General features: G+C 40.7%; 2 protein-coding genes and 4 long non-coding RNA genes across 9 annotated transcripts; 3 read left to right on the top strand and 3 right to left on the bottom strand.

Annotated features, from left to right (window-relative positions):
• Positions 1–422: 422 nt before the first annotated feature.
• Positions 423–11,717, bottom strand: LOC118164691. Its single transcript, XR_004749612.1, has 3 exons — positions 11,629–11,717; positions 3,828–3,975; positions 423–490 (listed from the first exon to the last, which is right to left on the bottom strand). It is a non-coding gene; the product is annotated as an uncharacterized LOC118164691 (long non-coding RNA).
• A 760-nt stretch (positions 11,718–12,477) lies between these two features.
• On the bottom strand, positions 12,478–30,563 carry LOC118164452. Its single transcript, XR_004749509.1, has 3 exons — positions 30,435–30,563; positions 26,492–26,496; positions 12,478–12,491 (listed from the first exon to the last, which is right to left on the bottom strand). It is a non-coding gene; the product is annotated as an uncharacterized LOC118164452 (long non-coding RNA).
• On the bottom strand, positions 14,902–17,869 carry LOC118164453. The gene is made up of 4 exons (XR_004749510.1): positions 17,748–17,869; positions 16,807–16,986; positions 15,406–15,500; positions 14,902–14,993 (listed from the first exon to the last, which is right to left on the bottom strand). It is a non-coding gene; the product is annotated as an uncharacterized LOC118164453 (long non-coding RNA).
• On the top strand, positions 24,382–30,207 carry SRP9 (signal recognition particle 9). The gene is made up of 3 exons (XM_035321989.1): positions 24,382–24,531; positions 26,256–26,324; positions 28,689–30,207. The coding sequence occupies exons 1-3, from the start codon at positions 24,460–24,462 to the stop codon at positions 28,806–28,808; spliced, it is 261 nt and encodes an 86-aa protein (XP_035177880.1). The 5' UTR covers positions 24,382–24,459; the 3' UTR covers positions 28,809–30,207.
• A 5,530-nt stretch (positions 30,564–36,093) lies between the features above and the next one.
• On the top strand, positions 36,094–57,527 carry EPHX1 (epoxide hydrolase 1). 4 transcript variants are annotated; one of them, XM_035320023.1, is made up of 9 exons: positions 36,094–36,219; positions 45,900–46,084; positions 47,531–47,711; positions 49,744–49,971; positions 50,615–50,744; positions 51,327–51,541; positions 54,333–54,441; positions 54,819–54,944; positions 56,452–57,527. In XM_035320023.1, exons 2-9 carry the CDS (start codon positions 45,905–45,907, stop codon positions 56,675–56,677), a joined length of 1,395 nt encoding a protein of 464 aa, XP_035175914.1. In that variant the 5' UTR covers positions 36,094–36,219; positions 45,900–45,904; the 3' UTR covers positions 56,678–57,527. The 4 variants fall into 4 exon arrangements, with proteins under 4 accessions (XP_035175914.1, XP_035175917.1, XP_035175915.1 ...); XM_035320024.1 differs by having other exon boundaries at positions 36,137–36,290; XM_035320026.1 differs by lacking the exon at positions 56,452–57,527 and having other exon boundaries at positions 54,819–54,948.
• LOC118163443 lies at positions 47,719–49,659 on the top strand. The gene is made up of 2 exons (XR_004749056.1): positions 47,719–48,245; positions 48,557–49,659. It is a non-coding gene; the product is annotated as an uncharacterized LOC118163443 (long non-coding RNA).
• Positions 57,528–60,948: the final 3,421 nt, after the last annotated feature.

Genomic DNA, 60,948 nt, shown 5'->3' with positions numbered 1-60,948 from the left:
ACAGCCTTGCAGTATCTAAAGGGGGCCTACAAGAAAGCTGGAAAAGGACTCTATACTCTCAGGGAGTATAATGATATGACAAGGGTTAATGGCATTAAACTAAAAGAAGGTAGATTTAGATCAGATATAAGGAATAAATTATTTACTATGAGTGTGGTGAGGCACTGGAATGGGTTGCCCAGACAAGCTGTGGATGCCCCATCCCTGGAAGTGTTCAAGGCCAGGTTGGATGGGACTTTGAGCTACCTGATCTAGTGGGAGGTGTCCCTGCCCATGGCAGGGGGTTGGAAATAGACAATCCTGGAGGGTCCCTTCCAACCCAAACCATTCTATAATTCTATGATCTTGGCACTCCTGTTTCATGCCTGTCATTACTATGACAATACCATACGTTCCCTTCAGCATTGTATGTCTTCCTTTACCTCTCAGCAGCAGCACCATCAGTTACTCAACAGGAAATATCTCAAAATAAGTCTTTCAGTTGAGGAGTCTGCCAAAATGAAAACACTTTTAGAAATAGACAACTGATCTCATAAACAGAAATAAATCTAAAATTAACTGAAACAAAAATCACATGTCACCCTTCTACGCCCCCATCCAGGTCTCTGGGTGCTTGGAATCTTAAGCTGTACTCTCCATTCTGAAACTAAATTAGACTAGCAGTCTGAAAACGAACATCAGATTCAAAGTTTGGTGTAGCGGGCTGAAATGATACATTCTATACTTAGATATAAATGCACAACTCTAGACTCATTTATACTTGTAAGTTGTTTCCTAGAAACAAAATCTTATGATTTCAGTTCAATTAGATTGTGTATTTTAATTAATTCTCTAATCTTTCTCTGGAAGCAAATCATCAAATAGAAGAGGCATCTGCACTGTTCTAATTGACTTAAATAGAAATAATGAATGCACAACCTTTGGGTTGATTGGACACCTGGATTATTTCTCACTGAGAAAAATAATACATCTATCCACAAGCAAATTTGGGGAAGAAAGGAAGTGGTAATTTCATCAACAGAGCATTAGCAAAGAAGTATGCTAGAATTACACACATTTATTAGGCAGAGCATCTACTCAACATACTGTTAGAGCTTCACTTTGAAGACTGAAATGAAACAGCAACAGTTTGTTTCTTTCAGCAATTTCTGTAATAGAGAAGAAGGTAGGGTATGTTCCATGTATCTAGCTATAAATGATCTCAGAATCCTTCTGGATATAATACACCAGGAATTGTGTTTGCCACCGTTATTCCTTCTGACTGAAATAATCACACTGAAATATATTTCTCCTTTTTTCTTTTCTTTCTTTTTCTTTTCTTTCTTTTTCTTATCTTTTCTTTTTTCCAGGGAGAATGAGTTTACATTTTCTTAAGAGGATAATACTATTGTTACATCTAGCAAACAATAAAAAAGTACCCTGAACTAATTCTTATAGAATACAGACCATTTATTTGGCTAAATTAATCTCTCGTACATGGAATTTTATGTAGAAAACACAAACTTCATGAATGATTCCCATAAGGATTCATTTAACAGGCTTCATTATGTGGAAAGGGTATAAAGAAACCGAAGACCTAAAATGGCTGCTCAGCATTATATTGTTCTGTGGCTGCTAGCGTGATTTACAACTATGCATTTTCTGCTCTTGTTTCTTTAGCTTAGCGCTGAATTACAAATGAACAACTGGATTCTGGGATTCATCTTCCAGTTCAAAAATAAAATTAACCTGATCATGGGATAGTTTTCTGATGCAGTAAGTCAATGAATTCTCTATAAGGGAATACATTATTTGGGGGAAAATATCCTAACCCTTTTCAAACCTTTCTGTTTCACTCTTAAATGAAGAGTAAGGAATACTACATGCAAAAACAGACCACACAATTACAAGCAAGGTAGTTTGATGCCATTCCAGTCATTACGTGGATAAGCAATTCAGAATGCTTTGCATGAACAAATATTTAATCAAATAAAATGTGACTAGTATGCTTTGACTTCATCTGAATGTACATTTACAGTATGTTTGTGTACAGAAGTAGTTATCTGACAACACGTGCGAGCTGAGACATCACCTTCAGTCCTCCTGACAATATGGATTTTTCTGTCTGCTTAACAACTGTGGTCCATATCTGTTATTAAATAATGTATATAAATGCTGCAATCCCATCCCACAAAAAAATCATAAATAATTACTGAGCATTTTGTTATATATATGACACAAGCCCAGTCTCAGGGGCTTGCGGTCTACCCAATAACAGGCTGAAAATATTGAAAATATTACACGAGGCCAGAAATTGGAGGGAATCTGGCACTCTTCAATGTTAAAGACTTGAGAGAAGACATATCTATGAAGGAAGGGGCGACAGAACCTTGAAGTTCAAAGTCAAGAGGACACAAACATTAGAAAGCCATTTCAATTGGGCTTTCATGCAGTATGCAACCCCAAGACCTACTGGAAGGAAAATGACCTCCATGAAGGTAGACAGTCTTTAACATATTTCCAGCTCTGTTGTAGTGGCACCTGAACTTTTAAAACTAAACAGATGCACATCCAGGTAGGTTTTACTAATCTAAGGCATTATATTGTGTTTTGTTGTTGTAGAGCATGTTAGGGAAGTACAGAGACATACCATGTTAAAGTGAATTCACAGCCATCTGCAAAAGGCTCAGGAATCCAAACTGGGTATGCAGATCATCCCTGAGCCTTTTGGAAATCTTTAGGATGTGGCTGTGCTTGTCTCTGCGGCCAATCCCACAGGCTAGGGCAGGCTGGGGGAGGTGTTTGTACTGGCCCTTTTCCTTCTGTTTTACATCTCCAGTGCTGGTAGACAAAAGCAACCAAAATAGCTCTCTGGCTGTCAGCGAAGGTCCCGGGCAACAGGGAAGGTTCTTCAGCTCCCTCCTTATATCATAGGCCTGGATTAGGCTGATTTAGATTTATTTCTTTGTAAATAAGTATCTGCCAGCAACATGCCTCTCATTTTTTTTATCTAATCTCATAAGAATTATTTTTAGTAAGAACTAGTTTGCCCTGAAAGAAAGCTATTCTCTAAAAAAAGCTTTGTACACTTAAGACATATGGGACAGAAGGAAGCCTGCATCTTGTATTACTCTTTTTTTTCCTTTCAGTCACCAGAAAAAAAAAAAAAAAAAAAAAAAAAAAAAAGGAAAAAGTAAGGAAAATTGAAACTGCCCTTTTTAGCAAACAGAAAAGATAAATGCATTGCTTCTAAATTGAAAATAATAGATCTGCCTTATGCCCTTCTTGACAACCTTTCCTGAAGTCTCTTTAGCTCACAGAACATGTGATGTGCATAGCTCTTACCTCTTTTTATTACAAAGTTGCACAGGCATAAGTGCACTGAAATAACAGTTGTATAGCTGTACTTGAATAGGAGCTATTTCTATCAACTCTGTTATAAAAAATAATTGAAATAAACAGTTTACAGCCAGTCCCCCTTTTTGACAAGCTTACTGGCACTACAGACATTGCGTAGGGTCATCATACTCTGTATTTTTGTACACAGACTCAGTGAATGGAATGCATGATATGCTTACTAAGCTACTTTGGATAAACATGGAAAAAATCTAGTGGTGTACTTGTCACAGACCAGAACGGTTTCATGTGCTATGTGATTTGAAAGGAGATTCCTTTGCTATGTGTCATTTACCTTTTATACATTGCTGTTGCCTGGTATTTCATAACCCTTAATTCTTTGGATGCCCACACTGAGATTGTTATATACATATATGCATAAAAAAGATTAGAACTATGTCTTCTTACGTGATGTCATGTTATAACCCACAAACAGCTTTATTGCTCCTTACCATGTTTGGAAACAAAGGGCAAGGGATGCCGATGCTGATGACGTATGCTTCAAGTCAGAATCATTTCCTTTCCACACTAGGAAAACAGAGCTCCTTTCCTTTACATACATTCTGTGTACACATGCATAGCCTTGGGACATCAGGATAGCTAGGAAAAAAAAAAAAAAAAAAAAAAAGTCTTCTGTTTATATGTAAATCAAAGACAGTAAGAAGACATTAAGACAGTCATGGTCACGTGTTAAATAATAAGTTGGTGATGTTAATTCAGCAAAAACTGTTATGAGTTAATTTTTAACTTAATCTTTTAAGCCATGATCCTGCAAGTTTAAGGATCTTTGAGTAGGTTGGGCTCTGTCATATGTGAATTAATTGTTAGCATAACTGATAAAACAGTAAACAGAATCCTAGATTATGAAAGTCTTTGGTGAAAGAACTGTGTGTATATGGGCAATATATATCACAAGACAACCTCACTGGGGGATGACTGCATTCCCTGGCACAACTGTAATGCACACACTATACTTCAGTTACTGCTAATTCATTAGAAGAGTTGGCACCGCAAAGAGAGAATTATGGTATTAAGCATAAGACTTGCATTGAAGATAATGCAGGGCCTGGTACTCCCTCCCATTTCTCCTGTGGGACTCTGAATGCGTTCTCCAAATCCTCCGTGCCACTGCCTCTGCATGCCTGATGGTAACTTTACCCTCCCAAGAAGGCTGAGAAAGTAAATGTGTTTAAGGTGAACTGAAGTCTTCGCCTGGAATTTACGAAGCAAATGTAGCTATTTTATAAAGTATGTTGTGATACTATGGATAGCAAACATGAGGCTTCCTGTAGCTGAGTTTTTTATGATTTCCATTTCAGTTGCTGTTTTCAGCTACTTAGAACACTGGCAAGTATCAACTGTGAAATTTAACATTCAGGGTATTTATCTCACCTCAATACTTTTGAAAAACTCTAGCCAAAGTAACACAGTCAGGAGAAAAGCATACCATTTTGCCTCAAAAAAGTTTACAGCCTTTTTTTTCTTCTTTTTTTTTTTAATCCTAGAATATCCATATGCTAAAAATATGAAGAAGGTATCATGAATGCTGATATCAAGGAGTTACTTTTTGCTGTTGATAGAACAAGCCTTCTGAAACTTCTGAAAATTGTTTTGCATTTGTTCAGTCAAGAACGGACATGCTCAGATTAAATTTGTGTTATGTGATGAAGAGCTGTGTAGGAAAATATGGGGGGCAGCCCTGTGGCAAGGTACCAGGGAGTAAGAGAAACTAGAACCAACACTGTGCTGGTTTTACCCTGCTGGGCAGCCAAAGTCCATCCCAGCTGCTCCTTCATTCCCCATCCTCAAAAGAAAAGGGGGAGAAAATATGATGAAAAGCAAAAGAAGGGCTCACAGGTTGAGATAAGTACAGGGAGATCACCCAACAATTATCGTCAAGGGCAAAACAGACTCAGCATAGAGAAATTAATTTGCCTATCAGTAGCAGACTAGAGCAGTGAGAAACAAAAAGCAAACTAAAAACACCTTCCTCCCCATCCACCCTCTTCTACCTCCCATGTGGCACAGGGGAATGGTGAATGGGGGCTGCAGTCAGTCCCTGACGCTTCATCTCTGCTGCTCCTTCATGGTCACTCTCTGCCCCTGCTCCACCATGGGGTCCCCCCCATGGGATGCCGTCCTTTCCTAACTGATCCTGTGTGGGCTGCTGCTCTTCAAGAACTGCTCCCACACAGCTCCGTACCACAGGGTCCATCCCCCAGGAGCAAACTCCTCCAGCACAGGTCCCCAAGGGGGGGCAGCTCCCCCCAGGCCCCTGCTCCTGCGTGGGATCCTCTCCACGGGCTGCAGCTCTGGCCCGGGGCCTGCTCCTGCGGGGGCTCTCCATGGGCCGCAGCCTCCTCCATGGACCTCTGCTCCAATCTGTGGATCTGGAATTCCAACCCATCTAATGAACCAAACACATGTTGGTAATATGTGAAAGGATATCCATTTTATTTCCTTAAAAAGCTATGATATTCTAATATATATTATATAATATACAATTATTATTAATAATGTAAAAATAAGAATATTATATATATACACATAAAAACTAGCTTTGAAGGATGGTGAATGCAATGTTGAAGCCTTAAGAAAACAGGAAATACAGGATTTGATGTTGACCTTGCAACCATAGCTCATCTGTTTTGACCACTTGCATTTTAATACAGTCTTTATTTCTGCCACCTCATGCAGAGGTTCCTCCAAGTCATCTGGTGCATAGGAATTACTTCAACCTTTTATTCTTAGCATTGGTAAGCATTCATGTGGTCATAGTCCCTAAGTCAGTGGGTGTTGTGTAAGCACATAAGAGAGCCAATCTCAATTCACTTTCAACTCTGCAATCTAAAGAATCTAGACTGTAATTCAATAGCTGCAACTTTTCTCTGCAGTGCCAGAATTAAATTCAGCCACAATCCCCAGCTTATCTTACTAGTCATCCTTCTTTGTTTTTTCTTCACTACTTAGGATTTTATTTCTTTCATTTAGTTTAAGTTCCCCATTACCCTTTTTCAGTAGAAATGGGAGCATTCTATATTTCTCCCCCTTTTCCTTCTCTGTTTTCCTTTCCACCTCAGTTTCTGTACTTCTTTCCCACAATTAGCTCACTTTTTTTTTTTTTTTCCTTTTTTCCTTTTTCATTTCCATTTTTATTTCCCTCTTGTGTCACAAGGAATGAAGCCTTGATCTCACATTATCTTTGTAATTATTTGAACCTGTATTACGTATTCAGACCACCTCTATATTCACAAGAGCTCAAACTTGATTTTTTTTTTTTTACTTTTAACCTGATTCTGGGCAGCCTTCCAACTATGACATCAGTCTTACGACATCTACCCAAGTTTGCTGACATCCTGAAAGAATGATCTCAAGAGTTGTATTCTCCTGCCTGAAAGGGCCAGCAATGGTACAATACAGTCAGTAATCAGCCAGCTGACATCTAATTTTTTGGGGGGAGTTGGAACAGTAGAGGGGTAGAGAATGAAGAGCTCCAAGAAGCAAGAAGTAGAAATGGATGAAAGATGTGCATGGGTGCATGATGGAAAAGCAGAAGAAAATTGAAGGAGGAAGAGGAGGAACTCAAGAGCCCAGAAGTAGAAGTAGCAGTAGTCTAGAGGACAGTTTTTTTTTTTTGTGCAATGGAGAAAAATAAAATAAATATAGATTAAATTTTAGTTACAACACAATTTTAATCTATGAATAAACTTCCTGGCAATATCAGTATGAGATCAGGTGATAACTGCAGAGGTTATAGTGAAACACGATAACCTGCCTTCTTTTCTTGTCAGCTCTGCTCTATCATCTCCCTTATCCATCCCTATTTTCTCTGCCTAGGCCTGCCCAGGCAGCTACTGCTGAAGTGAGTAGGAGCTTTGCCACTGACTTCAGGAGGAGCACAGTTGGGCCCCACTTGCGGATTACTGTAAATTGAGGCCAGTCTTGGCAATGTGCTCACTGAAAGGCCAGTTCCACTGCAGGAAGCAGGGGATGTTTTATTGACAGTGTTAATGCACTGTGGAGCAATAAAATTAATGGGTTTTGCCCTGTTATGGAGCAACATGGCAAAAATTGCAGAATCCACAGTATTACCCTACCCGCAGTTTTCCATTGACCCTAATTACAGTTATGTTGCTAAACCTATATAATTTGATTTTCAACAGCACACCAGAAAGGCAAGAGCTCAGCAGATCCCAGAGCAATTGAAAGCAGTTTGCTGGGCAAATGTGTTTTGCTTGTAGTCAGGGGGAAGGTGAATAACGTATTGAGAAAATGGATGTCTAAACATTGGGCCTCCAGTCAAGAAGTAACATCAGTTAGAGCTGTCATGCCTGGAGTTCAATGTTGAACTCCAGATGTTTAAAGCTGATGATAGCTTCTTGCTCTTGTGGCAGGTGGTAGATTGAGTTGAGGCCGAGTGCAATCCTCATATCTTCAGAGATAACAAAAGTCTGAAGCACCACTGATGTGGCACTTGGGCCTTGTACATCTGACAATAAAAGCACGACTCTTTTTCTCCCATTATTCATCCCACTTGAATAATCCATTGCCATTTTAGTAGTGATTTTATAACCAAGGTCCATTGTTTGCTCAGCCTCTGTGCTTCCTGCTCTCACTGCCTTGTGTGCTGGGGCTGGCTGGGATGGAGTTAATCCTCCCCACATCAGCCCACATAGTGCTGTGCTCTGCACTTGTCGCTAGGACAGCACTGATATCCCACCAGTGTTTTGTCTATTGCTGAGCAGTGCTGGCACAGCATCAAGGCTGTCTCTCCAACACCCTCCCTAAAGCCAGAAGGCAGTGGGTGGACAAGAGGTGGGGAGGGGACATTGCCAAGGCAGCTGACCTAAACCCACCAAAAGGATATTCTATGACATATGGCATCACATTCAAAAATGAAAGCTGAGGAAAGGGAAGAAGAAGGGGGCTCACATTATACTGTCTGTCCTCCCAAACAACTGCTCTGTGTACTGGGACCATGCTCCTCAAAATACAGCTGAACATCACTTGCAGATGGGAAGAATAATTTTCTGCCATTGCTTCCACACAGTCTTTGTTTGTTTGTGTTTTGATGTTTTTTGTTGGTTGTTGTTGTTGTTTGGGGGGGGGAGAGTGTTGTTCTTTGTTTGCTATTGTTGTTTTTTTCCCTTTAATTAAATTTAACATCCCATTCCTGGAAGTGTTCAAGGCCAGGTTGTTGGGGCCCTGGGCAACCTGATCTAGTGGATGGCATCCCTGCGCATGGCAGGGGTTTGGAACAAGGTGATCTTTAAGGTCCCTTCCAACCCAACCCACTCTATGATATGATTCCATGATAAACTGTTCCTTATATCAACCTATGAGCCTTTTTTCCTCCTATTTTATTCTCCTGTTCTTTTGAGGAGGGGGAGTGAGACAACAGTGTGGTAGAGCTTAGTTAGCCATCAGTATGAAACCACCACACCCAATTAGTGGCAAAGCAGTACTAATTGTCACTAGGAGCTCATCTGAAATCGATAAGCCACTTCACAGAAGATACTACACTGCATTAGCTGGTATCAGCTCACAATCAAAACCATGCCAGACAGTACTGCAGCTAGTGACAGCCAGGTGAAACCCCACTGAAGTGAATTTAAGTAGACAAATGGGCTTTTCATGAAGAAGCTGAGGTGTAATTGAAGTCTTTTCTGCCAACATTGCTGGGATGGTGGTAACCTCCAGCAGAGCAGCAGAGCGGGCAGCCCAGTGCAGCAACCTCTGTACCTGCTGCAGCAAAATTCAGCAGAGCTCTTCTTTCAGTTCTGAGTGACGCTCTTGGCATTTGTGGGAATTGAGCATCCTCTTACTAAAGCGAAAAGTAGCAAGGGACTTGATTTCAGATTGTTACTGATTTTGTTTTGCTTTCAAAGGCAGCATGATTAAAACTTGGATTCTAATTATCTACCTCTTTTTTTCTGAGTAGCAGTGCCTAACTAATTCCCATCAGTGTTCTTCCTAAGATCAGAAGCAAAGCTGCCTTCAAAATTTAGTTTTTAGATTCCAAGCCAGTCATATTAGAATAGTGACCAAGATCATGTTCTCATTCTGTGTTCAATAATTAAATAAAATTAAAATAATAATAATAATGAAATACCAAGTCCTGCAAGGTGCTGAGAAATGCAGCATTGTGGTCTGAATGTAGTCTGAACTTGCACTGTGACCCTGACTTACATTTGTCTTCTAAAGCACAGTAAGCACACGTGATACTAAAGAAGCAAATAATATACAATTAAAAAATACATTCAGACAGATAAAAATAATGAAAGAACTACAAATTCTCAAAAATACTATGTTCAGTAGAAGACAATCTCTTGAAGTGTGGTATGTGTTAACCTGACATATTTCCATGCTTAAATTTTCAAAACTGCAAGATACAGACATTTATAGGTATGTGTTTCAAACTTAAACTAATGTCTTGGAGGAAGCAGATGATTTATTTTTCTGACACACTGAAGAGGAATAATGTTCATTGTTTATGCATTTGCTCAAGCACTGGAATTTTACATGGCTAAGCTTTACTTCATCAGATGTATAACTGTTTAAATTAGGTCAAAATGCATCCCCACTTTCATTTTTAGATCACAGTCTTCAGAGGAACTGATTTATCAGGATGTTTAAATCTAGATGCACTACAAATAAGCCAGAAAAGACAAATAAGCCTCTTGGCATAAAACAAAAACAAACAAAATCAAGCAAACAAAACAAAACAAAATAAAACTGCCAGTGAGAAGTATGCATTGTTTTAAATCCCTTATGCTACCCTGCTTGGATTTCCTCATATTCATCCATTCCCCTCCTTTTCTTCCCCTTCTTTTTTTTTTTTAACATTGCCCTCTGAACTACCTTCCCTATAAATACCCTTTAAGGACTGTGGAATTAAGGGTAAAATCCTTTCAGTCTGAGACCGGGTCTCCTTATTTGGGGAAAAGCCCAGCAGAGAGAAATCCTTCTTCCTGCACAAGCTTTCCTTTAATGATGGCTAATTAACCTGGTGCTATGTTAAAAATTTACCATATTTATCTTGTCTGACTCAGTCCTTATTCATTGCTATTTAAGAGCACAACAGAGATAACTTGCCTTATTTTCATCTGTGTTCATGTAGTTTGGCTTGGGTAGAGGGTTAAACTAACTTCAAGAATTTAGTTCTCTTAGATCATGTACAGGATGCTGATAGTTTTACCAGGTAGGATTGACTGATTCTAAGACAGTCAATGCCATGTATGTTACCATTATATTCCTCTGTTCTTGATCTTGCTCCTTTTGTTTCCTACCACACTCCCTGGAGGCTTTAGTTTGTATTCATTCACTCTCTCAAACATTTTCCCAGATGCTCAAATCCCACTTCTGTTATTGCACTTGTTAATATTTTTTTTTTTAGATTTGTCTGGATCCCTTGTGCAGAGTTAGGACTTCTCTGTTCTTTAGATCAGCACTTTCCTGGCTGAGCTCCAGCTCAGGTAATTATATCCAGGTCTCTCTAATACTTCTCCCATCTAGCTGCATTTGGAGAAGTTATTCTTCACTTTCTTTTCCAAACTGCTTCATAACACTGCGGATGCTGAGAACAGACGATATGTGTATTTCAGAGAGGCTGCACATTATGGGCGAACCAACACCTTTCAAAGGGTGACTGAAAGTACAGTTATGAGGGACATCTTCCTTTCTTCTTCATTTGAATGCTATTTAGAGTGGACAGTTGTCATACAAAGTTGAAGCTGAAGGACAAAAATTTAGTTTAGATTAATATGTTCTTGCTATTTGAATGTGGAGTCTTCCTGCTTTAAATTATTATTCTGAGTCTAGCATAGATATGTTCAGCGACTTATATCACTTGAGCCGGCTGTCACACGATGCTCACAAAAATAGATTTCTCACTTATTGTTAGCAATATCAGCACAGAGGCTAAAGGCAGAATGAGCATTGCTAGGGGTAATGCCATTACATCAGCCATGTGGCAAACTACAAAACAAGACGATTAAAAACCTTAATTTTGCAATGCCTATGTTCAACCTGCTTTAAAGAGCAGTTCTCTGATCCTGACAACTACCCAGTGCTAGATCAAAGACAGCTCAGAGTATACTTTCCAATGAAAGAGGATCCAAGAAGAGTCACATTTAAGAGATAGAGAAACAAATATTTCTTAATTAAGAAGTATGAACCATAAACATAGGTAAATCACAGAAAGAAGAAATGTAGTATCAAAACAAGATAGGGAAAACCAAATAATCTGCTTACTAGGTGATGCTCATTTCCTCCAGGACATGGTCATGAGAACTGGCTGCAAGTACTTATGCAAGCTTATCTAACTGCTCACTGCAGTGCAGTTCTTCCAAGGCGGAGAAATGGATATTCACACTTCGAGCGAGTAAATTATAATCAGTTCTAACTCCCTCCCCTCAGAAGAATTTGAGCTGTTGCTATCAGTTAGAGGTGGTTAGTTGTTCCCTAGTCTGGGAAGAAGTGCTGTGCTCAGGAAATTCTTGAGGAGACAAATGATTCAGGAGAGACTTATGCTTACAGGAAGTTTAAGAAATGTTTTTCTAATCCAAACTTGAAGGCTTTATTTTCTCCATGGGCCATCTACCTGAGAAGCATTATCAGAGAGCAGTCTGATCTAATTAGTGCTGGTTGGAACAGAGTATGAACCAAATTACCTCTGGAGGACCGTTTGAACCTAAGTTATTCTGTGGTTATTTTCCAGCCTCCACACTAAAATGACAGCCTGTATCTGGAAAGAAGCCAGTCGTGCCAACCCAGCACTCACAGGGGAATCCTTCCCTCCAGGGAAATTCCGACTGGGAAAAAATGAAAATAAAAACCAAACATCTACCTGATGCAAAAGTAATGAAAACTATATTCAGTATATATTGTTTTTTTCTTCCTCTGAAAACTTCCATGTTTGAAAAGATGCCAGATCCAGTTCAGTTTTAAATAAATAAATAAATAGATAGATAAATCAATACATAAAAATCTGATTTATATCCAGCTATGCCATGATTGAATTTGGATCCATCGCTAAATTAGGTTCTGCAGAACAGTCACACAGTGACTGACATCACAGACCTCACCTGATGATATCCACCTGGCTGAGATGGCTTCTGCACTTGCCCCAGAAGAGGCTGAGGAGAGGAAATGGAAGGGAGAGGAAGGGATGGACCAGGGGCCTGTGGAAGCATATATATGCAAGCTTATGCTAACCTTACCTACTGCAGAGTTAAGTTAGCACAGTCCCCATGCAGTTCTGATTACAGCCCTTGGCTAGTGCAAAAATAGCCAGCACCAGGTTCAGTTTCTTCCTCTTCTGCTAAACAGTGCTTTCATGTGAAAAGAAATTGACCCCAGTAATCAGTAACGTTTTCATCCTCCCTTCCCCGCAGTTCAGTGGTTATGTAAGCAGTAATAAATCCGTATTTGAAGTACTGTTGACTGCCTTAGAATTTAAGCGGCAAATGAAAGAAAGTAATGTAGCCCTTACATGGTTAAACACAGTGTCTAATGCTGGGAATAACTAAAAGCATGGTTGACTAAGGAACTAAATAAAACTGTAATGCACTACTGTATCATTGTTTATAATCCTTATTAGTAGAACCCAGGAAGAGTGTGCATATTTGCACATGACAAGCTACAGGTACAAATTTGTTTAAACTTATTTTAGGATTCTTACTGGAATCAAAGCACTGGGGACAGGGAGAGATTTGAAGTATAGAAACATGGCCAAGAGTTGGAATTTTTATGAAGAAATATTCACTCTGTAATGATATCCATGTAGAACAGATGCACTTAGATTACATGATACCAACAGAGATGAGCCTGGTGATGATGATGCTACTATTTGAACACCTGGTAAGAAATGTAACTAGCATCATTTCTTGCTGATACATTTTCAAAAGGAGTGATATCACAATGAAGCCAATTCCACAGCTTCATAAAGTTCAGAATGTTTATTTTTTTTTTTTTTTTTTTTTTTTTTCTGGTTTAAAACTTTGTACCTCAAACAGGTTTTAAGGCCAACTAGCAGGCAAGTAAAAAATGCCAAGCCATAACCAACTCAAAGTTGTCTTGTTAGTTTTTATGGGTAAAGATGTCTAAGAATAGATATGTATAACAATAGCAACAGTCTATATTTCTATAGTGCCAGTCACCCAAATATTTCAAGTACTTTACAAATATCACTAGGTTGATTTGCACTGAACAGTGATATCCACCTTATTAAAGAGAAGACAAGGCACTGCTATTACGGATCACATTTTCAACAGTGTTGCCAGTCTTCATCTCTGCAGGATCTTTACACACTGGGCAAGCTAATCATGATATAAAACCTATGACACTTTGCTTAGTCGCTTATTGAAGAGGCTCAGACTGCTGATACACATTTCTACAAATGCTGTAACAATGTCGTATTCTCAAAATTCACTGAGGCAGATATGTATTTTCTTTAAAAAAACGTTGTCCAAGAAACAAAGTGGATTGAAGTGCCACTTTATAATGAAGTCCTTTTTGGCTGCATGGTTGTTAACATTTTTAGATTAATGAAAATGTTTTGAGTCAAACTTTTTAAAACTGTGGAAATAACCATTAATGAGCCAGAGGTGCCTGTGAAGATCATAGATGATATGGTGAGTGGTAGTAAGAGACTGTTATGATTCAGCTGGGAAAGATCAAAGAGAGACAGATAAGAGTCAGGGGATATCGGAGAACCACAAAAGTTGCTGAGGTTGTAGAAAAAAGCTGTGTAGTGCTGTGGGACATCAGGGAAGTTGAACAAGATATCTGCGTCCAGAAAGGTCTCATGGTAATAGAGAAAAACAGAGGAGATGTCACCATGATAGAGCTGTCTGAGAAAGCCTCACAATGCTACAAAATGCAAGCATTGGGCCTCAGGATAATGATAAAAAACAGAGAAGGCTGAGAACTGCTGGGGATACATGACAGTCAGCTAACACAAGAGAATGTTTCTGAATGTAATCACATAAAGAAAGGCTACAACTGCTGGTTATGGCTTACAATGATGCTTGAAATAATAAAGTCACAGAGCGTCCAGATTTCATGGGGCATAACGCATGCTGCTGGAGATCACGGACTGTTAAAGGAAAATGCAGAGGCAATTAGAAAGGAAATTAGGAGGAAAACTATATTATACCATGAAACAGGATACCAAAAAGTAAAAAAAATAAAAATAAAAAAGAGCTACTGACATTCCTTGCTAGAGAGCATGAGGGAGAATCTGAAAACTGTTTTCAGTGAAAATTCTGGCAGCAGCTGCTAAGCCTAAAGAAAATTAAACATGTTAGAGAATGAGAGAGCAACGGTAAGATGACAGAGATAATAAAGTAGACTGTGAGTCAAATGACGAATGTGTAAACCACTGGTTGCTATAAAGGGCCACATTGTCAGTGTCACATTAGAGACTGCTGTTCTGCTTCTGGAGGCATACAGGAAGAATGCAAGTTACAAGAACACTGTATAGGTTGAATAGCATCAAGAAACATTGGAGAAGGCCATGAATACCTTTAAGCACCTTCAGTGGAGGGATCCAGACTAAGGCAGTGCAACCACACAAAAACCAAGGCAAGGTTGTGATCTCCCAAAGGTCCAGGATACTAGGAAAAAGATCAAGAAAGAATGCAGGTTGTTACAGGGACCGGAGGATCCTGCATATAAACTAGAGACAAAAGAAAAGCTGTGAGATCTGTCAGGAAGCACAGGGTAAGGTCATAGGCTGAAACAACTCAGATGTCTGATCTCACCATTTGACTAATAGAAGAAGGATGTGACACGAGATAATCCTGTCTGCTTCTCTTTTGGAGTGCAGAACAGAATCCCTTTCAGTCCTGTCTTAAAGCAATGAATGCTTCCTGCTGAACAACCAGTGCCATGTATGGAAAATAGTTATGTATCTTATGTCATTGTATGTGTTTAAGCTGGGCCTTAGAAACCACATGGGAGTAGGAAAGGAAAATAATCTCTTTGGGACAAGGGAAATAATTTTTTTACAGACTAGGTTGTGCTTACCTCTGTGTACTTGTGCAGGGAGCCTTTTGGCACCTCACAGAACAGTTGTACAGCAGGTAGACATCACTGGTCTCTCATCATGAGGTAGTAAAATACTGATAGAGGAGAACAGAGATGAAAATAAGCTTTATTCATGCGACATCTACCACCAGAGCACTGGTCCTAAACAGAGTAACACGGCCAATGTACTTATAATTCTTCGTGCCAACCGGCTCTGGAGCGATGCCTTGGTGGAACATGGGCAGAACAGGGGCCTCAGCCCCCATCTGGCAGCCCAGCTTTGCTGAAGAGACACTCGCTGGATTTGAAAACTGCTCCTCGCTGCATGGCTTCCCGAGGGAATGACGCTCAGCACCAGCACTTAAGCAGCACATCTCCTCCCTCCCTCTAGCACAGCTCAGCCTCAGGAGAGGCATTCTGCAGTCTGTGTTTGGGCTTGGGGGAAGGGGAAAGAAGACAAAGTTATTTTTTCTAAGATCTACTGCAGAAGGCAGCAAACAGCAAGGTTTCCAACCTCTTTCTTTTGTTTGCCTTAGGTCTCTCAATTTCTATATCAGGCTCTGGTTCAGCTTCCATTAGCGCTTCCTCATCAACATTGTTAACAATGGTTTCCTCACTGAGGGTATCACTAGGATTATACTTACTGCCAGAATCCTCTGGCACAAAATCACTGTCTGAGTCAGAGCAGAGAAATAATTAACCCTCATGATACTTCTCTGAGGAACGAATGGAATACATAATAAGATTTATGGGGCATTGAATTGATCCTGCTCCTAAGGAGAAGAGCTTCCATACACTGAAGATAGCATTGCTGCCAAAGAGTGAGGAGGCTGCTGTGTCAACTCAGGAGAAGTCTTCACCTGTAAGAGGACTGCATTACCTTAATTGCATTAGTTACCCTACATGTCTAAACAGCAAACCACATGTTTACCGCTGGTCCTGGATTAGATCATGGTTTCATTACCAAAAAAAAACTATCAGTGTCAATGGTTTCTCAGCTACTGTGAAACTAGCGAGACGTTACCAACACCTGATTTGCAAGTAGCCTTCAAATGCTCCTCATTCTGTAGGGCTAGATTATTATTATTATTACACGACTCCAGAAACCAAAGTAGAACTGCTGGAACATTTGCCCCACATGTTGAGGAAAAGTGCTGCCCCACAAGTGAGGAAGAGTGCTGACCAACGGAAGAGAAATACGCATCAAGATTTGCACACATTTGCATGTTTTTGCTGCTTTTAACTCTGAAGATAAGTTTTCCTCCCCTTCAAAAATAATCAGTTACTTTAGTAGCCAGTGTTCTCAATCACAGCTAATTAACTTCTTGGTCCAGAACCACCCCCTCCCATACACCAATAATATGTCTCAGTCAGGTTGGAAAAGGATTGTACAGCCTTTACTGGCTAGGAGGGATCTTTAGAGAAGTACGTATCAGATGGATTTCTGTCTGCACAAAACAGAAGTCAGCTAAGATTTGGAAGCCTCAAAATCCTTTCACTTCTGCCAGGAATTTAGTTCAAAGCAGCTGCATGTAAATTTTGCATAGCAAATGCTATGCTGACAAATCCTTCTCATGATTCCTGTTTTTAAATCAACAAGAGTAAACTATATAGAAGAGGAGTTAGCTTTAGGGCACCAAGATTTACCCTATTTTAAAAGAAAAGTGAAAATAACCCTAAGAAAAAAATAAAGGATTTGAAATATGTATGAGCACACACACTGCTTTGCCTCATCTCTTGCTGCTGCATAAAGGTGAAACAGATTGGCTGTGGCCTTACAGAGATCTAGTACAGATTCCACAGAAAACAAGCAGCTACCATTCCCAGCCCCTTTCTTTCCCGTCTAGAAGTAGATAACAGGCAGGGAGACAAGGAAGGGGTGTCAACATCAGACTGTGAATTTCCCAAATGCCCCTCATCCTCCTCCATGCCCTAAACCAAAGAGTGGTAAATGTTTCCTCATATATTCACAACGCTTTGCATATGTGATTCTGGTCCTCATGAAAGAAACAGGAACTTTGTCATTTATTCCTAACGCAGCACGATCACTCGAATATTTGACTTATTTCATTCGTGTAATAATAATAATAATAATTAATAATAATAATAATAATAGTAATGAAGAGGACAGTGAGGTTACTAATGTAGAGAAAAAAAAAAAAAAACACTTTCAGCAAGAATGCAGTTGTTAGGACATTTCAAATCTTGTTAGTAACTATAAAGTCACACCCCTGGCATGCCATTTATACAAGTTATTCTCCCTGTCCACACTCCTACAAACTACCTAGATCTCCTTTGATATTTCTAACATATTCCAAATCTTGTGAAAATGCTAAACTTACAGTTTTGAGGTTAAAATTTCTCTGCAGGCTAAAGCCAACCAAACGGCCAGGTAAATACTTGCTACCTCCTTGACAAGGATCGTAACAGCAACACCATATGCTGGAAGTAAGGAAGCACTTCCCAGTACATATCCCAGCTTTTACATATGCTCTATGTGGGTTTGCAAGCCCAACAGCCACACAAGCTCCATATCAGATATATTTTATAGAAAACTGCCATACAGTAGGCACCAGAGGACCAATGTGTGGGCCTGCAGTTGTTCCAAGAATCAGCAATGCCAATGCCAAGCATTTTGATGCTTGCTTTTCAAACCTGATTTTGAATTCTACCTGCATTTACTCTTGACCATGCACAAACATCCCAGTGGATCCCAGTATGTGAGGAGTCTGCAAAGGCCTTGGTATGCTGTGCACTCTAGGCAACAGCTGGTCCACACAAAGCTTTTTTCAGCGTTGTGATGATGAGAATGGGTGTATGGGAAAACAGCTGCACTACTGCAGCTTCAGAAGTTGTGCTGTCAGCTGAGCTGCCCGGCAGTGCCATGTGTGGAGCTCGGGGCCCCAGCTGGCATCCTCTTTCTGCCTGCAGCTGAGGGGAGGGAAGGAATTGCTGATTCAGATCCACTTCCCCTGCTCCGCCCATCCTACTTCTTTTTGTGGAAATTACCACCTCTTCAGATCTGACTGCAGAGTGGCTCATGTGGGCACCCTCTAGCCTACTTTTGGTCAACCTGAGCCAGACATAGCTTATATGGATTAAGTAGGAGGGGTTTGCTAACCCGGATTGATTGAAGTGGTTTAAGGGGCACTCACAAAAGCATCTCTGCAAACAGATCATGAAAGGGCACTAATTCCTGGGAAAAGGCAATGCGAAGTGGCTGGGCCTACCAATTTCTTTTACTGACACAGCGAAATCACGAGTCCACTTGAATGAGGATGCAAAACATTAGGGATAGGCTTGAGTGTACCTTACAAACAGCTGGGGATGTTACTGTTTCCCACCAGCTGCACATTGCTGCCCTCGGAACAGAACTAGGGGAATGGGAAGAGTATTGCTCGTTCATTTCAGCAGGAAGGCCTGCCTGGAACGCTCAAGCTGTAGCATTGCAGCAGACTAGGGAGAAAGAAGTCACTTCCATCTGATGGGCTGAGACATGTAGCTTAGTGTTAGAAATCAACTTGGTCAAACGTACCACCAGCCCTTTTGCCACAGATGCAGTTACGCTGGTCCAAGAGGACTTTGGAAGGGATCACTATAAGCTTCTAAAATAATCTGTCCATCCCAGTAGTTTGTGCTATTCAATTATGCGAGCCGTGACAGCAGGGACATCACAGGTAAACCAGCCTCAAGTCATGCCTATCAAGTAGAGAGCTTTCCTATTTAAAGATTAATGTAAGAAATCAATGCACCTCCAGTTCGTGCCAACTGATGATCTAACCCAATGTTAAGCATGCGCAGAAGCTTCACGTAACAACGATATGAAATTTATGAGTAGTTAATGCTAAGTGTCTGTTTGCTTCCAAAGTGATCGAAATACTGGTTCAGGAGCTGGCTGAGAGATGTGCTCCTCTTTTTCCTGAAGGAAAAGGACTGCTATTTCACTCTCATGACAGCATAGAGTCAGCTTTCCAACATACATCTCTTGCATGACAACACACAATTTGAATACATGCTGAACACTGAAGGCACTAAGCTGGCCAGTTAACAGAAAGGGACATATCTTTCTAGCCACCAAAAGCAAAGAGCTTAACAAGAATGGTGTCAGAACAGTATCCAAAAATGAAACAGCAGTTTCTTTTAAGGCCAGGCTGGCAACATGGCCATATGCAGGGAAAGCCCTCTGGCTAGTGCAATGCCTATTGACACGTACGTACATAAACACCCTACAATACAGTAGGATTAGAACATATTAAATCACAGGTATCTTTTTTTTTCAAGTCATTAAAGCAAACTAGAAAACGATGCGTTGGTGAAGGTTATGGCTAAAATGTGTGGCAAGTGTGGATGATGGTGTGCACAAGGCTTCATGTTACCCACAACCCAGGGATGTTTTTGGAGAGTGTTTCCTTTCAGAGGAACAAGGGCACTGGGGAAAAGGAAGGAGGAGATTAACAGCCACTTAGATTTCACCCTGACTTGAAGTTGTGACTTGGCTAGGACGGACATGTGGATTCATGAACTGGAGAGGGCCCCAGAATCCTGCTGTCCACATACAGCCTTAAGCATCACAAACCATTCTTTAACAGCTTTAGCTCAGCTACACCATTATTTAATTACCCATTAGGACAGGATGAACCTGAATCACTTGATAAGAGTGCAAAAGAGGCAGGAAATTAGCACCGATCTAATTAATCATATATGGTTCAGCCTGGCAAAGCCATTAACCAAGGTGTTTAAAGCATAAAACCCATAGAAAGCAGCAGCTTTCCTTCAAGAGCTGTGGAGTGAAGAAACCGTGGCTCAGTTTGGCATGTTATAACCCATCCAGCAGCGTGAACTACTTCTGACTGCAGACTTGTGTCTCAGGGGTACTGAGGATCAGAACCTAGTGAGATGTCAAAGACTGCTCAGCTTCCTGTCCTGAAGATCTATCTGCATCCTTATGCACATAAATAAAATAACCCTTTCATAAAATAACCCCACATAATTAAAGTTTGCAGCAGTACAAATTCCAAGCTGTTTTAGAACATACACACACAAGAATGGAATGTAAAATCACCATGCTCGTGCTTTCCCCTTAGCTTCACTGAGGGATGGGTTGAAGCTATTTTGAAAGAAGTGACTGTATCTCCTTCTTAAAGCATTAAGCATTCCTGGCAGTAATAACTGCCTTATAACTAACTCCTCATTAACACTCTTAGACCTGCATAACTGCATTGACTTTACGTTGCTCCTGGTCCAAGAACAGGATTATCATCTCAGCACCAAATTTTCTTCTTTATTAAACCATTACCAATTTAAAAAATAACTGAGATCAGAGTATGCCCTACTGTTTCCCATCACATCCATAATTTAACATGATAATACAGAGATTTTTATAAAAAGCTACTTTTAGCTAGAAAGAACGGCCTATTTTACCTGCCAGCAGTGTGTCATGGTGGCAGATAACTATTTTAATGAATTTAATACTCTTATCTGAATTCCTTATCCAGGAAAGAAAAATACACTTGCAAATAGGAATATGACGCCTGATTTAGATTGAATACAAGCATTAGTGTAAAGAATATGAAATGAAATATCTAACCCTGAGTGATGCTGAGCAGCTACAGTTTCCATGAACTTTGCAGGAGTTGCAAAAACTCCAGATCTCAGTAGATGATATTTTAAGACATCATACAAAGTCTTTTTCTACTGTTTTCTTTCAGTTTGTCATTTGCGCAAAGGAAGACAGTAGATAAAAACCTAAAGAAATTATCATGTGGAATCCAGATGCCTGAACATAACTATACAGAGCAGGACTTGCAGTGGCTATGCATGTAGAAGCTTGATCAAAGAGAGATCATTAATCATGTACATACAGGTTATATGAAGGGGAAAGGCCTGAGGAAAAAAAAAAAAAAAAACACATGAAAAGTCTTCATCACACACGTACTTGTACGATTGCTTCATAGCTTTTTATGGCCTTAAATCCAAGCTAAAAAGACATTATCTAAGGTGGTCTAGGGAATATAGCAAAGATATACCTGGCGAGAATGAGAAAGGGGTAAATGAGGTTTTGTAGCATTCCAAATTTCACGTACTAGGGATAAAATAGCTGTAAGACTGCAGGAATGACTTCTTTCATGGAAGACAGAAGGAGCCCTAGAAAAGCAAGCAAGATAAGTATGTATGTTTTAGCAGAATTTTTTCTAACTACTAATTTTTTATTGGCAAAATACCCAGCACTTTACACAGTGAAAAATCAGCATTTTATTTCACTAAACAAAGAGCTTATTTAAAGATTTTTGCTATTACTACTTTCACTGAAACTTACTTGCAAAATACGGTTTTGAGCACACATAAAATACAGCGTACAGATGAATAACTCAATGGTCTAAGTTGCTTTGCAAAGATGTCAAAAAAACATTCTCTTCCCCAAGCAAGATGAGAACAATATAGTGAAGCAGCACACGAGCTCTAAGTATCAGACATTCACTGACTTTCAGAAATAGCCTCTCTTTTGAATTGTCTAGATTCCAGTAAGCAGCCTTGCTTTCATGGAAGCTGTGGGTTTCACGTACAACCCGCCATTTTTGGTGGCAAGCCAGCAAAAACAGTAGGAATTCCCAAATCCTGTCTTGCCACCAAAAAAAGGTGCGTTTTCAACAGCTGTGTCAGCACAACAGTCTTACGGCCACACCGTAAGCTGGAAAAATAAACTGATCTTGGTTTTTAAAAGTGTAACTAAGACAGTGCTACTTTTAATCCAAAGCAGGTCATTGGTTTGATCCCCAGCTCAGAGTTACAAACAGCTGTGGCAGCACAACTGTGGAGCCACAGATGGCGGTGGTGGAAGGGAATAGGAAATCCTTAAGATCTGCAGCCAAGAACAGGCTATGTGGCACTGTACATAGGACTGCATACAACTGTCATAGTGACACTCTACATTTTCTTCAGAGATAAGGTCAAGTCAGAAATTCCTCTCTGTTCCTTGCCCTGGCTGCTTCAGCCTATCACCTTCAGAGTTTTGTAGATGTAATAGTTTGAGAAGTTACATCCTAAAATTGATCTCAGAAATCATCTGGGTTAAGGAAAAATAAAAATGCATCTTTTTTTTTTCCTAACCTTGCTCATTAGCTTGAATTGCTAATTACATTAACTCTGTTACATTGCATTAATTTTGGGGCTAGTAACTGGGCATTGGTGAACTCTTAAGCCAGTTCTTGTGTCACAGGACACATGAAGGATCCTGAACTTTTGAGTCAAAATGAAAATCCTCTGAAAATCATCCCCAGGGTGCTCCTGACTACACAGCCCAAAACTTGGACTCCTCCTTCAGGAAGAAAATATCCACATCCCACCTGAAAACCTGGATCCAAATTTGCTGAGCAATGGTTCTATGAACTAGGGGCGTTACAGGTTTTGCACTCTCCACACCTTTCATCATCACATATTTACAACCCTATGTGTCTGTAAAACCCTACCAAAAGCAATTCCTACTCTGCAGTTATAAATGGCTACGCAAAATGTAAGATGGTAGAGAAATACTCCCTCCAGGTTAGGCTCTGTGTTTGGCTTAATTGCTTTAGGCTCTATTGATACATCTATCACTTTTGATTAGAGCTGTTGATTATCAGCTCCTCCAAAAGACAATTCTTAAGTTTCTGAAGCTGAGTTCTCCATGTTGTATCAAAACTCCGTGAGCAGTTCTGGAAAGAAAAGTCTTAAGCTTTTCCACTACTCAGTCTTCAAACATTGGTGCAAAACCCTTTAAGCAGAATTGTTTAGACCACATAACACCCACAAGTTGCAATTTATTAAAGTTTGGCTGTCTAATCACCGCAGACTTTTCCAAAGTCGATCTCCATGGTAACAATTATTTTCTGCTTTACTGACTCAGGGAAATTCATTCTAGTTTTTCTCCCCTTACCTCCCATCCACCCTTTTATTTCTGTGCCGTGTTTCTTCGCTCTCCCCTGCATCTATTGTGCCCAAAATAACTACAGCTAGAATTTCCCCGTGTTGCTAGTGGAGACTGGGATGGTCTGAGTAATTTGTCCCTCACAAGCGGGTCTGCCCTAAACTTTCTAGTTTGTCTGGACACAGTTTCCTCAGTCCAGTAAACGTAACATGAAATCGTGAGTAATTATCTGGATCTTCTGGTGACAGAAACAGGTAACAGTGAGCTGCAATTTTTTGTCTGTCCTCAGTTTCTCGGTGTGCTGGCTACGAGCCCCGTGCGATTAAGGAACAACCGCAGGTCACCTAACGAAATGGGACTGGAAATTGCCACAGGAGAAATCCTGGATTTTTTTTTCTCTCTTTTCTGAGATTGATTTTAGTCAGTTTTATGTAAACGCTTTATTCACACACAAGACGTATGAGGAGCGGGGTTCGCCGGATCACGCCGTAGTTCCCAGCCGGAGCCCTTTGGAAGCACGGCGGCCCGGAGCCGCCCGGTTTTTTTCCAGCACGCTTTTTGTTCAGCGTGGAGCCAACCTCCCTCCTTCCAGCCGGGAGAACTTGGACCGGGTTCAACCTCCAAAAGCAACCGCTTCGTTCCTGCCGAGCCAGCCTCACGTTTGTGCCCGGCTCGCCCGCTAGGCCGGGGCTGGCGGCCGGCCAGCTCCTCCGGCGCGGTGAGCTGCTGTTTGCGTATTTACCACGGCTATTTGTGACCGGGCCATAGGCACCACCTCGAGGCCCGGACACCTCATCCCGCGAGGAGACAGCCCGAGCCTGACCCGGACGAGTCCCGGAGGTGCCGGCCCGTGCGGTGCCCGGCGCCAGGCAGCAGCGGGATTCGAACCCTCAACCCTGAGGGCGGCTCGCGGGAGGCCCCTCTCTCTCCCCACGCGCGCCCCGCCCCGCCCCGCCGCGCCTGCAGGGGTCGCTGTGTCGGCCGCGCGCGCCCCGCTGGCAGGGCCGTGATCTCTGAGTCACGCGCTTCGTGATTGGGCGGCCGCTTCCCGCCGGCCAATGGGAGGCTGCCTCTTGCGCCGACGCGACGCCGGCCGTGGGCGCCATCTTGCCGCCGGCGGGGGGAAGCGGAGCAGCGGGCAGCGCCGCGCCATGCCGCACTACCAGGCCTGGGAGGAGTTCACCCGCGCCGCTGAGAAGCTGTACCTCGCCGACCCCATGAAGGTGAGCCCGAGCCCGAGCAGGGCCCCGGGTGGGGTCTTGGCGGATCTCGGGTGAGGCCCTGGCTGGCGGCGGGGGCGGCTCGGGGTCTCCGGCGCTCTCGCTGTGTTGTCCTTCGGATACGAAACCTCATCCCTTTGAATTTTTCTAACTAAAAATTAAAGCGTTTATTACCTCACGTGTTGTGTTATTACCTGCAGTGTTGCTTCAGGGGTTTGTTTCCTAAAGAACAGCTGCTCTGGGAATTAACTTCTTGCTATATGACCGCCCTCGGGTTTTGGTAGCTTTTTTCAGGTGTATAGTTTGAGCAAACTTCAGTCTCGCTAACATTTTGGCCAAAAAAAAAATCGGTGCAAAAGGTAACGTGGGAGTCGTAAGCCTGAGAAGACATCAATAAAAAGGGCTTAGTTTCGTTCACCAGAAGTAGGGGGCATAGAGGAACCTCCAGAATTAGAGTGTCTGCCTTTAGCTAGCATAAATGCCCCCTTAATGTGCAACTGTCACCTATCTACTGGTAATAAAGTAAATTCTTGTGTTGTACCTTGTTATGCTCTGCAGTATATAATTAAGTGAAGAACTTGGGAAGGATGTCAGTGTAGCCAGGTGTTGCTTTCCCCCTTAGAAAAGCGATTATGTAGGCCCTAGAGTCCCAGTATGACAACACTCTTTTTAACTTGCAGGGGAACTAGCTTGAGAAGCTTTCACATACAATTGCACTCCTCAAGAAACTGAAGGAAGAGTAAGGCCTGTGGGAGATGTTTGTCTTCTTTCAGGGCTGATTAGGCTTGATAGTGAGTGGTCTTGCCTTTTGTGGGAGCAAGACACTTAATCCGTGCCTGTTTGCTTCCAGGCTTGCTCACTTGAGAGGTGTTATTACACAGCTGTTGTGGCCAGAAGAAGACCGTTTCTTCAAGAAGGATAAACTTGTGAAGAGATCCATCTCAGAGCAGAAATCTCAAAACATATTTTGTAGTCAAGGTGGTGGTCACCGAATGACAAAGATCCATTGTAGTATGAGATGTCTTAATTCAGAATGTTCTCAAAAGCACAAGTTGCTTTCCTTCTAGATACTGTACTAATGCTAGCTGACTCTAGAAACAGTAGATAAGAAATCTGGGCCAATTCTACGTTCAGTAGGAGGCATTTAATGCTCAGGCAAATGCTGAGAGTGTTGATTTTTATCACAGTGGTTTGGAGAACTTGGTGTAATTTGAGAGTCCAGAAGGGCTATGGGTAGACTGAATCTCAGGGCAGGTTACTACAGTAGGAATTGTTTTTAGTGACAAGCTGAATGCTGTCTTTCTGACTTCAAATGTAATCTTGTTGAGTCTTGAAAGCAGTTTAATTTCAAAGGACTCTCTTCAGTGCTCTGGTTTTAATTACTCTAAGAATGTTGTTCTTGTATCTTCCCTTTCCACTTGTAGAAGTGTTATAATGCTTCAAGCCTGTCTATAGGCTTTAATGTTGCCTTTGAATTAATTGTAGGGATTGTTAATACAGCATTTACATGATACTTTACTTCTTTTCTTCTACAGTACCTAACATTGAGTTTACCCCACTCAGTCGATCGTTTTCAAGTCTTCACATAGGACAATAGTTCTAAGTGTTTCTTGTCTATAAACACAACTTGGGCAGTCTTTCCGCAGATGTGTTGTGATGTTAATAGATGTTAACTAATACATGTTAATAGCTATAGATGTTAACTTTTAAAATGTTTGTCATTTCAGGTGCGGGTTGTTCTCAAATATCGGCACTGTGATGGGAACCTTGTTATCAAAGTAACGGATGATGTAGCTGTAAGTAAAGAGCATTTAAGCCCTTTAAAAGGCTTACTGTACCTCTCAAGGACTTGCACTTTGTCAGTCAGCTTATGAACCACTGGCTTGAGCACATGAAGGTTTTCAAAAAAAAAAAAAAACAACCCACTGATTTTGCTCAGACTTCCCTAGTTTCTGTCTGTGACAAAGGCTGACCTGTGTTCAATTCTGCATAATCCAGTGGAAGTTTGAACGCTTCCGTGTTTTTTATAGGTCTTAACGTAATTGTTAGGATTCTATGGAAACAAAGAACCGAGCGTTACAAACATCTTAGACCCTATCTCCATCTGAAAGTTCTTCGTGGAACTACGTTGGTAGCTTCCAATTAAGTGCATAAGGATCATCTTCAAACAGCTGTTTACTAGTGAGAGTTTGGTCCTTTCAACTTGCTTAGAGTGGTAGCAACTTGAAACTGTAGGGTTACTTGCTTCTTTGTGATTAGGAGACGCTGGAGTGGTATCAGACTGAACTGCAAGATTCACTTGCACTTCAGAGATCCCGTCTTCTGAAATAACGTTATGGTGCCATAACCATTTGTTATGCATTTAGCAGAACTCGTACTACATACCTATAACACAGAATTTTGCAGCGCACTTCCAGTGGTTGCTGTACAAGGCAATGGAGCAGCTGCATTTATTGATTGCTCTTGTTGTAAATAGCACTTAGAAACCTGTAAGTTAGGATATGAGATGGTAGACAGCAGGTAGAAATGGACTTGCATGTGCACACCAGCAACATATTCCTGGTACTAGTGATGTTAAAGCCAAGTTGTTCTGCAGTCTGAGTAACCATCAGTAATTAGTACGTGCTTCTCTTGGGTTCCGATTCGGAAAAATCAGATTTCTGCTTTCTGGGAAAAAGTAGTCTGGCAGTGGTATTTCAAACATCTGGGAAAGATGCAAAACTTCTGTAATGACGCTTCTTGATGGGATAATAGGACTTACAGTGGGTGAGGTGGTGAAAATGGGGCACTGATAACAGGAGTGAAGGGCAGGCCAGTTGAAATCTTACGTAGTGGAAGATTGGAGACGGGTGATTTGTGAACTTCAACTGTTTTCAGTTATAGACCTTCTTATGTGCTGCCTGTCATGAGAGGCTGTTACACTGTTTGAATTCATAGAATCCTAGGATATCCTGAGTTGGAAGGGCCCTGTAAGGATCATCAAGTCCAACTCCTGGCACCACACAGGTCTACCCAAAAATTTAGACCGTGTGACTAAGTGCACAGTCCAATCACTTCTTAAACTCCGACAGGCTTGGTGCAGTGACTACTTCCTTGGGGAGCCTGTTGCAGTGCGCAACCACCCTCTTGGTGAAGAACCTCCTCCTGATGTCCAACCTAAACTTCCCCTGCCTCAGCTTAACACTGATCCTGCAGGTCCTCTCACTGGTGTTTATGGAGGATAGGTCATCTGCCTCTCCATTCCCCCTCGTGAGGAAGTTGTAGGCCGCAATGAGGTCCCCCCCTCAGCCTCCTCTTCTCCAGGCTGAACATGCCCAGTGATCTCAGCTGCTCCTTGTATGTCTTCCCCTCAAATTGTTCCTATGTTTTATATAAAGGGTGTGGAGAGAGGTTTTCTTTACTGCTAACTGCAGAACTAAGGAAAAAAAAGCAAACATTTTTTTTCTATTCTTTGTCTCTGAATTAAAATATTTTACTGCTGGCAAAAGTTCCTGTGTTGAGAGCACTGAAGGATGGACCATTGTTTTTTCTTTATTATTGTTAAAAAGGCCTGAACAGTCATGCTTATAGTGTACAAGCATAAGAAATTGTCATGCAAAAAACCTTAAGCTGCCTTTTTATGATCAGTCACTGATGCTACTCTTGTTCCTTTTGCATTTACAGGCTTGTCACATGAAATAATTCCTCTTAATCAGATATTTTCACTATTTAGAACTGTCTCAAACAGATTTTGCTTGGGGTAGGGGATCCTCTTCAGTAGGAAATACTGAACTGTTCTATGTCACTGGCAGTACGTATTCACTTTCAGAATAGAGAATAGGAGAGTAATTATGTTATCTAAATATAGTAGATTTTAAGCCTAAACAAGGGTGTCCTTAAAGACAAGTTTTAAAGCGCAAGTTTTAGCACCTTTTTTGAGAGAGAAGATGCTAGGATAAATGATGAGCTTCCCTTCTGAAATGGAAAGCAAGAGCCTTTGAGAAAACTTAATACATATACCTCTGTGTTTAAAAGAGGGTAGGCATGTGTTGGTGCTGCCTCGTAGTAACCAAATGCCACAAATCAGCATTTAAGTACTTACCTTCTTTTGTGTGTTGCAACTTTGAACAAGATAAAAGTAGTGCAAGTGAGATCTGATATTAAGCAACTTTCTCTTACAGTGCCTGCTGTATAGAACAGACCAAGCACAAGACGTAAAGAAGATCGAGAAATTCCATAGCCAGCTAATGCGACTCATGGTGTCTAAGGAATCCCGCAGTGCTGCCATGGAAACGGACTGAATTGCTGAAAATAAAATGAATGCTCCAGTCATATTTCACTGGAAGAAAATATCTCTGAATTGAACGAATAGTGGGACAGGAGATGCTTCTATGTACTGAAGTGGACAAGCTGACAAGTCTGAAGTGTTTTCTTCCCCAGACTCCACTTTGGAAATCTATGAAAATAAATGCTTTCAATCGAAAGCTTATATTTATTTTTGGGAATTGAACAAGAAACTATTCTTACACACTAAGTATGTTAAGAAGACAAATCTTTACAAATGTACAGTACTCTTGCCTGATTTTGATGGCCCACACATGTATTTCTGGAAAGTTATGATAAAATTTCATATAGATTTCATTGTGTTCAAATGTTATGCTGGTGTATTCTTACAGTGAGGTTTATTAACCGAATACTGTAGCACGATGACTGGATCTAATAAATATTTACATAAATGATATATTTCAGAGGGGGGGAGGGTAGAAGAGTGGGTGTTTTCTGAATTGAAATGTTAAAATTGCCAGTGTATACTAACACTGTCACTAGCAGCATTTTAGATCTTTGTATTGATCATGGTCATATGTTGTGTAACATCATCAGTGATGCAGTCTGTAGAACTGTTACTGGCTCAATAATTAAACTTCTCTATTTAAAACCTTAAAGTAACACTTAGATTTTTGTAGTTACCTAGCAATACTCAAGCAGAGTCTTTCTTGTTATGCAAATACTGGTATTAAATATCAGAAGCTTTTCTTCCAGTACTTGAACTACTTTATACTAGCAGGGGGAGCCTTTTCCATCCTTGCTTCAGGCAAAGTCTATCAGCAGGACAAATTCTAGAAACTGTTGCCTATTACGTTAATAGAAAAATGCAACCAAACACTCTCCAGAGTCGTCGTTTTAGCAGCTTGCTAACTGCATTTTCAAATGTTATATGTGCAGATGGATGTCAGCCAACTGAAAAAATGGATGAAAACCAGCTTAATAAATACTTAAATACTACCGTCAAAAATAGACGAATGCTCGTGTGGCTTAGACTTGTTTCCCATTGTTGCCTCTGGTAGCGTATGGAAACTTTAGCTGTCTTTTGCAAAGGCTTTTTGCTTGACAACCCAGTAGCTGAAATTGATACTTGCTTTGACTAGGCTTTGCATACCTAAAACCAGATGTTTTTTTAATGTAATTATGATATTAAGCCATGAAAGCAAAACAGAGCTGTTCAAAGACTTGTCTGTGCTGGCATTTAAATATAACAAAACAGCCTTCTTAAATAACTACCTGTTCTCACATAAAAATAACTGAGCTACTCAGAAGCAATGGAATTCCCATATTTTCCAAGGACTCAAACCAAAGCTCAGGCTTGAGTATTGCATGAGAATACCACCCATTCAGCTGATCATACAGTGTTGCATACTGTTGGAAAACCGAGTGCTAAATTGCTGGTGGCTACTCCAATTCTAGTATGTAGGCGTGACTGATATGTGTACTGTTGTTTCTTTTGGATTGTTTTTTGAAGTACAGATAAATCTGGAGAGAATGCTAAGCTTTGTTCATAACTAAACTGTTATGCCGAGCATTTTAATATTCCAAATTATTGTCTTAATATATGCAATTAAATATAGCAATTCAATATTAAGTATTTAAACAGGTTTTAGAGGGGACCACTGCTGACTAGTTGAGGGGGGATTACAGTAGCAGTTTTTAAGGAAAAGAGGCAAATAAATGGATTTCTAGTTTTCTAAATTTAGATATTTCTGTAAAACCATAAGGAAATATTAATGCTAGTTTCTTAAGTGTATAGGTAATTCAGCTTGTTCTTCAAATGCGTGCAGAAAAGTGCAGATGGTAATAAGCAGTTATAACGAACAAGAATATTCGTAAAGCTATTGCTTAAAAACAAAAAAGCTTTTTGTAGGTCCTTTAGAAAAAGAAAGACGTGCTTCTTGACTTTATCCTGGAGTTTTCAACTCTTTTGGTACTGTGTTTGTAGGACAGTAGAAATGCTGTGAGCTCAAAGCTTTTTCTTGTTTTTACTCTTGCTGAGAGTATGGCATGCATGTGTGCATTGTACTGTAGTCACTGTTTCCTAATAAAACTTTGTCAATAGGTTAGCCCATCATATTGCCAACTACTTGAAGGTGTCCATTGATGTGTGATGAAAAATCAGCTTAATATGTCTGCTGCTGCACCAAAGAGTGATCGATTCTATCTGCATTTGAAGGGCTGATTTTGGCAGCCCTTATTACTTGTGCAGTAATACATAGCCTTTGCAGCAAAGTGGAATGATTTAAAAAGATGGTTTATCTTCCTCTCTTGTTTCGTTGCTGCATCTTAGTCATCTTCAGCAACTGTTTCATTCTGTGAGCACAGTTTAATAAACAATATGGGTCTTTTCCTTCAGGGGTTTAAATTCTGAGCTTCTGAATATGTAGTCTGTTCTATGAGCATATTCTGGACTTTGGACTACAGGAAGATCCTTAAATTATCTGTAGAAGTGAGAATTGGTCACAAAAGTTTGGGTTTAGAGATGCTTATGCTTTGCTTTTTCACCAAAGTCCTGAGCTAACACTTTGAAGAGCATCAGATTTATTCTGGGAAATTAGGTGCTTTTGTGCTTGAGCCTGTGAAAATGGGAAATGGAATTGAAGTCAAACAAGTGCTTCTAAGAATGCTATAACTTGTCAAAATTATATTTTACCTCTCTAAGTTCCTGCCTGCAGTGTATAGAAGTGGGTAATATTCAATGTTTTGCTGTAGTAAATGTGAAGGAACCTTGGTTTCTGCCTGACATGCTCAGAAAGACTTTGAAGATTACTTATTACAATAGGTTGATTTTATAAGGGAATACATAATCTGGAAAGCGTGTTAGCCCTCTTGCTATAGGCAGAACAAATCTCACTTCACTCCTAGTAAGGATGATATCACAGTACTGTCCTCCAATGTACCTGTGTTTTTTTCATTTATTTTCCTTATGGAAAGATACAGCACAGAAATAGCCATCTTTTAAACGATGTTTGATATCTAAAGTGGAACAAAGAATATATAGCAAATAGCTGATGTGGCTTTTATTTTCTCTGTGCGTTATTCTCATCTAGCGACCAGATTCTGCAACAGTCCTTCAAGAGACTGAGCATTAGTGGGGGACCTTAGGGAGTGGGATCATAGCTGAAGACAGTATTATTCTTTGTACAATGCACTGTGCTAAGGGACCTTTAAATGACTGAAACAAAGTTGTTTTGGTCAAGCATATCTAAGGAGCCTTCTTGAAAAGATCCAAGGTCCTTTAAGAATGGTACCAGTAACAATTTTTTTTAAAAAAAAAAAAATCTAGTCTATGAAGAACCATGGCTACTTTTTGCTTAAGTTAATAGTGATTTGATTCCCAAGGCCTGGAGGTGTGTATTCTGAAAACTTGATACCGCTTTAAAGGTAGACGCTGCATGACTCAAGGTAACACAACTGTTTGTTTATATCGATGTTTATCTTTTACACAGGCCTTGGAAGCTCAAAGACTGGTATTTAAATACAGGCAAGAGTTGAATTGTATTTGTTGCTGGAGATGATGTAGAAACACCTTTCATCTGTTGCTGCTTTTACAGGAAGTAGGCTCTTCAGACTGACTTCCAGATAAAGCTCCCTAGCTTTATATGGGGCTGAATTATCTCATTTGAATTACCATGCATGGAAGGCAGACAGGGCCTTTTAAGTCTGTAGAGGTGTTTTTGAGATGAGAATGATGCTATGGTGTTTTAGGAGCAGAATAGTTACTCAGCAAAATACAAAGCATAGTTTTTCATGAGCCCCTGCAAGTGTGCTTGAGCTGTTGTAACACTAAAAGCTGTCAGGGGAATGTGGGCTTAAATTGGACCATGTAAAACTAAAGTCTTGAGGACTGACCCAATAAAAACACAGTCGCAACGTGACAGCAGAGTTAATTGCCTTCACGCTAGTGCAGGCACCATGTTGAACATGGTCTTTGTTTCTGGCGAACATATGTGTTTATTTCTTACGATGTGCCTAAGTTAGTTACAGGTGTTTGTTCTTGGAGTCCCATAATTGAGAATACAATTATTTCTGGTCGTTCTTAAAAACATCTTCAGTAATTAGTGACACAGCTGAGTGCTCTTATTTAAAAAAATGGCCAGGCTCCTAGCAAAAGCCTTGTGCTCAACCCATTAGTACCCCACATGAAGACAGTTCCTAGTTTTGGGACATTTTGATGTTATAAAACAGAGTATACTGTTTACTACTGTAACGATGGCTTTTATGAAAGTGTTTTCTGTTTATATCAAGACCACTGTTATGGATATTTTGCTTTGTTTTTGTAGCAAATTTTGATTGCGTGCTCACATTTGTCTGTCCCCTTTTTGTGGTGATTTAGTCAGTTTGTTAGAACCCAAAACGTTAATCATACTGAGAGGTCAGGGAGAGGTCTTTTATTTGTTTTGTTCCCTTTGAAGCTGTATTAGCACATTGGGTTCATTTTTTGTCTCGAAGTGATATCTTCCTAAAAGGACTAATCTGCATTGTTCTGCTTATACTGAGCAGAATGTGTCTGAGTATGGGCATGTGTTTTACAGCAAGATTTCAAAGACTGCTTTGAAGAGGGGGTTGAACTTTCTGGAAACCTACTGAAAGGCTTTGCTGACTGGTAGTGAGTGAGTGAGAATTTGCTGTTCACATTGGTGACCAAGAAGATATATTTTAAGCAGGTTGCTGATGCATACATATATATATCCATCTATAATATAGTTACCCTTGTGAGGCTAAAAGATTAAAGGCTTGTCTCAGGGCACTGACAAATGAACACTGGCAAATTCTGAGCATGTCTTAAAGCTGTTAACTCCCTAGGACATCTGTTCCTTTAGGGAGTCAGCAGATGAACTAATGCTTCAGGCTTGGGAATGTGGAAATCGATGTCTTTAAATTGCCATAAAAGATACCTTTCAAATTTGGAGTCAAGGGGGAAGCTGACCTTTCAGTTAGTGTCTGATTGTTGGAAGTTAGTTTTGTTTTGGAACAAATTTTCTATGGCAGTGCTACCTGGTAGCTGAGGGCAGCAGCCAAAGAAATAAGAAAGATTCACCAGGGCTTACACCCACAGAAAAACCTGCGCGATGGTCATATAGCAGGACCACTTAACACATGACTGTATTTAAATATGCTAATAACCAACCATGTTTTCAACGTGTTTCTATGAGAGCAAACAGCTACTTTTCAAACAGGTTCCTAACCTCTGCAGCAATATTCCATGTTCATCTAGTAAATGTGCAAAGACTGGGATCCGTACCTGGCTAGGTCATGATACCGCTGGCTGCTGGTTCCTGTCACCTCCATCGCACTGGCTCTAGCGTGCCTCACAGCCTCAACTGAACCATTTCAATTTACCGATGCTTCAGAAAACTTAATGTTCTGGAGACCTGCTGGTTTGGTATCCTCCCTGATTTGTGTGCTGAGATGGCTTCACAGAAGGTTAGATGTGTGCTTGAGGTGGTAAAAACAGGATGCAGGAGCTCCCAGAAGGGCTGAGAACAACGGGAGTGAAAAGCCACCAGTTAGGTTGGCTTAGACAGCCTAAATTACTTGCATTTTGTAATTTCCTTAATTTGTTTGTAAAAACCTTATATCTGTCCCATTAAATGCTTTATTATGTACATGCCGTGCATATTCTTCACCTAAAAAACTGGCTATGACTGAATTTACTTCACTATTATTCTTGCTCATATGGATGGTACTCAACAGTGTAGAACCAAAGATTGTAGATGATTTTCTCTCTAAAGGCTACAGCTCCCTGGTGGCCTCTCAAACGGAGTAACCAGAACTGAACACACAATTAGGAGTATTTTGCAGTTTTATAAAACTGTTGTAATGCTGGCAGTGGTGGGCGGTGTTAAGAGGGATCAGCATGTTGAAAGGCAGGTATGACTGCATTAGCAGCTGTCCAATGTGCAATAGCTCCAAGCCAGTAAATTCTTAAGGTGCCTCCAGAACATATTCAGATGGCCACTCGCAGAAACACTTGCAAACACTGCAACACCTACTGCATATGATTTCAGTGATGGTGAGAATGGGCCATTTTGATTTCATAACCAGAGAAATGTGTTTTCCTTCCTTGTTCTTTTGACTTCTGTATTAAGCTTCCTTATTTTCTGACTCTTCATTCCTTTCTTATTTTCCATTTATTTTAAACTTTGTTCTCCTTAGATCTTTAAGACATATTCATCTTATTTTCTCTTTGTAGTTGACCGTGGTGACTCCTCTTTGTAAGAGGAATGTTACACGTTTGCATCTTTACTTTCTTCTGCTTGTGGATATAATAGCAGATTTTTTTGTCAAATCTGAGCTCCAGTGGAGGGAGATTCCGCATTGTCACACTTGCGAAGACTACATGTGTAGGTGTCAGACATTAATAATAAACTGCATGACCGAGTTCCTTATTCAGTAAAAACCAATATTTTTCTGGGTATCAAATAGAGAGCTTAGGCTTTAGCAAATGAGAAGTCTCTTCAGCTCAAACCCTGTTCTGGCAGATCTACCTTGATTACAGCAATTAATTTACTTTCCTGTAATGCAAATTGCATACTACTATGCATTATTTCATTTGGCAGATGACTGTCTCCCAGTCTGCAACTATCCATAGTAATTTCTCATCAATTCGTCTCTCAAAAAACAGTTCCGTATGCTGCAAGACAGAAGCTGTTCTATAGCCACGTGCAGTTCTCAGATCCTCGGTGTTCTCCCGGCCGGCGCTCCCCGCCCCCGCGGCAGAACTACATCTCCCAGCGGGCTGCCGGCGGAGCGGCCCCGGCCGCCCCGTGCCCTCGCCCCGGGGGCGGCCACCGTGCCGGCCCCGGCCGCGGCAGGGAGCGGCGCCGGGCGGGCGGTTGCCGGGCGGGGCTGCGGGCAGCAGCCGCCGGGCGCGCTGACGAGAGGCCCGGGAGCGGCCCCGCGAGCTCGGCGGGACCGAGAGGTGACGGTCGGGTTGCCTGCCCCGGGGGTGGGTGGCGTTGGAAAGCGGGCTGCCCTCCTTCAGCACCGGGGTCTGCGGAGCGTGTGCCCTTCTGGCCGCCGGCGGGACCGGGCTGCTACCGTCCGTGGCTGTTATTAGAGGCTACGTAACGGCAGCGGGCTGGGAGGAGGTTTGGGGTTGGAGCCGGGAACGGGAAGTCCCTCATGGGATTTTTTCTAGGGGGATCTAAGTGCTACCAATCCCAATGTGAAATTGAACTTTTTTTTTTTTTTTTTTTTTTTTTTTTTTTTTTTATGTCCCTTGCCAAACTTGAAACCGCTTTGCGCGAGTGCTAGATGCACGGTTCTTTTGCTGAAGAGGCACCTTGGGGATGAGAAGAAAACCTGCAAAACCTAACAGCTGCGTTTTGCTGCACAACTGGGCGATCTGCAGAACAAGCAGGTGGCACGCTCAGTCCTGAGGTTTGGCTCGTTTTGTCATCATTCAGTTGGAGTTTTGACTTTGCCCTGCAGTTAAAACATTTCCTAATCAAGTTCATTGCTTAACTTTCCACTTTTCCATTCCTATTGAAGTAGGCAGTTTCTCCTTGCTTTCATAGTATGGCTATAGCTAAAATAAAATTTACCTAGTTGCTGTAGGTGAACCTGTAAGATAGGATTGATCTTAAAAGCCACTGTCTGAAATCTACGTACACGTCTAGAAATGCAAGGTTAGTATTTTGATTGGCATTGTTCTTTTGAGATGTCACGCTTCTCATCTGAAATGGATAGTGCTCCTTCTGAAGTGAACTCAAACTGGGACTTGAGTGCACAAATTGCTAATGCGGTTTGAAAATCAATGGAAGATTGGCACCAAAAGCAATTAGACAGCTTAGAGAAAATCAATCCACAGTTGAAGTTGTCCAAAGACAAGGATTAGGTCATTGCCAGAGCTGAAGTCTTTGTGGAGAAGGATCTGGCACGTTGTCAGGCTCATGACTGTTCATTCTACATCTTTTCCCATCTGAATTCATATATAAAAACTTGTAGGTACACATTTACTTAAACTCTTGCTTATTTGTTACTTCTCCTGGATTCTATTAATTGTTTTTTTTTTTTTTTTTTGTTTTGTTTTTGTTTTTTTTTGGTAAATGTAGGCAGTCATGATGTTGAAATAAATCATTCAGAATAGAGCACAGTTGGTTATAACTTGTGTAACTGTTTGCATGAATCGTCTAAAATAGGTTTTGGATTATCGGGTGTTTTAAAAGCTTTTTTTTTTTTAACCCTCTTGATACTTCTTGTATGTCATTATGTATGGCAAAACCATGTTTTCAGCCTGTATGTGCAGGACTTCAGCAAAGCTTTCAGACATATCGAATATTTTTAGACTTAGAACCACGCTGCTTTATTATGGTAAGCACTGTGAAACAGGTTCAGACTTTTTAATAGAATAGGCATGGCCAAATTTGTTCCGGTTAATTACAACAGGTAAATGAAAAGCTTTGGGGTAATAACTTTTGAATGGTAACACTCCCAGAAAATCTTGTTTTTTAGTGATAGTTTGTCAAGTAATTGTAGGTGGAAAAGTAGCAAAGCATGATGGAAGATGAAGTATAGCTTATTGCTGTAGGCAGAAGGAATTGATTATTGTGTATATTCCTGTGCTCATTTCTCACATTATAATTGCTGTATTCAAATTCTGTGGTCAGACAAGCAGAGGAACCTTTGTGGAAGTGTGCACTGCTTTGTTGAGCCCGCAAGAATACTTTGTTCACACAACACGCGATCCCAGAGTAAGAGCAGTCTTCTTTAATGTGCAAGTTCCAAATGTGGCAAACGGAGCTCTAATTACTGCTTAAGTCCCTAAAGAAAAGTAACTTGGAAAATAGAGCATCTTTCTCTCTGAAGAGTTTTGGTCTGCTTTGTAATTAAGGCTGAAAAAGCTTTTTTCCCCTTCTGAGAGCGACCACTGAAAAATACCCAGATTCTTCCTCTGAACACATTATTTTTAATTAAAAGCATCATTGTATGTGCAAACAGAACAAAGATCTACTTCTAAAATGGCATTTGCTTTAATCTCTTGGTCACATTCCACACATAGCAGGATGGCTAGGTAACATAAAGATACGTACTCTGGATTTTATGTTTCGTGGTTTTGTTTTTGCTTTTTTTTTTTTTTTTTGCTTTTTGTTTTTTAGAGTGGCATTATCAGCTTCTATTTATATTCAAGAACAGTATTATTGATTGAGTGCTTTCTGATTTGTAAGGCTGAGAATATTTTTGTGGGAATTGTGTGATGCCCTGTTCTAATATGTTCGTCAGAATGAGGAAATGAGCTGTGCTCATGTTCGTGGAGGGATCCTACTGGGGTAAAGAACAGGAGCTATGTTCTGTGTTTCTTCTCTGAAAAGTGAGCTGTTCTCCAGCATTCCTCCAACATCTTGTTTGACACATCTGTTGGAAATGATTAGTTGTAGTCCACAAGTAAGGGCTCAGCAAGCTTTTTTTTTCTTTTTACTCTCTCCAGTTCTCATTTTTCTTGCACCCAGCAGTAGATGTTTTATTTACTTTTTAACGCTGCCTTAAAGACACTTAGTTATTGCTCTATCAGTTTGTTCCGGACATCCTGGCTGGCCGCTACATCTGTACCCTGGATGTACTCAGCTATCTAACAGCAGATCTTCTTGTCAGGTGAAGTGACTAAGTATTATGAAACATAATTTGATTGAAGGACTTGGCTCTCTTGGCTGCTTCATCTTGAGTGTTACTTGCTCGAATGTGGTGGGTACAGGTAGTACATTTCTAAATGAAGCCCTTCAATCCAAAGGGAAATTAAATATTTAGTTGTTATTAAGACAGAGAAGGAGTAGCAAGAATTGTTCTTGTTACATGTTTACACTGGCACATCCTTTTGGTGTTGCAGTATTTGACAGAAAATGATGACTACCATCTGTTCTGCTCCTCTTCTCATCGTCTAAAGTTCCTTTTCTCTGTGAGAATGAAGTCTTCATAGAGAGATAAGTTTCTGTCTTCCTTTTTGCATAATCACAATTAATTAAGAAAAATACAGTTTTTAAAAACTCTGATACACATTTTCCTTCATGCTGCCCTTACTGTTTGGAGTTCTGATCTTAATTGAAACTTACTGTGCGACACCTCATCTCACTGTCTTAAGTGTTTCTGTCAGTCATTGTTATATTTATATATTTGTAGTACTCATTATTACCATCTCTACACCTTATTTTAAATGAAGGATTATCATGTACTACTTTGTTCTTACATACTTGGAGTACAAGATTTCATACTGTCTGCACTCTTTCCTCTGCGAGGCACCAGGTATATGCCAATTCTGCATATGTGAATAATTAAAGGTTTTAATAACAGTTTTCTAACAGTGCTAACCCAAAAAGCATGTAAAGCTGCTAGCTAATTAAGATCTCTCTGTGATTTCACCGAAGAATCTGAAGAGAATTAGGCTAGCAGAAAATCCCACTGCAAACATCATTGCCAACCCACCAACCAGGACAGGATGAATCTGAGTCTCGTCCAGAGATCAGACTGAGCAAAACATTGGCAATATTATCAGTTTTATGCAAAGCAATTCCCGCATTGCTAGGCTATTTTGAAGCTTGTCACAATGTTCCATAAATTACATAAACAGGAAGCTTTTCTTATGCAAATGTCTTCACTTTGTGGTTTTCTGTTTGTTTCTTGTGTCATAAAATGACAAAAATGTGATGCCCAGTGATGGTAGGACACCAGATTGAAGGTGAAACCTCTGAACTGTGCCTTGTCTTAGCCCCTTTTAGGCTGCCAGTGCTAAGGGACCCTGCTACAGGTGCTGTGAGTTTGTGAAGCCCTTCAGCGAGTTGTTCTGCCTTTCATGTCTGTTGGGAACGACCAACCTGGAATTGCTACTCTGCAGGCAAATAGATCTATCTGTAAACAACAGTGCTCTGGCAGAGGGGTGCATTTTCAGTAAAAACCTAAGGGGGTGGGGAAGTATGTAACAGAACAAAAATAAACTGAAACATCATTTCTAAATTGAGTTATTTCTCCTGCAGGATAATTATTAATCAATAAACCTTGTATCTGACAGCACTGGAGTGTGCTGAGTGCTCTCAGCTACCTTGTAATCTGCTAGTAAACCAACCTTAGAGAGAAAATGTTGTTAACAATGATCATGATAATCTCTGGCATATGCCTGAAAGCAGTAAGGTCTCTGTAGAGCTTTTGCTTCACCTGTTTTGCACTGATACTGTTTCATATCACCACTTAGAGTTGTAGGTACTGCGCGTTGCTCAAGCCATAGCAGCTGAGTTGCACAGTGTTTGAGTTTTTGAGTGCACGAGATTTCCAAAGATTAAGTGGAAAGTCTTTCATTTCCTTATTTCTCCAATAACGCATTTCCCATGGATTCTACTGCTGAAGGGCAAAGATGAACAAGTGCTAGTAGTATAAGATGGGGAATTTTACCACTAGGATATTTCATAGATGACTGCTCTAAAAATAAATAGCACTGTTGTCTAGCACATCTGTTACTGGATACTGATGAAGATAGGGCATGAGACAGGACATGGCTTTGATGTTAATAACTGCCCTGTTCCTGTGGAGCTATTTGGACTGCTGTTAATGGAACAGAGGGAAGTGGAGAAAAAAATAATAATAAAGAAGCTGAAAAAGTGCCCTCAACATGGAGCAGTAAGATACAGTAATTTTTGAGGTTTTCTTGTAAACAGCAATAAGTCATCCCCAAATGTGTTTGAAGAAAGGTATCTAATTTGGGGATGACTTATTGGGATCCATCACATTTCAACATTTTTCTTTTAAAACATGTTTTTAAAGTAGCAGAACAAAAACATTCTTCCTTGGGCTCTTTATTATAATAATAATAAAAAAGTAGTTAAATGCTACCTAGGTCTAAGGTATTTAAATGCTATCTACAAGCAATACCCACCCTGGGGAACAGCAAAGTCTTGGAGTCCAAGTTCCTGACTGTGGGATGAAAGGAGATACTTCCTTCTAAGGTCAACATGCCACCGTGATTGAATCATGAGATTTTAGAGAATAAATACACCAGCACTTTGGTTACATCTCTGAAAACTGCAGGTATAGGAAACCTGTATTGTACCTGTTTATCCTTCCACATTAGTGGTGCTGTATTGCTGTACGATGGAACAAGTGTAAGGGGCTAATAGCTTCCATCTTGTAACAGTTCTCAATCATGATTCGGGCAGGCAGTTCTGGTGCAGATGCCTTGCGAGGCTGCTTTTTGCTGTTCAAACACCACACAGAAGTTGAAGAGAATTAGCTTGAGCAGCAAACTCGGGCTATCATGGAGTGTGTTTGCTTTAAGTGGTCTCCTCAGCACAGGCTGGAGAGGTTGGTACCAGCGTGCAGTGGTACAGTAACTCGCCGCTAGCAAAACAATCCCTTTGAGTGTGGTATGAAGTGGTTCAAGTTAAAATACTGCTGATGCACTTTGCCCTTTTCTCTTCCTGCAACGTCCTGAGAAAAAAACTACAGCATAGTTAGAATTCTAGGCCCTTGTTCTTTGTAACTAGAAATCATACAGGCACTTCCAAGTGAGTTGAGAGGTTGAATACAGAGAGCAACTTGGGATCTCTATTAGCAAATGTAGTCCAACTAGCATCAGAGGTGGCTTCTTCCAAATCAAAACATCCCGTGCAAACTGATTGTCATTGATCCCAATTCTCTGCAATAGAAGATGGAATTGTTGTGAGACCTGAATCTGATTTTGGCACTTACCACTGGACTGTCAGCAAATTCATCCCACACTGTATCTGGAATTAATCACAGAAATAAATATCTTTTCATGCAGTGAGTTGTTTGCATGCACGTACCTGGGTGAATGCAAAATGTGCATGTTTACACAGAATCCTTCCCATGTGTTCTGCTGCAAAAGGTCTGATTTCTCAAGTTTCATTGAAAGCAGATGGGGAAGAAGAAATATTTTCATGGCTGGGGTACTCCAGTGACCGAGGACATACAAGTTGCTAGCTAGAAAACAGGATGGAATTCTGTTCCTGGGTGAAGCAGTTCTGCATTAGGTGCTGTTCCGCTGTCATCTGTTGGTAGAAGCTATGGTGCTGATGATACCAGTGTATAGTTAACTCTGAGTGAAAGAGAGAAAATATGTGCTTTGAGGGAAAGGCAAGATGACCCAGGCCTTGGAGATGTCTAATGGGTGATTAACTGAGGAACTGCTCATCAGGAAGACCATTATGTTGATGTTCTTGAGGGAAACATCCTGACTATGCCCTTGAATACGTCTCCAATCAACTTACCATGAGTAGTTGGCTGAGAAACAAATAAAAGGAGTGAAATGTCCTCGTAATAGGAAAAATCACACCCCTGGGGTGGGAGACCCCAGCCCAAGAAGGGACCCTTCCTCTGCATATGCGCAAAGTGCTTCTGTCCTGTCAGCAGTGTGCTAATTCCAGTCAGAGGCCTGGGGATTGTGCAGACATGTAAATGGGTTGATAAAGGATTGTATAAAAGGGTGGTGTAGGAAATCCTCGGGTGTCCCAGCTTTGTGGGAAACTGTCTGTTTCCCACACTTGTGCAGTTCTGAAATAACCAACATCTCGACCTAGTGTGTGGATTGGCTTGTTGCACAGCAAGTAATGAATCTGAACGTTTATCGGGCAATGCTGAAGTGGCATATGCCATGAGAAAGAGTCTTCTGATTTCTAGGTACCCCAGCCATCCTGCCAGAATTTTGGGGCTGGAACTGAAAGAAGCTCTCTTTGTTTGGTATAGCTCTTTGTGGTGGGTCTTTGTAAATATACTGAAGTTGGCCAAACATTTGACTTTTTTTTTTTTTTTTTTTTTCCCTTCTGTGGTGTTTACATACCTATGCTGGCAAACCTTTGTAGTCTAGACATGGCCTGAGTTGTGCTGTGATTTCAGGGAAATTGCTGTTCTCTGTGAAGATTTAGTAATAGAAATCCTATCTATTAAATACTGTGATAGGTATTACTTCTATGTAAAGTGCTTTGAGGTTTCTAAAAGCCCCTCCAGTTCTGCTTTGCAGTAAAATTTAATTGTGCTCTTTAATTCTGTGATAAGCTGTGGTTCAAGTATGGTGGAAGTGGGAAGACATTGCTGTCTTGTACTCCGGTGAACATGGCAGAGAAGAAGTAGCACTTTCTCAAGTGACAGATATTATGGATGGACCAGTAAAACAAATAAAAAGAAGAAGTTCTTCCAATGCCTATCATTCCCTTTTCTCTGGTTTCTGAGGACTAAGGAATTTCAGGTCACTTTGCAAGACTAGCAATTGTATGTGTAAACAATTGTATGTAAATATATTTTTGTAGCTTGCTGTCCTATTTCCATAGCGCCTGATTTTCCTACAAATGTTTTATTGGGTGCTGATTTTGATGGTTTTATCCAGCTACCTTATTTATTGCATGTCAGCCTTCAGAGAATTAAACTTAAGAAGTTGACTAAAACAAGTCCTTCCATATAAAGGCACTTACAAGACAGGTCAATTTTAATCCTGTTATAATCACGTGAACTAGCAACTTTAGCTGCAATTTTTATTTTGATCCAGGAATACATTTGATCCATTCTGTTTGTAATGGAACAAACTCTCCCTTGGAAAAGAAGAGGTATTGTCGATGTTTAATTGAGCATCCCTATAATCAAGTACCATTTATATAGTACAGGACAAAAATTATGTTTAACATCTAACCTAGGTTCCCTTTGATCAGGAACAAAATGCTCCTTCTGGAAGAAACAAAGCTAAGTTGGCAAGAGAAAGTAGCCTTAGGTAGTCCTTAGGTGACGTGTGACCATTTTGGATAAAAGGGGTTAGGGCACTTCTTCAGGGAAGACCACCAAGGAAACCCCAAAGAAAGGAAGGCACGTGCAGAAGGCCTGAAAAGGAGCCAAGAACGATGCCATACAATTACACAGCTCATGTAGATTAGAATGAATATGGATTAGATCGCTGTAATATGCATGAATTCAAAGTATAAATGTAACAAAGAAGCTGGCGTTGGGTGTGCTTTATTTGTGGAAAATCCACCGAGCACCCAGGCCTGAATAAAAGCAGCATCTCTCCTGAGTGTGTGAGAATTGGCTTATTGCATACTGGGTAAAGGAGCTGCTTTTTTGGACAACATGTTGACTCTGAACAATTTCAGAGTATCAAATTACTCTGCAGCAGCAAAACCAACAAAATCTCCCAGCTTTGGAGAGAATGGGCTGTTCAGTAACATAAACAATACTTGCCGTACAGAAGTTTTGAAGTACTTAATGTTTTATCATTTTCTCAGTATATGAGTGTTTGAACCATGGCATTCATTAAAGTTATGCCTGAGAACGGTGACATCGCTGTTTCCCAACCCCCTTTCCATACATTTTTCATACTTAAAGGTATGAAAACGTATTGAAAACATTACTCATTCACTTTAATATTTTTTCTACTTGCAGAATGAAGCAGTTCAAATACATTGGAAATTTATTTTTTATTTTTTTTACACTATTCTGTTTGACTGAAGCACAACATCCCTGTAGCTAGATTACACAGATATGCTGTGAAATCAGGTTGTTCTTCACCTTGAGAGAACTTCATTGCTCGGAGAGGGATGTTTTAGAGCCTGGAAAGCATGCATGTGGTCTTTTATTTTCTTTTCATAAAAGTTCAGAGGGAGGAAAGAAAGGGAAGGAACTTCTGTCTTTTGTTCTTGCTGTTCAAGATTTATATAAATATACCCCCCCAGGCTAACTGGGAGATACAAGATGGCTTGCCCTCATGTTCCTCACTTCTTATGTTGTATACACATCTTGTTTTTTTAATCCTCCAAATCAGGAAGGCTTACCTATCTTTTGTTACAGAAGAGATGCTTTGTTTTGGAATTTTTGGGAAATCTAGACCTTCAGAGAGAGAGAAAGCTTAAACTTGAATTATGTCCACAGTTACCCCTTTCACTTTTGAAGTTTAGCAGCAATTGACGGCCACTGAGGAAATGTGTTTAATTAGAGGACTACTTAATTACCAAGCCATATAGCCTCTTGTCTTGCTTTGAGTTCTGTTTTTACGTGGACAGGCTGGGTCAATGGGCAGAGGCCAATGGGATGAGGTTCAACATGGCCAAGTGCCAGGTCCTGCACTTTGGTCACAACAACCCCATGCAGTGCTACAGGCTTGGGGCAGAGTGGCTGGAAAGCTGTGCAGAGGAAAAGGATCTGGGGGTGCTGATTGATGCTCACCTGAACATGAGCCAGCAGTGTGCCCAGGAGGCCCAGAAGGCCAACGTATCCGTAGTAGTGTAGCCAGCAGGAGCAGGGAGGTGATCATCCCCCTGTACTCTGCTGTGGTGAGGCCACACCTCGAGTGCTGTGTTCAGTTTTGGGCCCCTCACTACAAGAAGGACACCGAGGCCCTGGAGTGTGTCCAGAGAAGGGCTACGAAGCTGGTGAAGGGCCTGGACACAAGTCCTGTGAAGAGCGGCTGAGGGAACTGGGGTTGTTTGGTCTGGAGAAGAGGAGGCTCAGGGGTGACCTTATTGCTCTCTACAACTCCCTGAGAGGAAGCTGTGGGGAGCTGGGGGTCAGCCTTTTCTCACAGGTAACTAGTGATAGGACTAGAGGGAATGGCCTCAAGTTGTGCCAGGGGAGGTGTAGGTTGGAAATGAGGAGACATTTCTTCTCAGAAAGAGCAGTCAGGCACTGGAATTGGTTGCCCAGGGAGGTGGTGGAGTCTTTGTCCACCAGGAGAGGTTGGACATGGTGCTTAGGGACATGGTTTAGTGGGTGACATTAGTGGTTGGGGGATAGTTGGACCAGATGATATTGGATGTCTCTTCCAACCTTAAAGATTCTATGTTACTCTATGAGTAATATAACTCTGTGTTACTCATAGAGTAACACGCTTAAAACACATAAAACACTTAAAACATATAAAAAAAAAACTTAATTCCTCTCCAGTTGAGGTGTATAGGTTAAAATACCTTATTTCTGAAATTTCACAGAAGCGTTAATATCCTGAGACTGACAGAACATTGTGTAAACACGTAGATCAAATCCTATCATAAAAAGCAAGTAAACCTCTGTAGTCATTATGAAGTATATCACATATCTCTGAACAATCTGACTGGTCTCACCAGAGTTCTGTTCTTCTCTTACAGGCATTATGCTGCTTGAGATATTCCTGATCCTGGGGACAATCATCGTCTACTTCTTACGTTCCAGGAAGAAAGAAGAAACATTGTCCTTTAAAGAGGGATGGTGGGGCAGGGGCCAAAAGCCTGACACTGAAGAAGATGCAACTATTTGGCCATTTAAGGTGGAAACTACACAAAAAGATCTGAGCGTAAGCAAATCTCTGTACTGGGAAAAGAGAAGTAAGAAATGGCCAAATAAATGTTTACTTGTTTAGAAGTAATTATGGGACTGCTCATATTTTTTGTTTGTAATGGATTTCTATTTTCTCAGTTAGCTCTGGAATTTTTAGGACATTGTTTGTTCTCCTTAGTAATATTGGTGGACATTGATCTCCAATATGTTTTTTCCTCATACTGCAGACATAAAGCTACATAACTTCTAACCTACAGATTTTTTGTGAAACACAATTCTGTATTATGACAGCTATTACTACATAATCCATCAGTAGCAAAACTTTTTTTCTAAATAAATTCTTAAGTGATCTGGGGGGGGGGTTAAGTTATGATAGGACATATTACAAAATCATTTTGGAAAGATGTTGAACATGGAAAAACACGTATGTATAGATGTGTTAAAAGCTTCATTTAAAAATCCATGCTTTCTGTACAAGTTAAATGACCAAAAAAAAAAAGTTAGCTTACATATTAACATCTTGTCTAGATTGATACTGCCTATTCAGTGTGAGGCATGAGACAGTGTATACAACTAATTCATCCTAGCAAGTGAGAGTTGTCCTTATCACTGTATTAGAAAATGCTGCTCAAGTTTAAACCTCTTAGAGGTTTGAGCAGGGCTGGATTTCCAGACGTGTCTTTCACCCTCAACTATTCTGTGGTTCTGTTCCTAATAAGAAGGGGCTTTTGGCTCTTCTTCCCTGCTGAGTGATTTTGGACTGAATTTATAGTATTGTCAACATTCCCCATGACCTTGAAGCACAGTAGCAAGGTTGAAAAATTAGTCTAGATTTGGAAACTTTTGCTCCAGTTATTTCACCAATTTAGTGGCCCTGTGAAATCCCTCAGTGTTTCCCAGTGAGGATGCCCAGCACCTGGGTTTGGGAATGAGAGCAAAAGGTCTCAGCCAGATCCATGCATTGATTGTGAAGCTGGGCTCAAAGGTAGCCCTGGGAACAACATACCATGGAAAGGCAGCACGACTTAAATTGTGAAGTCACCTTGGCGCTTTTGGTAATCACTCTGTAAAGTGCCCCATCTTCTAGTCAACTGGTGGGGGAAAAAAAAAGAAACAAAAAAAAATAACAATGTGCTATGGAGGTGAGTACCATAAGCAAACTTCTTCACAGCTCCCTGTTGTGTTTTGGGTGCTGTCAGAAGTCCATATCATCCTCTGCTTGGCAAATGGGTTAGCCAGTGCTGCTAAACAAAGACAGTGAAAATATTAAGAACATCTGTAAGTGGAAGAGGAAGGGAGGGCATCTGGAGGAGAACAAGAGCTGAAATAGCTAATGGAGCATCAGCAAATGGCACAGGTATCATTGGAGACATTATTTTCATTATTCCTCTTGTTTCACTTGGGCATAAGATAGCAGATGCAGTGCTTGTAATGTCTCTTCCTTTTTTCCTTTTCTCTGCAGGACTTGTATAGGAGGCTGGACCAGGCTCGATTCACTGAGCCATTGGAGGACAGTTGCTTCCATTATGGAACAAACTCAGTGTATCTCAGGAAAGTTGTCTCCTATTGGAAAAACCAGTTCAACTGGAAGAAACAAGTTGAAATTCTCAATAAGTACCCACAATTCAAAACTAAGATTCAAGGTGCATGGCCTTTTCACTTAAAAATAAACAGTAATGCATAATCTTGTCTACAAGGCATCGCAGTCATAAGAATGCTCTTGGTCATGTTGCATGGGCCTTCCCTCCCTAGCTGTCATGACATGGATCCTTGCTACTGCTGCAGCAGTAGTGAGAAGCTACCTCATTGTAACTGAAGCCTTTAGGACAAGGAATGACAGATATAATTCCCTTGTCTGTGGATGGGTTGTCAGATGGTGTTAACAGGAGCCAAGCACAGGCATTCAGCAACAGATCTGGATCTTGAGATGTAGACGTGTTCCCTGACTTGCATACAGTTGCACAAAAATACCCACAGATGCCTCCTCTTGATCCATGTAGTTCCCCAGCTGCTACTGTCATGGTGATGCTGTCAGCCTGGCAGCTCTCATCAGCTGGGCGTGCTGGCTGCTCCAGTTATCCCTGACTGGAAGGGCCAGTGTGCTCTGCTGCACCATTTCAAGCCCTCGTAGAAGGCAGAATGCCTTTCCCTTAGGGTTGATGTGCTGCCAGGTCCAGGTGACTGCTTTGCATTTTCATTTTAAAAGCAGACACCTTTTGAAAGAGGCTGTTCAGCTAAGTCTGATAGTATTGGAACTTGGTCAAACTGGACATTTTAAGTGCTTCAGTTAGGGTTGTGCTTGGGTGATTTGGGGGTACAGCTGTGGATTTAGAGCAAAGCAGACAATTCTTTCACGATTGCAAAGTTCAAACTTGAGATTGTGCTATTTTTATTTGCACCCGTAAAAGCAGATTATTTGAAATGGGGCAGTTAACCATAATACTTAAAAGACTCATGACAATAAAAGGAGAAACAAACAAAAAAAAAGAGTACTATCTGAGTCAAGAAAGGGAAAAGAAGTTAATAACAATGCAGTGTGTTTAGATACAGGAAGAGAGATTTGAACATTAAGAATGATTACGGAGATGTGCCATGAAAAGACAAGATCAAGCACGTGGAATATCAGATTCTTAGCTTTTGTCATCGCTGGAAGGTTTTTTAAGAGAATGAAAATCCACAGAATTGTAAAGGATGAGGAAATCTCAGCCATTGAGAGAGGCTGAGTAAAGCAAAGCCCTGAACAGATTTGAGGAAAAGCAGTTAACCCAGAGCTCCTAGTACAACATTGTGTGATCTCTATTGCTAATATGTTGTCAGGATCACAAAGGAAACAGGACTGCAATTTTCACCTTTTTACCTGGCAATGATGAGACTGGTACAAGAACATTTTTTCTGTTTTAATTTATCAAAAAATATACTGAAAGGTTTGTACAAAAGGTAGAAAAGAATCACAAAATCGAATTCTTTAACTCTCCTTTAGCAATGTATTTCTCAAATCCTTGATTCAGCATGATTAATTTATCAAAAGTTAATATGTGTGACTGGTTACAGGTCTCCACAGACAGACAATACTTAATAATGGCTTTTAAAATTCCTTTTGCTGTATCATTAGGATCAATGGCTGGAAACAGAAGCCAGACATGTTCAAATGGGAAGTCGGGCACACACAAAACAAGAAAAGTGATTAATGCTCCCAAATAAACTGCTGCTGCTGCTGGGGTGGGCATCTCTGTCTCTGGATGCCTTAAAGTTGCAATTGTATGCCTTTCAGGAAGAAAAATCTGTGGCTGGCCGAAACCTAGGTGGTGCCATATAGGGATATTTCAGTACAATTATAAGGGCACTTGGATTAAATGATGTAATTGTCTCTTCTGCCTTTAAGCTGTGTGAGTCACAGTGTTACTGTTTGAAGATTGCTTCTCTTCTATGTCTTAATTAGCCAATTTATTTTAAAACAGAAATATGCTGACCTCATTTAGGTGCTGTGATGCTTAATTGCCCATTATAAAGTACTTTAAGTTCCCTGGATAAATGGATCCAAAGAAATGCAGGGTGCTTGCATGCTTACCAAAAAAAAAAAAAAAAAAAAAAGATTTATTCAGAATCTGTTCTGTGATTAGTTTCAGTGTCACGGTAAGTTTGGGCATGTTAATTACGTGTTTTATTTTTTTACAGGCATTTATATCCACTTTGTTCATGTAAAGCCTCCTTGTTTGCCTGAAGGCCAGTCTGCAAAGCCATTATTAATGGTTCATGGTTGGCCTGGTTCATTTTATGAGTTTTACAAAATTATTCCTCTCCTGACTGACCCTGCCAGCCATGGCTTCAGTGATGAACACATTTTTGAAGTCATTTGCCCTTCTATCCCTGGCTATGGTTTCTCCGAAGCACCCCACAAAAAAGGTACGATATATGAGAAGAAACTGAACGAACGCAAGCCTAGTCTTACAATGAGACAGCCCCTGCTAGTGGAGCAGTATCTTCTGTCTCCTGTTTTCCCAGTGTAGAAACAAAGATCCTGCGTGTCACATGGAAAGAGGGAGATGGATGTGACTGCAAATGACATTACTTTCAGGAGCAAAGGTTAGATAATTTACAAAGGACTATAAAATGTTATGAAGTAACAACTCCATGAATTAAAAAGTTTCCAGTTTTCATTGAGATAAGGTTCTGTACGCACAGAGGCAAAATGGAAACACGTTCCCTGGGCAATGCTTAGGGCCTCAGACAGGGCTCGGCTGGAGTATGACTGGTTCAGGAGGAGTCCAGCAACCCCTTAGCAGGCTAAATACATGGAAAACTAGTAAGGTTAGGAGAACACCGGGCTGTAATTAAAGCTGCACTTTCTTCTGGTTTCTGCCTGTTCTCTAAGCCTTACCTGGACAGTGCGACAAGGGCTTCCATGTAGACTGTCAGGCAAGGAAAAATGGACATGTAGTTTTTTAGGAACTTTTTTATGACAGGGAGAATAAATGCTGCACGTTCAGAAGAGCAGCTGTAATTAATACAATAGTGATTTTTTAATTTGTTATTTTTTTAAATGCAGGCTTTAATTCTGTAAGCGCTGCTTCGGTATTTTATGAATTGATGCTCAGACTGGGATTCAGCGAGTTCTACGCACAAGGTGGTGACTGGGGCTGGCTCATCTGCACCAATCTGGCCCAGATAGCTCCCAAGTGAGTACCTCTTTGGTACAGTGCTGCATGATTGGCATATAAAGCTGTTTTATTCTTTAATTAGTTATTGCTTATGTACGTGATTGTTCCTAACCAAGTCCTAAAAACAAGCACTGTGTAGTTTTTCTCATCAGTGCTCTATGTTAAGCAGCAATCCAGAACTGTATGCCGTGGTTTCTTCTGAAAAGATGAACAGTTGTGTGTTTTGTGATGACCCCAGGGGATTCTGGAAAGGGATAAGTATTTATAAGGAAAAAAAAAAAAGGGGGAAGGATTTGTGTCTGTGTGTGTGTGCTCTGACTACTGGCAGTTGCAGCTTTGACTTGTTTTTTTTTGTGAAAAGCCACAACATGAAGTACAATTAAGGTCATGAGCAGTGATGTAATTACTGGATTGGAATGTAAGGATGTCTATTTTTGTACATTGTAAATATAACATTTGTTACAATAATAATATATATAATATAGCATTTAATATTTAAATACAACATTTTATAACATTTTGATACATTCTAAATATAACAACTTTGAATCACGTTTTATTTTGGTAATTTGTGGGGCCTTTTTCTGTCTTTATTTTTAGCCATCTGAAAGGTCTTCATTTAAATCTAGCCTCTGTTACAAACATGGGATTCACCCACCTGCTCTCCATTCTGCTGGGCCGCTATCTTCCAGGGCTCTTCGGTTTCCAGGATGAAGATGTGAGGCGGATGTTTCCCTTCTTGAAAAAAGGGCTCTACAGGATCTTGTTGGAATCTGGCTACGCTCACATACAGGCTACAAAGCCTGATACTGTTGGTATGGAAAACAAACAAACCAAACAACAATAAAAAACGTTATTTTAGAGCTCAGAATACTTAATTTTTAGCTATAATGTCACAGAAACCAAACATGCTGCTTAAAATAGGCAGAAAATGAGTTTTTCAGGGAAATGGAAGTAGAAAGGTTAGAGGAAATTGAAGTAGGAAGATCAGAGGTTTTCAAAGACAGTCTCTTTTTCTGTATCAGGTTGTAAAAGGCAATAGATGGGTGTATAATATTAAACTCATTTTTGCATGCAAAAGGGGTAAATCATGAGAACTGAGCATTCTCTAAGTATCACTAACCACATTCATAGTTTTCATAAATAGTTTAATACTTTTCCACTTCTGCTATCACTGGGGACTGTAGTTCTATTGCAAACGCAGCTATGCTGACAACAAAAGATAGTTTCTTCACAGAGAATGGATCATGATCAAAATGACGCAAACTAAGAATCACAGAATCATCTAGGTTGGAAGAGACCTCAAGATCACCGAGTCCAACCTCTGACCTAACACTGACAAGTCCTCCACTAAACCATATCCCTAAGCTCTACATCTAAACGTCTTTTAAAGACCTCCAGGGACGGTGACTCCACCACTTCCCTGGGCAGCCTATCCCAGTGCCTAACAACCCTTTTGGTAAAGAAGTCCTTCCTAAGATCCAACCTAAACCTCCCCTGGTGCAACTTTAGCCCATTCCCCCTCGTCCTGTCAGCAGGCACGTGGGAGAACAGACCACCCCCCTCTCGCTACAGCCTCCTTTCAGGTACCTGTAGAGTGCAGCTTTTAGCTGTTTTAGCACACAAGTTCATTTATTAATAGGCAGAAGTAACACCTGAAAAATAAAGTCAAATTTAGTTCTTATTCAGTTATGAATCATTTGCAGACTTTCAAGAAAATAAAATGCATGTACCTATGAATGTTCTTTCTAGATGAGCTAATCACTCATATTGCTTAATCACTTTAAGTATCTAAGCATTAAACATTTCTGTTTTTAAAATATTTTTTTGCTACTGAATCTGAGTCCAGAATACTGAATATATTTTTATTTTAGTGCAGCAGCAATTCACTCACTTTTTTTTTTTTTTTAAACAGCTATAGAAACTATTTCTTAATGTCTCTGCATATGCTTAGCTATAGAAGCAGGCATATTCTTAAAGTATGTAGGCAAAATGATAGTTTTATGGATTTAAAATAATTTGGCTTGCTTTGAGTTGTGATTTCTAAAAATTGCTAGTCTCCAATTCCTTTTTTTGCTTTAAGAAAAGATTGGAAAGCCGGTAGCTGGCAGGTACCGAGACGTGTTCTGTTTTTCTGTCTGATTCTTGCCCTTACTAGTAGTCTGTGGTCTGTCAGAGCAGACTGTGTGGACTGCACAGACTGTGAACCAGCAGTAAGTTCATGTTTTGGGAGCTGAAGCGGGAGCATTCCTGCAGTTCTGAGGACAGTGAAGAGAGGGGAATGGTGTGGGGGAGGCTCCCAGAGGAAAAATGACACCCTGAGGAAGGAAGCTTTAGGTAGCTGGGAGAGGCCCAGCCTGCTAGTCTGCCAAGGTCTTCCTGAGCCTTCTGGTGGTACAGTTCTACCTTGCAAGAACAGGATTCAACATGGTGCTATCCTTAGCAATGAAGTCATTTCTGACTTTTGGTTGATGCTAATCTCTTGATTGCTTCAGAACTGGCTTATGATCGAACCGGTTTACATGGATCTGATTTTATACTTACTCATGAGGATATTTGCATGGAACTTGGGTTCATTTTCAGTTGATTGAAGAGGCTTGGCATTGCCTCTATTCTGTATTGTTAGGGTTGATAGAAGTTTTTCCTACACGTAAACTGATGCACTCTTCTTCGGTCCCATCTAAGTGAAGTACACGAGAACAGGCTATTGCTTGTCTAATTCTGCACATCTAGAAAGCATTCTGACTGTACCTTTTTGGAACACTTGGCATCTGATACATATGTTACTTGTTTAATAACTGAAACTCGACTACATTTAAATAGCAATTACTGATAAAGTTTTGCTAGCTGTAGTGTCAGGCATCTTATGGGACATCTTATTGGGCTGCAGGGGTGGAACTTCAAATATATTGCTGTTCCTCAGGAAAAGCTTTTTCTAAGATTTTTCTGAGCAGCTGGGACAGTTTATGATCCCTGTATTTCACAGCACTAGGATGTATTAGCAAAGTTCCAAGCACAGGTGTGGTGTTGTTTGTTTGTTTTTTTTTTTCCATCCAAGTAAAACAACTATAAAAAGTATGTTAAGACTTGTCCTACATTAAGGCAGTCGGCTATTGCTAGTGTGGAAGATGGACCTTTTTATAAAGTCTTGCCCTTTTTAGTGACTTTCTAATAATCCTTAAAAAGTTTTTGCTGTTAGTTAATGGTGTAAATTCACCTGGGCATGTAGGGTTTGGCCCTGTAAAGCTATTTAATACATGACAACTTCCAGATAAATAGAAGCAAACCCTGTTTGGCACATAGACCTTAATCTTATTGGCTTACATGTGCACACACACAAGCCAGCAGAAATGCAATATTGCTACATCAGTTTGAAAATATACAATGTGAGCTAAGGCGGAGCTTGTTGGTGTACAGATACTGTGTTTATGATCCAACAATAAATGGCTTTGACTTGTTCTACTAATTTATTTACTTAGAAACACAGTTTGCTGGAACTGCTTTGTAAAGTTACTTACCCTGTATTACAGTGGGCAGCTTCTAAAGCAGTCTGAGGCCAACAGTTGAATATCCCAGTTTTAGTTAATTTTTCCTCCTCCTTTTCAGGTTGTGGTTTGAATGACTCTCCTGTAGGACTGGCTGCATACATCTTAGAGAAATTTTCTACATGGACTGATCTGGAATTCCGTAATTTAGAAGATGGAGGACTAGAGAGGTAAGCATTTCCCTTAATGCCATTTTGGATGAGGGGATTATGCCACAAGTCATAGCTAAATAAGATTCTATCTGAACTGATGGTCTCACATCTTATAAGGAGTCTGTAGTGACCACAAGCAGTGTGGTACTACATACAGCATGCAAATAGGCCATGAAGGCTGATCTGCTCCCTTCCCCCTTGTATCTCCTTAAGCGAGATACACCCTGCATTTCTTGTGGATTAAGAACTGCCTTAGTGAAAATCTTAATGAGTTAACTGTTTTTCCTACCTTGCTTTTTTTTTCCCTTACAACAAAACCAAAGTCAAGTCCCTGCTAAAGTAATGCAAAATGGTATTTAGTTCTAACTAAGCAATCTCTGGGCTCATCTATTCAGGAAGTTTAACCTGGATGATCTTCTTACCAATATCATGATCTACTGGGTGTCAGGCTGCATAGTCTCCTCAATGCGTTTCTACAAAGAAAATCTGCAGAAGGGAATAGGCACACAGAAACATGAAAGGTAAGTGGTTTTTCCTTTAAATGTTTTTGCCTTGAACTTATTTTATGATTGCTTATGTCTTATGGTTGCTGCCAAGTTTATGAATGCTGAGGAAAAGGAATGCTGTGTCACAGTGTTTCTCTGCAGGACAGGCCAGTTGATGTACTGTGCTCAGAAAACACAATAACTTGGTTTGAATCCCAAACCACCAGCAAGGACAGCTGACTGGAACAACACTGCTGGAGGACCTCCCCTTCATGGTGTATCTAGCTAGGAAAGAGCATACACACTCACTTCCAGATTTGATTTCAGTTATTAAATTAGATACCTGGATACTGAGTCACCTAGTCAGTTTTGTTAATGAAGTTCTGGTACTTTTCTGGACACAGTTTGCTTATTTCTGGAAGAAAAAAAAAAGTTCTACCTTTGGAATTAACTTCAGCATAATGACAAATGCTGCATAATTTGAAAGTTGGTAAAACTAATGTTCCTATGTGCAGACACTTACGACAACAGCTTGGTTTCATATACCTCTGTCAAGTTGAGTGCTGGGGAAGGTTTAAAGCTGCCCAGAGGCATTCACAACCCCAGTTAACTGCTATGGTATTTATTTAGCTGTGAAATGATGCTCCCAGGAAGCTGGCTCAGTTTTTGAAGCTGTTGTGGCTACCCTGTGGGCAGTATTCTGCTCCAGTTCTGTGCCTAGAGGAAAGAGTCGCAAAAACCTGCATAACAGTAGGCAACCTGTTCTGTCTAAGTTTTAAAACCTGACACTTCTGATAATGCAGCTTATGTGTATGGGATATTTAGACCTAGGAAATACTGCTGTTCATAACAAGCATGGCTAGTTGCACTTTAAGATACTTTTCCCTTCTAATGCAGTTGCTTCCCTCTATTTGTTCCTATAGAAAATGTTCTGTAGAGTACATTCATGCCAGTTAAAAGTAAGAGCTTTCTTCTATGGGAAGACACTTCAGGGGACAAATTCTCATGTTAAGAAATGTTTCCTTTGAGCTAGTATAGATTTACTGTTACTGCTCCCTTTTTCCCCATCCCTGCCGTAGAGCGAGTGGTTCAAGATAAATTCTTCCCCTGCTTTACCCTCCAGTTGTCCTGACAGGCTCAACATGTTCTAGTTGTAATACTCACTGTAAATCTCTCTTCAGCCCTTGTCAAATTGTTTGCTTTCCCCTCAGTACATGACTCTTGAGCCCTGAATGTAGCTCAAGGAAACTTGCCTCCTAGGGCTGTCTTCTTAGTTTCCATTCTTCTAACTCTTATGCCCTGGATACCTAGCAACACTGCCTTATATATCAGTGCATGCAAAAATTATAGCCATCTTCCTTTTTTAATTTTTTTTTTCCAGGAAATGAAGCAGTGTCTTGTGCTCAAATTTAAGATTTGGAAGTCAGTTTTTAATTGCCTACCACATGTGCCTATCTGTTGAAGAACATTTTCATGGGACTTTCCATGTCTTGCTGAATTACGTGTTTCAAAGATAAAATTATTATTCTCTCTTCTCTCTCAGGCTCCCAGTACAAGTACCTACTGGCATCGCTTCCTTCCCTAATGAAGTCATGCACACACCCCAGGCTTGGGCCCAGAAGAAATATACCAACATAGTGTCTTTCCATTTGATGCCTAAAGGTGGCCACTTCGCAGCTTTAGAGGAACCTGAACTTCTTGCTGAAGATATTCTGCAATTTGTCGAGAAAGTAGAGAGGGAGCAACTTTGGAGAAAGAAAGGAGAATAATTCCCCTTAGGAAAAGCAGGGTAATTGCTTATTGCTTACCAAGTCCACTGTAATCAGATCTTATTCTTGACCAGATATGAGAGAACAGCAAGAAAACTAGGATAGCTGAGGTAGGATACAGCCTTGGAAACCCAAGGGTTTTTCTTTTTTAGCACAGCTATGCTAAGAATGTCGCATGAAGGTTACTTGGTTATTTTCTTCCCCAAGCAGAAGCGTCTAAAGCCTGTTCTCTAATACCACTTACTCTTATTTTGAAATTGAGAAATAGACCTTACCACTACTAATACTCAGTTTAATTATTACCAACAGCTTTTCTTCACAACAGCAGTAAAAGTTGAGTTGATGTATGTGTGAGATTCCCCACATGTACAATGGGGAACAGTCAAGCAAGACCTGACTTGAATGACTTTATCAATTAATCAGCACTGATCTACAGTGCTCATTAAACCAACCAGCTGGCTGCTGCTGGCTGCCTTTCTCTTCCAGCCTGTGCTGTTAAGCAGCTTCCTGGCTGTAAGGAAGCTCAGCTCCCCTGCACCAGGCTCCTAGGAAAACAATGTGTGAGGAGCAGCTGGAGCATTAGCTGAGTAGCTGAAACACACAGGCTTTTGTAGCTTGGACCAGAAGGGAGGGGTTAGGGGTAGGCGTAATTACAGCCCAAGTAACCTCTGCACAGAATTTGTGTTCTTAACATAGCCCCGGACAGGCTTGAGACACTATGACTTTGCACTGCTTTTATGGGGTACTACTGTAAACACCTCTTAAAATAAATAAAAAAAAAGAGATTAACTTAAAATTAAAGGAAATTCGCATTGAAACTTTGAATAACACTTGCACGTACATATGCTTTCAACTTTTGACTAGCTGTGATTTTGTGTCAGTTCAGAAACTCCTGATTCTATATTGCATTTGTTACAGAGGTCAGGTGAAAGGCAAACTGCCCAAAGAAAACTGAAAGGCAGTGTATTTTTGCCAACAAGTACCTAGTACGTGCGTCTGAGCTTCAAACACTTTAAAACTGTAGCCAGATGACTGATTTCAGTATGGATTTGTTCTCTAATCACTTTTGATATACTTCCCTACCTTTCAAGCATAGGGAAATATAATCCATTAATAACACCTGCATAGATTAGTGTTAGTTTAAAATATGAATCAGAATGGGAGCTGTTAAGTAGCAGTTACTGCTCCTTCCCATGGTTTGCAGAAGGCAAGTCAACACTGCTGCTGGGCACATTTGAATTTTAGTGCTCAAAACCACCTATGTGCCATGACAGAATGTCATTAGGGCAGCCTGCTGGTGGGCCAATTTTAGCCATTTTTCCGAGCAGAAATGCAAACTCTCACTACCTTTACTCTGGCCTGGTGTTTCTGCACCTGGGGGCTAGCAGAGGAAAGCCCAGTAGCTCTCAGGTTTCCCTGCAAGATTTGACTGCAGTGCTGCCACAGACCCTTCAACTGTACTTGAATTCTTTAATACAGCTGACTGCTTCCAGATTAGTATTGAGCACAAATTCTATATTCACCTGCAACAGCTTTCATTAGTCAATATTTATGTTTGTGTTTACAAAATATTTCTGGTTTAGGCTGGTTGGTTCTGAATAGATAGGCAGAAAATAGTCATTCACTCAGTCTAAAATAGGCTCTTCTCAGAAATAAAAGGTTAGAAGGTTCAATGCTATCATAGAATATCCTGAGCTGGAAGGGTCCCGCAAGGATCATCAAGTCCAACTCCTGGCTTCACACAGGAACACACAAAAATCAAACCATGTCTGAGAACATGTTGTCCAAACACTTCTTGAATTCCACCAGGCTTAGGGCTATGACCACTTTACTTAGGAGCCTGTTCCAGTGCCTGACAGCCATTCCTCAGTGAAGAACCTTTTCCCAACGTCCAGCCTGAACCTCCTCTGTCACAGCTTCATGCCTTTCCCTCAGGTCATATCACTTGTCACCAGACAGACGAGACCAGCGCCTGCCCCTCTGCTCCCCCTCATGAGGAAGCTGTAGGCCACGATGAGGTCTCCCCTCACTCTCCTCTTCTCTGGCCTGAACAATTCAAGTGACCTCAGTTGCTCCTTACACATCTTGCCCTCTAGACTGTCCACTGTTTTCATAGCCCTCCACTGCATGCCCACTAGTAGTTTTATGTCCTTTTTGTACTGTGGCATCCAAAACTGTGCACAGTACTTGAGGTGAGCAGGACAATCGCTCCCCTGACCCAGCTGGCAATGCTGTGCTTGATGCACCCCAGAATAGGGTTGTTCCCCTTGGCAGCCAGTGCACACTGGCGACTCACGTTGCTCTTCCAGGAGGAATCTGCTTACCTCTGACAGCAACAGCTGCTTGCAGGCACCACCATGCTCCCTCTTGCACTAGTCCTTGATCTCTAGCCATTTGTTTTTGTCTTACTTCTGTCTCCTGTGTGGTCTTATATTTCAGAGCTGGAGATCATCCTCTCTCATCTTTAACACACATGCAGACATCTGCTGTGGTGCTAGGGAGCACTGCCATATACTGATATAACTGAATACTTCCCTAGGGACTGTTCAGTCACAGTGCAGTTAAAGTAAGTGGGGAGGAAGTTTGCTATATGATGCCTGCCAAACCCATTTTTTTCAGATGCAAGTAGAATTTTCTGTCTCCCTTCTGGAGCAGATCTCCTTGGAGGGGGGCAGCCTCAGTGAAAGGAAGCACAGCAGGGGTCTATTTAGCAATCTTATGTTACAGCAGCCCATCTAGGCTCAGTCACCAGTGAGAGCTTGACAAAAAAAAAAAAAAAGCCAACCACCACCAGACCTTTATTTTTAAATATGTCTCCCAGTGCTTTGCAATTTGAGACAATGATAATGAACACAGGCAGTAAGTGTCAGTAAGCACATCCTTGTCCCACTCTGCACCATGTAGAGCATTTCAGCTTCCTACAAATGAGCAGTCCATACTGACAGTTTTATTTCATATATAAAATAGTCAGAGAGAAATTAATTCCAGCATGAAAATGGGTTTGATTAGATATTGTCTGAAAGAAGAAAAAAAAAAGTGTAGACTTTAGAAGCTTAAAAATCGTAAACACCTGTTATATAGTGAAGATTTTTCAAATTCTGATGTCACAATTCTCAAAATTTAAGCCAATGGCTATCAGCAGCTAGTGTTCATCTCCTACTTATATACACTTAGATACAAAGACACAGTAAAATCCCACATCAACCTGCAAGAGTGCAAAATTCAGCTATGTGCCAGTTTTAAACCCTGCCATCAACTCCCCTCCCCTTTTTCTCAAAATAATCACCTGTTTTTAGCAAAATGCAGCCAAACCCATGGCCTATAGTGCAAAGTTTAATGCTAATGAAGTGTTTGTGGGCTAGTGATAGTATCTGCATGTCTTGCTTCAGGCAGGAACTCTCACACAAGCCTGAGATTTAGATGATAACCACCTTGAGTGAATCCAGACTCACTTCTGATATACACTCTGCTTTTGGCTAGTGGGCAATTATTTGGTACGGTACTACAGTGAGTAGTGCAAAAGTGAGTGTCAGATAATCAGAAATAGTTTTAACATTTGTTTTAGCAAGTAACTGCATATCAGATTATTGCAATAGTATTAAGTAGTAAGGCAGGACCCCTGCTTTGTTATACTTAAGCAAGCCAGCTGAGTACCTGCTGTTCGGACAGGAGGTGTCCTCTAACAAGGCTAAATGCAGTGCCTGCTGTTTCTGGCTGAGCTGTTTCTTGGGAATAAGGCTCTTTGACATAGTAGCTATATTCTTCAGGAGAACCAAGAATCTGCTGATGGTTTGGTTCTCGAAGCATTTTATTCAAGAGCCATTTCTTGGTGAAACTTCATTTCTGGACCATAGTTGTCCCAGAGTCCCTGCTCAAAGAAATTGCTGTCCTAAAGGCCACACCTCCTTACGTTGCTCCAAAGCATAGATCTATCCCACACTGAAAACAGAAGTAGCTGTCTTAAATGCTAGTTTTTAATTAGCCAGTTATGGCCCATGAAGAGTGTGGATGAAAGGTTCAAAAAACACAGCAATGCCACTGAAAATAAGCAGAACTTACTTTCCAAAGCACTTCAGTTAGGGCTGGAATATATCTGTTTCTTTAACATAGTTAAAGTCGCCTTGTCATATACTCCAACAAAATTAACTCTCACTACAACCAAATTTGACTTCTGATTATTAAAGCATAAATCAAAAAGTCCTTAAAATCTAAGCCACTAAATGCAACCTTTGGAAATCTTATTCAACTAAATAAGACTTTGTCCACACTAA

Source organism: Oxyura jamaicensis, chromosome 3 (assembly GCF_011077185.1).
Source record: "Oxyura jamaicensis isolate SHBP4307 breed ruddy duck chromosome 3, BPBGC_Ojam_1.0, whole genome shotgun sequence".
NCBI lineage: Eukaryota > Metazoa > Chordata > Aves > Anseriformes > Anatidae > Oxyura > Oxyura jamaicensis.
The sequence above is the reverse complement of the archived record's forward strand: the minus strand, read 5'-3'. Positions and strand labels throughout refer to the sequence as shown.

Excerpts from the sequence above, each read along its gene's own strand:
- SRP9 (XM_035321989.1), top strand. The coding sequence starts at position 24,460 with ATGCCGCACTACCAGGCCTGGGAGGAGTTCACCCGCGCCGCTGAGAAG. Across the intron at positions 24,532-26,255 it reads ACCTCGCCGACCCCATGAAG|GTGCGGGTTGTTCTCAAATA; the intron begins GTGAGCCCGAGC and ends TTGTCATTTCAG. Across the intron at positions 26,325-28,688 it reads AAGTAACGGATGATGTAGCT|TGCCTGCTGTATAGAACAGA; the intron begins GTAAGTAAAGAG and ends TTTCTCTTACAG.
- EPHX1 (XM_035320023.1), top strand. The coding sequence starts at position 45,905 with ATGCTGCTTGAGATATTCCTGATCCTGGGGACAATCATCGTCTACTTC. Across the intron at positions 50,745-51,326 it reads CTGGCCCAGATAGCTCCCAA|CCATCTGAAAGGTCTTCATT; the intron begins GTGAGTACCTCT and ends CTTTATTTTTAG. Across the intron at positions 54,945-56,451 it reads GGCACACAGAAACATGAAAG|GCTCCCAGTACAAGTACCTA; the intron begins GTAAGTGGTTTT and ends CTTCTCTCTCAG.